The 72089-nt window shown below is 38.3% G+C and overlaps 1 protein-coding gene across 1 annotated transcript; it reads right to left on the bottom strand.

Annotated features, from left to right (window-relative positions):
* Positions 1-37191: 37191 nt before the first annotated feature.
* On the bottom strand, positions 37192-60697 carry LOC107821935 (putative CoA ligase CCL13). The gene is made up of 2 exons (XM_075250013.1): positions 60220-60697; positions 37192-38826 (listed from the first exon to the last, which is right to left on the bottom strand). Exons 1-2 carry the CDS (start codon positions 60415-60417, stop codon positions 37378-37380), a joined length of 1647 nt encoding a protein of 548 aa, XP_075106114.1. The 5' UTR covers positions 60418-60697; the 3' UTR covers positions 37192-37377.
* Positions 60698-72089: the final 11392 nt, after the last annotated feature.

Below are 72089 nucleotides of genomic sequence, written 5' to 3'. Positions count from 1 at the left end.
AATTGAAGAGGGAATTCAAGAAGATTTCTTGGAGGTAATATTTATGAACTCAAAACTTGATTCTTGTGTGAATTCCACCTAATTAATCATGGAATTAAGCCTAAATTAAGGAATTAGGGCTTGAATTTGGAGAGTGTAAATTTGGGATTTGAGGGGTCATTTGAGGTCTAATTTTGATGTTCTTGGTATGTATAGACTCGTATGAGGATGAGGATTCCATTGATGTTGATTTCATCGGATTCTGAGACGTGGGCCTGGGGGCCGAGTTTGAGAAATTTTGAGATTTTGATGTTAATTAGATATTTTCGAGTGGGCTTCGTTCCCTTAGCATATTTTAATGATTATGTGCTGATTATGACTAGATTTGGAGCATCCGGAGGTCGATTCATGCGGGCGAGGCATCGCAGGCTAGAGCTTGGACCGGATCGAGGAGAGTAATGATTGTAAATGATGCTCTGAGGGTTTGAAACCACGGATTGCAAATCGTAGTGCTATATTGAGGTGATGTACATGTTTGATGACGAGCGTGGGGTCGTGCACTATCGGAGATTTTGACTTGGTCCGTCCCGATTTATGATTTTACTGCGTATTTGACTGAAATCTATTTGCTATCATCATCATTTGGGCTGAATTCCATATTTGGGCTTCGTGCCAACTATTTGAACCCTTCGGGGATTTTCATTCTATGTCCTCACAACTTTGACTTTATACTTGAACTCAGTCATATTATTTTCAACTGTTTTCATACTCAGCCATGTTTACTCAGTTTTAAGACTTAAATGATATTTTAAATCATATTTGGGGCTGAGTATCATGTTTTACTATTGCCGAGTGGCTTGTGATGATTTTTGACTGAGTAAGGCCGAGGGCTTGTATTGTGAGGATACTTTTGGGTCGGGTTGCAGGTCGCATCGGTAATACACTGATTTGATTACGAGGTCGAGGGCCTAAGATATGTACGCTACGAGGTGGCTTGTTGATATTGATATGAGGTCGAGAGCCTGTTTATGACGCCACGAGATGACTTGATATTGTGCTTGGGCCGTAAGGGGCCCCTCCAGGAGTCTGCACACCCCCAGTGAGCACGGGTATCCATTGTGATGTGAGATATAGCCCGAGGGGCTGGTATTGTTGTGAGATATTGCCCGAGGGGCTGGTATTGTTCTGAGATATTGCCCGAAAGGTAGATTTGTTGACATTGTACCCGAGAGGCGAACCATATGTGCTTTTCTTTCTTATTTGCTTGTCATGTACCTATTTAATTATGTAATTGTGCCCGAGGGGAAGATTTCTGTGCTTATCTGTACTAATTGTTTTGTATTCATTTGTGCGACTATTGATAAAGTCATTTTCAAAGAAGTTTAAACTGAGCTAAGATGTTTAAAGAGATTTTACAGCTTCATTGCTTTCTTACTGGTTTTTGAACTGCTTCTATACATCATGTTGATGCACTTTTCGTGATTTCTTACCATTCAGACTTTAGTTATGATTATTACTCACTGAGTTGGAGTACTCACTTTACTCCCTGCACCTTGTGTGCAGATTCAGGTATTTCTGAACCCGGTAGCGGGTATTGGTTGATCGGAGGCGGAGTCATCGGAGTATAGCAAGGTAGTTGTCGGTGTTCGCAGCATTGCTTTTCTCCCTCTTGATGTCCTTGGACTGTATTTAGCCTATTTCAGAACTTAGTTGTATTTTAGACCTTAGTAGATGCTCGTGACTTGTGACAACCCGATGTCGGGCTGTATTTCGCACATTATAAAAGCTTTTTGCTTAGTCTTTGGTTTATTTACTCTTGCTTAGACTGTCTGCTATTGTTTAACTGTTAAAAATTGAATTGGGACTAGTTGGTTGGCCTTGTCTTCACGAGAGGCGCCATCATGATCGGGTCCAGGTTTTGGGTCGTGACAGTAGAGCAATGGTGCTAAATTGATAAGGTATGCAAAATTGATAATATGCGATGAAGCACTTATGGCTAAATGTCAATGATCAAAATAATTTCTCGGAGTTTTAGAGATATATTAGATATTAATTAACCGCTTGGTGAAAAATTAATGATTTGGGAAGTAATTTATGTCAAGTACTACCAGTAGTTCCAAAATTGACAAAAACAGAGACTGTAAAAGCTAGCTTGCCAAAGTTATACTTCTGGCTTCAAATGAAAAAGATTCAACTAACAAGAAATATAAAGTAAGAAAAGATCCACTATTTAGTGCCTTCTTGCTTTGTGTCTGTCATGACCCTAGCCCCGAACCCGGTCGTGATGGCGCCTCTCTTGAAGACAAGGCCAGCCATACCAAAGAAGAATACCTCATTTAAACAGTTAAATACCATAAATAGTTCTAAAACATGATATAATAACCATAATTTGCGGAAGTAACGATAACAATAGTAGAAACCATCCCGACACAGCCCAAATCGGGGTGTCACAAGTCAAGAGCAACTAATAAATCTGGATACCGGTCTACTAGATACAAAATCCAATACAGAATTTCAAAGACATGAAAATAGTAAGATAAGGGAGGCACGAGGTTGCGGACGCCAACAGCTACCTCGTAGTCTCCTAAAATACTGCCTGGATTGGGAGGATCAGCACTCAGGAACGGACACTACGATGCCTAAATCTGCATACACGGTGCAGGGAGTAATGTGAGTACTCCGACTCAGTGAGTAATAATCATAAATAATGGTTGAAAGTAAGAAAACACGTAAAGGCACAAAGAATTCTATATCAAGCAGTAAAAGTCACTTAAAGCAGTAAATCAGTGAAGACGACAAGTGAAATCTCTTTAAATCAGGTAAAACGGTAATTTAGCAGGTAAATAACAAGCAGAAATCCACCCCTCGAGCACAGTGTCAATCACTCAGAACAGTATCAGCTCCTCGGGCTCACTCTCATCACTTGGTGCTCATTCTCAGCTCTCGACCCATATATCTCTCATAATAACAGAAATCAGAATAACCGTTGCGGCATGCATCCCAATCCGTACATCGTTGCGGCGTGCAGCCCAATTAATAAAGAGAGTCGACTGTGCTCACTAGGGGTGTGCAGACTCCGGAGGGGCTCCTACAGCCCAAGAGCTATATTGCTACAGCATGCAGCCCGATCCATATAAGTATTGTTGCGGCGTGCAGCCTGATCCATAACATATATACTATCCTCAACATTGGGTTCTCAACCCCTCTCAGTCATTAACCTCACAGCCTTTCGGCACAAAAATAGAAGATAGGGATCTCAGCCCACAAATTCTTCTCATTTAGGAATAGTATGACAAAACCGGCTCGAATCGTTTAAAACAGAAAGAAACATGACCGAGGATACGATTTTTAACAAGTATAGTGAGGAAAATCAGTCAAAATCCTCGAAGGGTTCAAATAGTTGGCACGAAGCCGAAATATGGCAATTAGCCCCAAATCATGATGATAACAAATAAGTTTCAGTCAAATACGCGGTACAATCATCAATCGGGATGGACCAAGTCTCAATCCCCAGTAGTAATAGACCCCACGCTCATCATCAATCACGAGTCTCACCTCAATATAGCACTATGATGTGCAATTCGGGGTTTCAAACCCTCAGAGCATCATTTACAATCATTACTCACCTCGAACCGGCTAAATCTCTATCTTGCGACGCCTTTGCCTCTCGAATCGGCCTCCACGCGTGTCGAATCTATCCAACATCAGAACGAATACATCACAATAGGCTAAGGAAACAAAGCCCAAGCGAATACAATGGAATTATCACAAAATTCTAGAATTTGGTCAAACCCGACCCTCGGGTCCACATCTCGATATTTGACAAAATTCACAAAACTCAAATCCTTATACTCTCACGAGTCTAACCATATGAAAATTATCCAATTCCGATACCAGTTGGTCCTTCAAATCATCATTTTATATTTTTAAAAAATTTCACAATTTTCTTCCCAAATTCCATCCCAAATCACGAATTAAATGATAAATTCAATGATAGATTCATGTACTCTAGCCAAATCGGAGTTAGAAACACTTACCCCGATGAATTTCTTGAAAAAACTTCGACAAATCGCCCATATCCGAGCTCTGTAAGTCAAAATATCAAATAAAACCCAAAACCTCGTATTTATAGAGTACCCCACAGATCTCCACCTCCACAGGCCGCACAAAATCAACCGCGGTCCGCACAAAAACGACCGCGGCCGCACAGGCTTCCTCTACAGTGACAGGCTTTAGCATTTTGGCCATAAACTTCGCTACAGATATCCAAATTGCGATATCTTTACCTTTCTGGAAACTAGACACGAAGGGCTACAACTTTCATTTTTGAATCTTCTCGAAATTCCTTGTATATAAAACAATATGAGCTTCCGAAGTAGGACCAATGGAATGTTCTTCACCGCGTCCGCACACCATTTTGAGCGGTCCTCACAGCACATACCGCGGCCGTACTCCTTTTTATGCGGACTGCGCAGGTGGGTTTTGAGGCCTGCAACCCTTCTGGACCTGCTACAGCAATGATTTTCGGCCTAAAACATCCCGGAACCTATCCGGAACTCCCGGAACTTCAAACCAATTGTACCAACACATCCCATGACATCGTTCAAACTTGTTCAAAACTTTGAAATGCTCACAACAGTATCCATCACCAATTTAACATAGGATTCAATCCTATGAACTCCAAGAACTCTTAAATTATGCTTTCGATCGAAAAGTCTATCAAATCTCGTCCGAATGACCTAAAATTTTACACACACATCTCAAATGGCACAGCGAAGCTACTGTCACTCTCGGAATTCCATTCTGACCCCTATATCAAAATCTCGCCTATCAACCGGAACCGCCAAAATATCAACTTCGTCAATTTAAGCCTAAATCTTCTCTACAACTCCAAAACTCATTTCGATCGTGCTCCTAAGTCTCAAATCACCTCCCAAAGCTAACCTAACCACCAGAGCTCACTTCCGAGCTTTCTAACACATAAGTCAACATCCCTTTGACTTTTCCAACTTAAGCCTTCTTAAAAGAGACTAAGTGTCTCATTTCTTACCAAATCTTCTCAAAACTTGAACTAATCAACCTGATCACATAAAACACGGATAACGAAGAGTAAAGAAGCTAAAAAGGGGGAAAACGGTGGGGTAACTCATGAGACGACTGGTCGGGTCATCACATCCTCCCCAACTTAAACAAACGTTCGTCCTCGAACGAGTCAAGAAACATACCTGAAGCCTCAAACAGGTGAGGATATCTGCTCCGCTTCTCCCGCTCGGTCTCCCAGGTAGCCTCCTCCACGGGCCGACCTCTCCACTGCACTTTCATTGAAGCTATATTCTTTGACCTCAGCTTTCGAACCTGACGACCCAAAATTGCTACCGGCTCCACATCATAGGTCAAATTATCATCCAACTGAACCGTGCTGAAGTCCAAAATGTGTGACGGATCCCCAATGTACTTCCGGAGCATAGAAACATGAAATACCGGATGCACACTCGACAGGCTAGGTGGCAAAGCAAGCTCATAAGCCACCTCCCCAATCCTCCGAAGCACCTCAAAAGGCCTAATGAACCGCGGACTCAACTTTCCTTTGTTCCCAAATCTCATAATGCCCTTCATGGGCGAAACCTTTAGCAAGACTTTCTCACCAACCATGTAGGACACATCTCGAACCTTCTGGTTCGCATAACTCTTCTATCGCGACTGCACTGTACGAAGCCTCTCTTGAATCACATTCACCTTCTTTAAGGCATCCTGAACCAAATCTGTCCCCAATAGCCTAGCCTCGCCGGGCTCGAACCAACCAAGTAGAGATCTACATCGCCTCCCATACAAAGCCTCATATGGAGCCATCTGAATACTCGACTGGTAGCTGTTGTTGTAAGTAAACTCTGCAAGCGGTAGAAACTTATCCCATGCACCTCCAAAATCAATAACACAAGCACGCAACATGTCCTCCAATATCTAAGTAGTACGCTCAGACTGCCCGTTCGTCTGAGGGTGAAAAGTTGTGCTCAACTCCACCTGAGTACCCAACTCTCATTGAACAGACTTCCAAAACTGGGAAGTAAATTGAGTACCCCGATCTGAAATGATAGAAACTGAAACACCATGCAGTCGAACAATCTCTCGGATATATAACTCTGCTAACCGCTCTGAAGAATAGGTAGTACAGATAGGAATGAAGTGCGCGGACTTGGTCAGCCAATCCACAATCACCCAAATAGCATCGAACTTCTTCAAAGTCCGTGGAAGTCCAACAACAAAGTGCATAGTGATCCTCTCCCACTTCCACTCAAGAATAACCATCTGCTGAAGTAAGCCACCCGGTCTCTGATACTCATATTTCACCTGCTGACAATTGAGACACCGAGCTACAAACCTCACAATATCTTTCTTCATTCTTCTCCACCAATAGTGCTGCCTCAAATCCTGGTACATCTTCGCGACACCCGGATGAATAGAATACTGCGAGCTATGGGCCTCCTCCAGAATCAACTCTCTCAACCCATCCATATTGGGCACACAAATCCGGCCCTGCATCCTCAACACCCCATCATCACTGATGGTCACATCTCTGGCATCATCATGCTGAACTCTATCCTTAAGGATAAGAAAATGCGAGTCATCATACTGGCGCTCTCTGATGCGATCAAACAAGGAAGATCGAGAAACCACGCAAGCCAACACCCGACTGGGCTCCGAAATATCTAACCTCACAAACCGATTAGCCAAGGCTTGAACATCAACTACAAGGGGTCTCTCCCCAATTGGAATATATGCCAAACTCCCCATACTCACTGCCTTTCGGCTCAAAGCATCAGCCACCACATTGGTCTTTCCCGGATGGTACAATATAGTGATATCATAATCCTTAAGCAACTCCAACCATCTCCGATGCCTCAAATTAAGATCCTTTTGTTTGAACAAATGCTGAAGACTGCGATGATCAGTGAACACCTCACAAGATATGCCATACAAGTAATGCCTCCAAATTTTTAACGCATGAACTATGGCAGCCAACTCCAAATCATGAACGGGGTAGTTCTTCTCATGGGGCTTCAACTGACGAGAAGAATACGCAATAACTCTACCCTCCTGCATCAATACACAACCAATCCCAACTCTTGAAGCATTACAATACATGGTATATGAACCTAAAGTTGATGGCAAGACCAATACTGGAGTTGTGGTCAAAGCCGTATTGAGATTCTGAAAGCTCTCCTCACACTTGTCTGACTACACCAATGAAACATCCTTTTGAGTCAATTTGGTTAAGGGCGATGCGATAGATGAGAATCCCCGAACTAACGGGTGATAATAGCCTGCCAACCCAAGAAAACTACGAATCTCTATGGCTGAGGATGGTCTAGGCCAACTCTAAACCGCCTCAATCTTCTTTGGATTAACCTGAATACCCTCGCTGGACACCACGTTCCCCAAGAAATCCACTTAACTGATCCAAAACTCACACTTAGAGAATTTTGCATAAAGCTTCTCCTCCCTCAATCTCTGCAATACAACTCGCAAATTCTCCGCGTGCTCCTCCTGACTACGCGTGTACACCAGGATATCATCAATGAATACTATAACGAACGAATCAAGATAAGGCCGGAACACGCTGCTCATCAAATGCATGAACGTTGCTGGGGCATTGATTAGCCCAAAAGACATCACAAGGAACTCATAATGAATATATCTGGTGCTGAAAGCAGTCTTAAGAATATCTGACTCCCTGATCTTCAACTGGTGATAGCCCGAATGGAGATCAATTTTGGAGAACACTCTCGGTCTTAGAAGTTGGTCAAATAGATCATCAATGCGAGGCAAGGGATACTTGTTCTTAATTGTTACCTTGTTCAATTGCCTATAATCAATGCATATTCTCATGGTGCCATCCTTCTTTTTCACAAACAGGACTGGCGCACCCCAAAGTGACACACTAGGCCGAATGAACCCCTTATCTAGGAGTCCCTAAAGCTTCTCCTTCAATTCTTTCAACTACGCTGGTGCCATACGATACGGCGGAATAGAAATAGGCTGAGTGCCCAGCATCATGTCAATACCAAAATCAATATCCCTATCCAGTGGCATGCCCGGCAGGTCTGCAGGAAACGCATCGGGAAAATCCCTCACAAATGGAACAGAATCAATGCTAGGAGTCTCAACTCCCACATCTTTCACAAACGCTAAATATGAAAGGCAACCTTTCCCAACCATACGTTGAGCTTTCAAGAAAGATATCACTCTACTAGGAACATAATCAGTCACACCACGCCACTCAATCCGCGGTACACCCGGCATAGCCAAGGTGATGGTCTTAGCATGACAGTCTAGAATAGCACGACACAGAGATAACCAATCCATGCCCAAAATGACATCGAAATCCACTATGCTCAATAGTAATAGATCCACTCGGATCTACAGACCCCCAATAGTCACCACACATGACCGGTACATACAGTCTACAACAACAGTATCACCCACCTGGGTAGATACATGAAAAGGTAAAGCAAGAAACTCACGGGGCGTACCCAAATAACGAGCAAAGTATGATGATACATAGGAAAAGGTGGAACCGGGATCAAATAATACAGAGGCATCTCTGTGGCAGACTAAAACAATACCTGTAATGACAGCATCTGAAGCAATAGCATCTGTCCTGCCTGGAATAGCATAAAGACGAGCCCGGCCACCGCCTGATCGACCTCCCCCTCTGGGGCGACCCTTGGCTACCTGACCCCCACCCATAGTTGGTTGGGCGGGTGGTGAAGTAACTAGAGCAGAAGTCGAGGGTTGACCCCTCTGCTGAAGCTGATCATCATGAAGTCAAGGGCACTGCCTCCTCATATGTCCAAACTCTCTACACTCATAACAACTACCCGGTGCTGGAGATGGGGACTAAAGTGAACCCCTGGCACCGGAATGACCAGTAGAAGGACCTAGCATGGAAGAACCCTGGACTAATGGGGTATATGACAAGCTCTGGGCTGGTAGGGCATTGAGTGATGACTGGCCCCACTGAGATCCATGATGACCATGACCCGAAGATGACCCGCGATACTCTGGACCGGCCGACTAAGTGGGCCTGAAAGAACAACCTCTACCATGCTGGAACTGGCCCCTCCAAGGAGCACCACTATAACTGCCCGATCCTCGAGGCCTCTTGGCCTCTCTCTCCTCTCAATCCTGATGGCGAACAGTCTCAATCTCGCGAGCGATATCAACCACCTTCTCGAACGTAGCACCCAACACCCTCTCTCAAGTCATAAGAATATGGAGATGATAGTTAAGGCCATCAACAAATCTCCGGATCCTCTCACGATCTGTCAGAACCATCCAAACGGCATGATGAGCCAACTCAAAAAACCTCGACTCATACTGTGACATAGTCATATCCCCCTATCATAACCACTCAAACTGTCTACGCAGCTCCTCTCTGCGGGACTGCGGTACATACTTCTCTAGGAAGAGAGTGGAGAACTGCTGCCAAGTAAGGGGTGCCGCACCAACTGGCCTATGCCTCTCATACGCCTCCCACCAAGTTAAGGCAGCCCCAGAAAACTGAAAAGTAGTAAATGCCACACCACTAGACTCAAGAATCCCTGCTGTACGGAGCATCCACTGACACTTATTCAGAAAAACCTAGGCATTCTCGCCCTCAGCCCTACTGAATGATAGAGGTTGGAGTCTACCAAACCTCTCAAGATGATGTTGCTCATCATCCGGCATAACTGGAACCACAAACTCCTAAGTCGGTGCACCCGGCTGGGTTGGAGGTGCCCCCGACGTCTGAAGTCCCTGCACTACCTGTTCAGGTGTGCGAGCAGCAGGGGTCTGATTGCATCCCCCGACCTGTGAAGTAGCTGCTGCTGTAGTGGCTGAAACTGCCTGAGCCAGGCCAGTGCAAACTCGTAAGATCTGTGCCAAGGCCTCTTGAAGACCCTGAATCACGATAGGCACAGCTGGTGCCTGAACTGGTGATGCTGGAGCATCCATAGCTGGAGCCTGACCTAGAGCTAGGGCAGCTGGTGGATCTACAGGTGCTGCCCTCACTGCTCTGCCTCTTCCGCGACCACGACCACATCCACGGCCTCTGGTGATCTTAGCTTGTGGCACTGGTGGTCGTCCACCTCATCCGATAGCTCAAGTCCTCACCATCTGTGAGAGAATGGAATAACAGAAGTTTAGTACTTGGACCAACAAGTTCACACAACAAGAATTTCAAGAATATGAAGTTTTTCCTAAAGGTTCTGTAGCTTCTCGAGGATAAATACAGACGTCTCTATACCGATCCGCGATACTCTACTAAACCTGCTCATGACTCGTGAGACCTATGTAACCTAGGCTCTGATACCAACTTGTCACGACCCTAGCCCCGAACTCGGTCGTGATGGCGTCTCTCGTGAAGACAAGGCCATCCAGACCAAAGCAGAACACCTCATTTAAATAGTTAAATACCATAAATAGTTCTAAAACATGATATAATAACCATAATTTGCGGAAGTAATGATAACAACAGTAGAAACCATCCCGACACAGCCCAAACAGGGGTGTCACAAGTCATGAGCAACTAATAAATCCGGATACCGATCTACTAGATACGAAATCCGATACAGAAGTTCAATAACATGAAAATAGTAAGATAAGGGAGGCACGGGGTTGCGGACGCCAACAGCTACCTCGTAGTCTCTAAAAACACTGCCTGGACTAGGAGGATTAGCACTCAGGAGAGGACTCTACGATGCTTGAATCTGCACACACGGTGCAGGGAGTAATGTGAGTACTTCGACTCAGTGAGTAATAATCATAAATAATGGCTGAAAGCAAAAAAACACATAAAGGCACAAAACAATTCTATATCAAGCAGTAAAAATCACTTAAAGCAGTAAATCAGTGAAGACGGCAAGTGAAATCTCTTTAAATCAGGTAAAACGATAATTTAGCAGGTAAATAACAAGCAGAAATCCACCCCTCGAGCATAGTGTCAATCACTCAGAACAGTATCAGCTCCTCGAGCTCACTCTCATCACTTAGTGCTCATTCTTAGCTCTCGACCCATATATCTCTCATAATAATATAAATAAGAATAACTGATGTGGCGTGCAACCCGATCCGTACATCGCTGTGGCGTGCAGCCCGATCCATAAAGATAGTCGACTGGGCTCACTAGGGGTGTGCAAACTCTGAGGGGCTCTTATAGCCCAAGTGCTATATTTGCTGCAGCATGCAACCCGATCCATATAAGTATTGTTGCGGTGTGCAACCCGATCCATAATATATATATTATCCTCACCATTGGGTTCTCAACCCCTCTCAATCATTAACCTCACAGCCTCTCGGCAAAATAATATGAGATAGGGATCTCAGCCCACAAATTCCTCTCATTTAGGAATTGTATGACAAAACTGGCTCGAATCGTTTAAAACAAAAAGAACATGACAGAGGATACAATTTTTAACAAGTATAGTGAGGAAGATCGGTCAAAATTCCCGAAGGGTTCAAATAGTTGGCACGAAGCCCAAATATGGCAATTAGCCCCAAATCATGATGATAACAAATACGTTTCAGTCAAATACGTGGTACAATCATCAATCGGGATGGACCAAGTCTCAATCCCCAATAGTAAAAGACCCCACGCTCATCATCGAGCGTGTGTCTCACCTCAATATAGCACTACGATGTGCAATTCGGGGTTTCAAACACTCAGAGCATCATTTACAATCATTACTCACCTCGAACCGGCTAATTCTCTATCATGTGACGCCTTTGCCCCTCGAATCGGCCTCCATGCGCATCGAATCTATCCAAAATCAGAACGAATAGATCACAATAGGCTAAGGGAACAAAGCCCAAGTGAAAACAATCGAATTACCACAAAATTCTAGAATTTGGTCAAACCCGACCCCCGGGAGCACATCTCGAAATTTGACAAAATTCACAAAACTCGAATCCTTACACTCTCACGAGTCTAACCATATGAAAATTATCCAATTCTGATACCATTTGGTCCTTCAAATCATCATTTTACACTTTTGAAAGATTTCACAATTTTCTTCCCAAATTCTATCCCAAATCACGAATTTAATGATGAATTCAATGATAGATTCATGTACTCTAGCCAAATCGAAGTTAGAATCACTTACCCCGATGAATTTCTTGAAAAACTTTCAAACAATCACCAAAATCCGAGCTCTGTAGGTCAAAATATCAAATAAAACCCAAAACCTCGTAATTATAGAGTACCCCATAGATCTCCACCTCCGCGGGCCACACAAAATCAATTGCGGTCCGCACAAAACCAGTGCGATCCACACAAAAATGACCGCGGTCGCACAGGCTTACTCTACAGTGATAGGCTTTAGTATTTTGGCCATAACTTTCGCTACATATGTCCAAATTGCGATATCTTTATCTTTCTAGAAACTATAAACGAAGAGCTACAACTTTTGTTTTTGAATCATCTCAAAATCCCTTGTAGATCAAAAGAAATGAGCTTCCGAAGTAGGACCAGTGGAATGTTCTTCACCGCGGCCGCACACCATTTTGTGCAGTCCGCACAATACCTACCGTGGCCGCACTTCATTTTGTGCAGTCTGTACAGCACATACCGCGGCCGCACTTCTTTTTGTGCGGACCGCGCGGGTGAGTTCCGAAGCCTGCAACCCTTCTGGACCTACTATAGCTATGATTTTCGGCCTAAAACATCCCGGAACCTACCCGGAACTCCCCGAACTTCAAACTAATTGTACCAACACATCCCATGACATCGTTCAAATTTGTTCAAAACTTCGGAATGCTCACAACAGTATCCATCACCAATTTAACATAGGATTCAAGCCTAAGAACTCCAAGAACTCTTAAATTATGCTTTCGATCGAAAAGTCTATCAAATCTCATCTGAATGACCTAAAATTTTGCACACACATCCAAATGACACAACGAAGCTACTATCACTATCGGAATTTCATTCCGACCCCTATATCAAAATATCGTCTATCGACCGGAACCGCCAAAATATCAACTTCACCAATTTAAGCCCAAATCTTCTCTACAACTCCAAAACTCATTCTGATCGCGCTCCTAAGTCACAAATCACCTCCCAAAGCTAACCGAACCATTGGAACTCACTTCCGAGCCTTCTAACACATAAGTCAACATCTGGTTGACTTTTCCAATTTAAACTTTCTTAAAAGAGACTAAGTATCTCATATCTTACCAAATCTTCTCAGACCTCCAACTAATCAACCCGACCATATAAAACACGGATAATGAAGCATAAAGAAGCTAAAATAGGGGAAAACGAAGCGGTAACTCATGAGACGACTGGCCGGGTCGTCACAGTGTTGGAAACGTAGAAAATCATCTAATAAAAAATGATTTTGTTCTTCTTGAACACTTGGTTATCAATCACAATGGTAATAGTAGTGCATTTAATAAGAGAAAAATTTCTATCATTAGATTAAAATGCATTTTTTGCAAATCACTTGATAGAATTATAAAGATATCTTAGCTAGTGCAAAAATATGTTTAACAACTAAATAAAAGGTTTATTGCAAAAGTTTATAGTAAAAAAATATTTTTCTATTTTTGACTCGGCAGAAAATGATACCAATAATTACTACCAAGAAAAATACTTAAATACTTTAATACCAAATGGCCTTCTACCATACATGTTTGTTTTCAAGTTTATTATTTCTAACATATGTTAGTGTAACCTTATATATAATAGACTAAGTTAAAATTGATCTTCCATTGTATATAGGTTGATTTTGAAGAAAAATATGTCTGTCATGCTACTGAAAAACTTAGATACGCCCCGACTGGTCGTTTTGAGCTCTAGCATGTCGTTCGGCGGTTTGAGGCAACGAGTAGCTTCACTTCAGGTATTATGACTTGTACGCATGGTCGGAATTGAAATTTGGCAAGTCAGAGTTTATTTGAAAAGAGAATTCTCATTTCGGAAGCTTTAAGTTGGAAAGATTGACTAAGGTTGGATTCTAGAGTAAACGACTTCGGAATCAGGACTTTAAGGTTCCAACAGGTTTGTATGATGATTTCGGACTTGGGCGTATGTTCGGATCGGGTTTTGGATGACCCGGGAGAATTTTGGCGCCTATTGTAGAAGCTAGTATTTTGGAAGAATTTCATAAATCTAGATTGAAGTGAATTTCAATGTTATTGATGTTAGTTTGGGATTCCGAGTTAGGGAATAGATGCGATTCTGGTACTGGGAGTGTGCTCAGTTATGGATTTGGAGGTCCGTAGGTCATTTCGGGGGTCATTTGGCAAAAGTCAGAAATTTAAAGGTTGTTGAGAAGTTTGACCGGAAGTGGACTTTTTGATGTTAGGGTCATATTTCGATTCCGAAGTGGGCTTTTTGATGTTGGGTCGGATTCTTATTCTAGAAGTTGGAGTAGGTCCGTAATGTCTAATGTGACTTGTGTACAAAATTTGAGGTCAATCGGGCGTGATTTGATAGGTTTCGACATCGAACGTAGAAGTTTGAAGTTCTAAAGTTCATTAAGCTTGAATTGGGGGTGTGATTCATGATTTCGATGTTGTTTGACATGATTTGAGGGCTCGAGCAGGTCCATGTAATGTTTTGGAACTGGTTAGTATAATTGGACGAGGGCCTCGGGTGGATTCCGGGTGGTTAACGGATCAAATTTGGAATTTGAGAAAAACAAATCTAAGATTGTTGGTAAATGGTGTAATCGCACCTGCGTGGAAAAGGCCGCAGGAGTGAGCCCGCAGGTGCAGCTACGGGGTCACAAAAGCAACATTTGGACGAACCTGGGATGGCCGCAGATGCGAGGGTATTTCCGCATCTGCGAGCCCGCAGGTGCGAGATGAGCTAGGCAGGTGCAGAATGCGAGAGGGGCAGCTTGGTCGCAGAAGCGGAAGGGCATTTGCATGTGCGAATGCGCAGATGCGCATGGGGGACCGAGAAGCGGATTTCACCTAGCTTTGAGGGAACCGTACCTGTGATGGACTTTCCGCAGGTACGGGGCTGCAGGTGCAGCTGGTGTACCGCAGGTGCGGAAGGACGGCTGGGCAGGTTGTTTTCAAGTCGGGACTTGGCCCATTTTTCTCCCATTTTTATTTGTTTTGGGTGATTTTGGAGAGCTTCAAGGGGATATTTTCATCAAGCAACTCAAGATAAGTAATCCCCACTTATTATAAGTTAAATACATAGTTTGTATAAGGATGTAAACATGGAAAATTATAGAAATTGTGGGGTTTTGGTAGAAACCTAGAAATTGATATTATTGGATTTTGACCACGGAATTGGACATGGAATTTGGAATAAATTATATATTTGAGTTCGTGGGGTTATGGGTAAATCTTCTCTTCAAAAATTTTCGAAATCCGGGCATGTGGGCCCAAGGGTGATTTTATCAACTTTTTGAGCGAGTTGGGAAATTGTTTAAATCGAGTTGTTGCTAGAATTAGAGTATATTTTTGTGGGTTTGCATATTTATTGACTAGTTTTGGAGCGTTGGCCATTGGTTTGAATTGTTGGAAAGGCTAGGAAGCCGGCTATGGAACTTCGGAGTGAGGTAGGTCTTCTTCCTAATCTTGTAAAAGGGAATTAACCACATAGGTAAACTTAATTAATATATGATTCTATTTGTAGGGGTAACATACGCACGAGGTGACGAGAGTCCGTACGTAGCTACTAATTATGCCTATGTCCGGGTAGTTCTAGGCTTACATCATGATTTGCTGATACTTCCAGAGCGCACTAATGGAAAACCTGAGATAATTCTTAGTTGTTGTGGAAGTTAGTGTCTTAAAGAAAGTAAGTGCTTGCTGCTCCTGCTCTTATAGTTAGATAAGGCACTAAAAGCATACCTTATCTCAGGGGCATGAGTACACTGCTTTCACACTCGAACTCTCCGCGTTATTTGACCGTGTTATTTACTTGCCTTGAAGGAATTAAGATCGAGTATGCTTATTAAATGTCTTGAAAAGAGTTGAAATTAAGAATTTCGGGACTTTAAAGTCTCATTTGGATTTCATATGTTGAAAATATTTAAAGAATATTATAAAAATAATTATTTGAGAAATTCTATATGCATGTGCATCGCAATTACATTCCGTATGGTGAATGTCCACTACTCTAATGGGATCGGGTTGTTCGCCACGGCAGGATCTATGTACCACACTCTCATGGGAGCGTGTCGTTCGCCTCGGCAGGTTAATAGATACATCTATGGTTTGTGTCGTTCGACCCTCGACAGTGCACAGTTTAATTATTATGTCGAATAGGGTCGTACCCCTCGGCATTTTCTATATCATATCCTCATGGAATCGTGTGATATTCGGCAAGCAGCCAGGGTATTCGTGAGTTATTCGGATTTGAATTCATGATAATTTACTTGATGAGGTCCACTGCACCCATATGTGTGCTCCGGTTAAGGAGGGAATTTCTAATGGGAAGCTTGAGTTTATTGTAAAGAGGGGAAATATGTATCACGTACATTTATGTTTAATTAGTTCATTTATTTACTCTACCCCACATTTATTTACCTCTTTAATGTATTTGATATTATTGAACCACTAATAAGTGTCGGAGTCAACCTTTCGTCATTACTTCTTCGAGGTTAGACTGGATACTTATTGGGTATGCGTTATTTTCGTACTCATACTACATTTGATGTACATTTTGTTGTACATGCACATACACATATAGTGGCCTCGTCGGCGCAGCATCATGGTTTATTCGGGGACTTAGGTGAGCTGCATCTTATATTACGATCCGCAGCCAGCAAAGTCTCCTTCAGAGTATTTATATTTTTCTTTCCCGTCCAAATTTGTATTCCGTACGGATGATGTATTTTGTTTTTATATTTTTCCTAATTGTTGCTCATGCACTTGTGACACCGGGTTCTAGGATGATTATAGGATATTCAATATTAAAATTGGAAAACATTATTATTTATTATATAAAGTTCATATTTTACTAGTTAAATTAAAGGAAATTTATGATTTCAAAAATATTAAACTGAGAATTTAATTAACTATTTAGTGTTGGCTTACTTGACACTGGTGTCTGGCACCATCAAGACCTTTAACGGATTTTGGGTCGTGACAACATGGTATTAGAGAACTAGGTTCACTTAGGTCTCACGAGTCTAGTAGAGTCTTGCAGATTGGTACGGAGACGTCTGTACTTATCTTTGAGAAACTACAAAGCTGTTAGGAGCACTTCCCTTCTTGATTCCTCATCGTGTGATTTGTTTCCTTTAAGGCTTATGCCTTTGTTTCTTTCCTATTCAATCTTATGCGACGTGAAACGCTTATTATAAATCGGGAATTGAGGGATTGTAATGGTACTACAGATATGGTGAAGGATGTTTCTCCCTACATATTTGATTGGGCTATTGTCATCGCCTTGCGGAAGGTCGTTCTGTCGTTTCAGCTCAGTATTAGTACTACCTAAGGCTTTGAGATTTGGAATTGATTGTTATGACGATTCGTGTGTTGTTATTGCACAGTATTGGTGTAATGTTAGGGTGTTTGCCTATGCATCAAAGTAGTGAATAACTTGAATGGATGTTTGATTAGTGCATGATTCAAAGATTTAGTATTTTATTTCTGACGGAGGAGAGGCAATCGGACTATGAATGCTCAGGTTTGGGTTCATGGATATTTTTTAGCGTGGCAGAATTTTCATCGGTAATGTGGTGTCGTCGCCCTTGATTGAATGTGTTAAGTTTGCCGGTGTTATGGTCTTCGTCAAATCTCCCTCGGGGCAGGGAAGTATGGAATAGAGCAAGAGAAGTGGCTATCAGAGATTGCGGTGTGTAGTGGTTCCAGATTGAATCGGTGTTCCTGGAATTGATGGCCTGAGAAAGATAATCTTTGAAGGGGTTTGAAGTTTGTAGCGATCTATTAGTTCAAGTGCTATAGAGATGGATTTTGACTTAAGGTAACAACTGGGCAGCGAAGGATGAGGAAGGACATGTGGGAGGTGTCTTGCGGTGAATAAGCTTCTAGAAGGCCAAGTGTGAGAAACAGGGGTTGAGTAGTTGCTTAAAGGAGTGAGTTTGACCAAAGTGGGAGAGTGGCAGAGTAGCATATGGGTTCTGTGGTAGGATGACTACACGTCTTGAGGGGAATTTGGAGTGATTTGGGGTTTAGGGTGGACAGTGACGGGGTCTACAGACTCAATTTGGAATATTGGCTATTAGACGGCGGGAGATTTGATGCAACAGAGATGAGTTGCTTGTTATGAAGAAGGATACAACATGACTCTGGGTTGAAATGTATTATCGCATCTTTAGTTGATGTCCATGAGGAGTGAATGGACTTGTACATCTGGTGAATGAGCATAGGCTTAGGATGGGTTATTGATTTCGTAGTATTTGTACCTAGTGCAGCGATGTTGGAAGATGTCGGCATGTAATTTCCACAGGTGGGTTATCTCCTGTGAGCAGGCTAATGGTTGTGTGGTGTTGATGAAGCTTCTACGAAGAATTCTACTGGCCATCCGGTAAGAGGCCGAATATGTAAATGTGGCTAGTGATTGAGAGTGTTCGGTAAATGTTAACAGAAGGAATTTTGAGGAATTTGGCGGGTTAATTGTGCAAGATCATGTCAACGATGAAAGGAGAATCTCAGTGGGTTCCAAGTTATTCAAGGGTAGCTTCAAGCTAAGTGGGAGAGCCTCACCGCCTACAATTGGATTGTATGGTTATCTACTTATGAGGTTTCTAGTTATTGGCAAATTGGTGGGTTATTATGAATAAGGGAAGAGAACATCACTGGTGATTTGAGCAAAGGATTTGAGGAATGTATTCTATAATTGGCCTTATCAATTGTGTTCAGGCTTTGGGAAGACTCAGGATTTATGCTTTATGTATAGGTGATTTACAAGAAAGGTGATTCAGCTGGCGTTTCCTTGAGAGGGTGTTCATGTGCCAGCAGAGCCTTGGAGTTGAGTATATTTGGGACCAAGTCAGAGTGGGTGACTCTCAACAATGGCCCTAGTGGACTCAAAGGTTAAAGTGTGGTGCCTAAGGATTACGAGTCCATAGTATGGTTGAGTATCGAGCTTTTGCAGCGGATTATGATAAAGGAGCTTGAAGCGTTCTGAGTTATATCCAGCCTGCGGTGTAGTATGAGAGGAATGGGAGGAAATAACTTTGGATTCATAGAAGAATTATTAGATTGGCATACCAATTGAAGATACGAATGTGCGCACAAGGAGTGTATGAAATGGTTTGTGAGTTTTGAGACAATTTGGTCTCGTAAAATGGGGTCATTCAGGACGAGTGCGGATTGAGTTTGCTATATTTTGAATGGAGCTATTATTATTACTAAGGCAAGTCCAGGGTAAATTAGGAGAATCCAGATCGGTTAGCAATGGTTGAATTGGCATAGTGATGGCAATGATCAGCTCCTTCAGCGTGTTGAGTTACTCATGTCATTTGTGACGATACGTACAAGGTTTGACGGTCACCGTAATTGACTTTGTTTGGAGGCTTTCGAGTATTATGGCTTGTGATGTGCAGATGGATCCTGAAAGAGTTATGGTGGTTTAGATCAATACTTGAGGTTGGTATTTTTTGCGGATATTAGAATTTAGTCACGTGTTGCAATAGTTCTCTTGAAATGAGTTAAGTAAAAGGTTTCTATATGATGAAGTGTTTACCCTATTAGTGGTTCAGGAGTTATGATGAAATTCATGTACTCTTGCGCATTGGCATCATTGAGTGCATCGAGTAGTATCGGATTTGGAATTTGAGGATCAAGGTTGCGGTTTGGTGTCAACAAGAATGTCACCGCCTCGGATGAGTAGGGAAAAAGGATTCAAATGGTTAGAGTAAGCTGATATTGTCTTTAACGTCACCTGAGATCAGTGTCTTGTGTAAGGGGCTTTGAGTACTGATTTCAGATTTTTGATTTGCTTTACAGCATTAGTGCAGCCGGTGGTATGGATGTGCAGACTTGTTACTTGGTGCGGAAGGTCGTGGGAGCGTGTCCCACGGAAAGATTGTATAAGTGTTACATGTAGTCGCTTGATTGATTGAAGATCAAAACCAAGTATGGAGATTGTGGTACTATCATTCATGTGATAATTTATGCCAGAAGGGCGCTCGATTCATTTGGTTGTGGACTGTGGAAGTTTCTTCTGGATCGGTGGTTGTTCTTGTGTGTTATGGGAAGAAAGGTTATTGTGGATCCTTGAAAGGTTAATAGCCTAGTGCGGTACGATCAAAATCGGATTGAGGTCTGTGGATAAATCTAAATGTGAACATGGGCTCTATATTAAGCCGAATGTATTTAATTCAGCATAGCACTCTTTATGGAGGAGTATTCGGACGTTAGATGTTGTTTCATCATTGGCTATTTCATATAATACTATATTGTGTCGTGTTAGTTGTGAAACGACTTGATTAATTGAATATGTGTTGAGGTTCCACATAGCAATGGTGTTATGTAAGTAGGATGGCTCTCGAGATGCATATGTTATATCACACCTTAGTCGTGCTTGGGTTTTGTAGTGTATGGTGCTATCTGTCTCCCCAAGAATTGCATTATGCACTTCGTGTGCTTGTGGGCGATATTTGGGTAATTCATAGTTATAAGGATTTTAGCTCGGTAAAATATTTCCTTATAGGTTATTATGTGTGGATCAGGTGGCACGCCGCCATAGGTATATTATTGCATCGAGTGACACGCCGCCACGGGTATCATGGTTATTGTTATCAGAGTATGTTACTATGGTCATGTAAATTTTGTGGTGCATGGTGTGGATTCAGCAAAGGTATGCAATCATGTATTGGTGCATCGTGTAGTGATTGATACGGTGTTTGTATGATGGAAATAGGCCTAGCAGAGAATTCTGGATGTTAGTATTGGGCTTTAAGGCTTATTTGGCTAAGTAAAAGAGAGAATCTTCAGACTGGCTTGAGCTAGTGTGCTCAACTGGATTGTGGTAGTACGAGTAGGTGCACGAGGTGTTAAACAGTGATTTCGGACAACTCTAGAGCAGTTCTTAGAACGTTCGCGGACGAACGTATGTTTAAGTGGGAGGGAATAAGACGAACCCGACCGGTCGTTTTGAGTTCTAGCTCGTCGTTCAGCGGTTTGAGGCCACGATCAGCTTCACTTCAGGTATTACGACTTGTCTCTTGGTCGGAATTGAAATTCGGGAAGTTCAGAGTTGATTTGGAAAGAGAATTCTCATTTTGGAAGGATTGACTTAGGTTCGATTCTGGAGTAAACGACCTCAGAATCGGGATTTGAAGGTTCCAACAGATTTGTATGATAATTTTGGACTTCGGCGTATATTTGGATCGGGTTTGGGATGACCGGGAGCATTTTGGCGCCTATTTGGAAAATAGTATTTTGGAAGAATTTCGTAAATTTGGGTTGAAGTGTATTTCAATGTTATCGATGTTCGTTTGGGATTCCGAGTCATGAAATAGCTCTGTATGGTGATTTTGGTACCGGGAGCACGCCCGGTTATAGATTTGGAGGTCCGTAGGTCATTTCGGGGTCATTTGGCAAAAGTTAGAAATTTGAAGGTCTTTGAGAAGTTTGACCGGAAGTGAACTTTTTGATATTGGGGTTGGATTCTGATTCCGGAAGTTGGAGCAGGTCTATAATGTCGAATGTGACTTGTGTGCAAAATTTGAGGTCAATCGGACGTGATTTGATAGGTTTTGACATCGACTGTAGAAGTTTGAAGTTCTAAAGTTCGTTAAGTTGGGCAGATTGTTTTCAAGTCGGGACTTGGCCCATTTTTCTCCCATTTTCATTTGTTTTGAGCAATTTTGGAGAGCTTCAAGGGGGAGATTTTCATCAAGCAACTCAAGGTAAGTGATCCCCGTTTATTATAAGTTAAATACATGGTTTGTATAAGGATTTAAACATGAAAAATTGTAAAATTTGTGGGTTTTGGTAGAAACCTAGAAATTGGTATTTTCAGATTTTGACCACGAAATTGGACATAAAATTTGGAATAAATTATATATTTGAGTTCATGGGGTTATGGGTAAAGCTTATCTTCGAAAATTTTCGGAATCCGGGCACGTGGTCCCGAGGGTTATTTTATCAATTTTTCGAGCGGAGTTGAAAAATTGTTTAAATCGAGTTGTTGCTAGTCTTAGAGTATATTTTTGTGGGTTTGCACATTTATCGACTAGTTTTGGAGCGTTGGGCATCGGGTTGAATTGTCGGAAAGGCTTCGAAGCCGGCTATGGAACTTCGGAGCGAGGTAAGTCTCCTTTCTAATCTTGTAAGAGGGAATTAACCCCATAGGTGAACTTAATTAATACATGCTTCTATTTGTGGGGGCAACACACGCACGAAGTGACGAGAGTCTGTACGTAACTACTAATTATGCCTATGTCCGGATAGTTCTAGGCTTACATCATGATTTGTTGATACCATTATTTGATCCTGTTATTTACTTGCCTTGAAGGAATTAAGATCAAGTATACTTATTAAATGTCTTGAAAAGAGTTGAAATTAAGATTTTTGGGACATGAAAGTTTCATTTGGATTTCATATGTTGAAAATAATTAAAGAATATTATAAAAATAATTATTTGAGAAATTCTATATGCAAGCGCGTCCCAATTATATTCTACGAGCAGGGTGAATGTCCACTACTCTTATGGGATCGGGCCGTTCTCCTCGGCAGGATCTATGTGCCACACTCTCATGGGAGTAGGTCGTTCGCCTCGGCAGGTTAATAGATACATCTATGGTTCGTGTAGTTAGACCCTCGGCAGTGCACAGTTTAATTATTATGTCGGATAGGGCCGTACGCCTCGGCATTTTCTATATCATATCCTCATGGAATCGTGCGTAATATTCGGCAAGCAGCCAGTATATTCGTGAGTTATTCGGATTTGAATTCATGATAATTTACTTGATAAGGTCCACTACACCCTTATGTGTGCTCCGGTTAAGTAGGAAATTTCTAATGGAAAGCTTGAGTTCATTGTAAAGAGGGGAAATTTGTATCGCTTACCTTTATGTTTATTTAATTCATTTATTTACTCTGCCCCACATTTATTTACCTCTTTACTGTACCTGATATTATTGGACCACTAGTAAGTATCGGAGTCGACCTCTCGTCACTACTTCTTCGAGGTTAGACTGAATACTTACTGGGTACGCGTTATTTTCGTACTCATACTACACTTGTTGTCCATTTTGTTCTACAGGCACATACACATAGGGCTGTCAAATTTGGCCCAAGCCCAAATGACCCGCCCAACCCGCCCAAGGTTGGGTTGGTTATTGACCCGCCCATTTATTGAACTTAGTTCATCTTGACCCAACCCATTTCAACCCATTTAAAGTTGGGCTAATTTTTAGCCCAAATTGATCCGCGAGTAAGTTTGTCAAACTATCTTAGAAATAGTTTTATTTTTTGTTTAATATTTTAAATATAACCATAACAAAAGCAAAAAAGCCTTATTTAGTAATTATACAATTTATATGAAAATAACACATATTAATTAAAGTTTAATAAGAGTTGGACGGGTTGGGTTATGACCCGAATTTTAACCCATTTTGGCCCAAGTAACTTTTGGGCGGGTCATTCGACCCACCCAATTATTGGCTCAACCCATTTTGACCCGCCCAAAATTGACCCAACACGCCCATTTGACACCCCTACATACACATATAGTGGCCTCGTGGGCGCAGCAGCGTGGTTGATGCGGGGACTTAGGTGAGCTACATCTTATGTTACAATCTGCAGCCAGCAGAGTCTCCTTCAGAGTATTTATATTTTTCTTTCCCGTCCAAATTTGTATTCCATGCGGATAATGTATTTTGTTTTTGTTTTTTTCCTAGTTGATACTCATGCACTTGTAACACCGGGTTCTGGATGATTATGGGATGTTCAGTATTGAAATTGGAAAATATTGTTATTTATTCTGTAAATTCATCTTTTACTAGTTAAATTGAAGTAAATTTATGATTTCAAAAATATTAAAATGAGAATTTAATTAACTATTTAGTGTTGGCTTGCCTGACAGTGGTGTCCGGCGCCATCACGACCTTTAACGGATTTTGGGTCGTGACAAAAACTTAGATACGCCAAATAGCTTATGTAATAGCACACATATGGTATATAGAAGTTTTGGCAATAACATCATACATGCAAAAATTATGATACTGGTCAATGTGCTTCTAAGTATATTCTTATCCCTTAATTAAACTTTCGTCTTCCGAAACTAAGGATTATCCTTTTAAATTTGTGTGAAATAATTTTTAGTATGTTTATGTTTTGCAAATATAATAAATAAAGCACAAGGATAAACATTCTAAATATTGGACTATATTTAACGCAATATATTTTATTGCATAAACTATATGTTGCACTTTCAAGAGAGATATCAAGATCGAAAACAAGAGTTCTGGTTAAGGAAGAGCAACCAAAGCATTAGGAGGAAACATACACAAAAAATTATTATCCACAAAGAAGGGTTCGTTAAGAGACAATCACATTAAATACTTTTAAACTATAATACGTAATTATCTAACTAACTTACTAACATGACAAAATTGATCATTTGTGTAAGTTTTGATGATGTCCTTTTATTTTAAATTTATGTATTATGCTAATATAATAATATTTTTCAGCACTTAGATAATTGTTGTATTATTATACATAAAATTTCTCTCATCAATTAAATTTTATTATTTTTTCATATAAATAAATATTTAAATCATCACGTGTCATTATTAACGTCATAGATACTAGTATAATATAGATAACTATTCTAAGATGTTGACAAGTTCTTACTGGACTTTACTATATAGATCTGTTTCGAAGTTCACACGGCACCTATTTGAATTCTTCGCAAAGCTATTTGCAGATCAACAATAATAACTCGTCGAGCCAATCTTTTCTTTTTTTCAAGCAAAAAGTACAGAAACGAAAACTAAAGTTTTACAAGCAATTCTCCCAAAGTGATATAATTCTAATCTGTTTAAGACGAAAGGTAGGCATTTCAAGCTTATCATGATTAAAAATGGTGTACCTTCATAATTATAATCTCATAAATACAATATTATCTCTTACACAAGAGGAATATCAAGGGGATCATACCCACCCACCATAAATTATTTACCCGGCACTACCCGTAAAGTTTTTTCTCTACCCATTTTTTTAATGTCCCACCCTTCCAATCAATATAAAGTACTAAGCTACTAAAACCAAATCAAATCAAGCCAATTCATGCCAAGTTAACCCAAGCCAACTGTAACAATCCGGACGGTCGTTTCATGAGTTACCACTGCATTTTCCTCATTTCTACTTCTTTATGTCTTGTTCGGTTGTATTATGTGGTATCGGGTTGGTTGGTTCGGGTTCGGAGTGGTTTTGTAGAGGAATGAGACACTTAGTCTCTTAAGTTGGTCATTTAGTTGGAAAACTCAACCGGAAGTTGACTTGTGAGTAAACGATCTCGAATTTGATTTTTATGATTCGGATAGCTTCGTGAGGTGATTTAGGACTTATGAGCATGTTCGGAATGTAATTTGGAGGTCCATGGTAGATTTAGGCTTGAATTGGCGAAATTGAAATTTTGGCGCTTTCTGTTTGGTAGTGAAAATTTTGATATAGGGGTCGAAATGGAATTCTGAAAGTTGGAGTAGGTTCGTTGTGTCATTTGGGACGTGTGTGCAAAATTTCAAATCATTCGAACAAGGTTTGATAGACTTTTTGATAGAATTCGGAATATGGAAGTTTTGGAATCCTTAGGCTAGAATCCTAGGGTGATTTGATGTTGTTTTGAGTGTTCTGAAGGCTAGAACAAGTTTGAATGATGTTATGGGATATGTTGGCATGTTTGGTTGAGGTTCTGAGAGCCTCGGGTAAGTTTCGGATGGTTAACGGACCAATTCTTGGTGTTAGAGAGTTGCAGTTTGCTGGTTCTGTTGCAGAGGGATTTTGTTCTTCACATTCGCAAGAGAACCCTCGCATTCGCGAAGGGATGTTGAGAGGCGCAGGTAAGTTACTCTTCGCATTGGCGAAGTATGTCCCGCGTTCGCGAAGTGGAAAGACAGTTGGGGACCCCCAGGAATTTGTGCATCGCGTTCGCGTGGGAAGCGGTCGCGTTCGTGAAGGCCTTGTCAGCCGAAGCTTTGCATTCGCGTGAAGAGTGTCGCACTCGCGTAAGAGAAATTATTGGGCAGCGATTTTCGTGCTTCACGAACGCGAGGTAGTGGCTCGTTCACGAAGAAGGAAGCGTCTGGGAAGAAACTTTAAGTTCAAAAATGAGGGTTTAGTCCATATTTTCAAAAACTAATTTGAGAGCTCGGGAAGAGGTGAATTTGGAGAGGATTTTTAAGGAAAATTGGGGTAAGTGTTCTTCACTTATTTTGGGTTAAATTCCATAATCTAGTCTTAATTCTCATCATTTAATTTGAGAATTGGGGTAAAAATTGGGGGAAATGGAAGAAAATTGGAGAATGGATTTTTGATGATTTGGAGGGTCATTTGACGTCGGATTTTGATAGATTTGATATGTGTAGACTCGTGCATGAATGAGATTTCTAATTTTGTAATTTTTATCGGATTCCGAGTCATGTGCCCGGGGGTCGGGTTTGACAAATTTCGGGATTTGTGATGTAATTTGATTATTTTCACGTGGGCTTTGTTCCCTTAGCATATATTGATATTATGGTTCTGATTTTGGTTAGATTCGGGGTATTTGGAGGCCGAATGGAGAGGCAAGGGCGTTGTGGGCTAGAGTTTGGCTTGGCTTGAGGTAAGTAACGCTTCCAAACTTGGTTCTGAGGGTTTGAAAACCCGAACTACATGTTCTATGATTACTATTGAGGTGACGCAAATGCCAAGTGACGGGCGTGTGGGCATACACCGTGATAAAGGCGGCCTGGATCATTCCAGAGTACCGTTTAGTGACTCTTTATTGGTGATATACGTGTTGTACTTATGTGATTAAGTTAGTGAGCTGAAAATCATGCCAATCATCATGTTAAGGCTTCACGCCAATACTGTAGAGACCCGAGAGGTCGTTTCTTGCTATCATATCATTAGCTTCATTGATATTCTGCACTCAGTCCTATTTATGCATATTATATCATGCCTCAGACTCGATTATTATTATTTGACACATTATATCATTGTTCGGGCTAGTATCATGACATTTTTGAGCCCGTTTGTGTGAGACTGGAGAGTGATGATTGAGTGAGGCCGAGAGCCTGATATTGAGTGATAGTATGGGATCGGGTTGCACGCCGCAACAAGATGTTGAACATGCCTTCATTGGCTTGTTATAGCGCTTGGGCTAAGAGAAGCCCCACCAGAGTCTTTTCACCCCCAGTGAGCGCAGTTGATGATATTGAGGGATGGATCTTCCCTGGACATGGATCTTGTCTGAAGTATTGATATATGTAGATGGATCTTCTCCATAGGGATGGAACGGCCTTCCTCGGTACTGGATGACTACAGTCAGTGATGTATATATTTTTCGGTGGATCTTCCCTGGGTCGGATGGCCATATACAGTACCGAGTGGTTGAGCACTTGTGAGTGGAGGCATACGGAACATTGATCATGCTATTTGTGCATCGGTACTTAGAGATTTCCTGAGCTTTATACTCCGTACTGGTCTTATTGTATTTACTTACTGCTGAGCTTTTACTTGAACTGTAAGCATGTCTACTTTTCCGTACAGTTATTTACATATCTGTTGAGGTTTGGTTCGTCACTACCTGTCAATCCATAGGTTGGACTTGTTACTTACTAAGTTGGTGTACTCACGTTACCTCCTGCACCTTGTGTGCAAATCCAGGTATCTCGGGGCACGGTAGCAGTTGCTGATCTTATCAGTTGGAGACTTTTCCTTGGAGATTGCGAGGTAGTTGCCTGGCGATCACAGTCCCGCCTTCTCCTTCCTTATCTTCCTTTGTAGTGTATTTGTTGGTACTCTCAGACTGTATTAGTCTTGTTTTATTTCGAACCGTTGTAGTATGTTGCTCATGACTAGTGATACCCGAAGTTGGGCTTGTATTTTCCACTTGTTTTGATTTTCACTTTATATATTTTATCGGATTTCAGTCAAAAATATTGTTTTACTTAAGCCTTAAATGAAATATGGAGTAAATGGGTAATAGTTGGTTAGCCTAGTATCACGATAGGCATCATCATGACCGGGTCAGTTTTTGGGTCGTGACATATTGGTATCAGAGCCTAGGTTACATAGGTCTCACGGGTCATGAGCAGGTTTAGCAGAGTCTCGCGGATTGATACGGAGACATCTGTACTTATCCTCGGGAGGCTGCAGAACCTTTAGGAAAAACTTCACATTCTTGAATTCTTGTCGTGCGAATCTACTGACTCTGGTAACTAATTTTTTGTTATTCTATTCTCTCACAGATGGTGAGGACACGTACTACCGATCAGAATGGAAGACCACCAGTACCAGCAGCTGGGTCCACTAGAGGCCGAGGATGCGGTCGAGGCTGTGGTAGGGGCAGGGGTGTAGCCCGTACAGCATCTAGGGCAACACCTGCAGATCCACCCGCCGCCCCAATTGATGATCGGGTTCTAACGGGGGATGCTCTAGTAACACCAGCTCAAGCACCGACTGTACCTATTGTTATTCCGGGTCTCCAGGAGACCTTGGCTTAGATTCTGACCGTGTGCACCAGCCTTGCTCAGGCAGTCGCAGTTTCTACAACAGCAGCTACTTCTCAGGCCGGGGGAGGCACTCAGACTCCTACCGCTCGTACACCTGAGCAGGTTGTTCAGGGACTCCAGACACCATAGGCACCACCATCCCAGCCGGTTGAACTTGCTCAGGATTTGGTGGTTCCAGTTACGCCTGATGACAAGCAGTGTTGATTGGAGATGTTTGGTAGACTTCAGCCACCGACTTTCAGTGGCGTAGAGGGCGAGGATGCCTAGGGTTTCTTGGATAAGTGTTAGAGGATGTTGCGTACAGCGGGTATTCTGGAGACTAGTGGGGTCTCATTTACTATTTTTTAGGTTTCTAGAGCTGCCTTTACTTGGTGGGAGGCTTATGAGAGGCGTAGGCCTATTGGTGCAGTGCCCCTTACCTGGCATCAGTTCTCCATTCTCTTCATAGAGAAGTATGTACCGTATTCCTGCAGAGAGAAGCTATGTAGCCAGTTCGAGCAGCTGCGTCAAGGGGACATGACTGTGTCGCAGTATGAGATGAGATTCTCCAAGTTGGCCCGTCATGCTATCGGCTAGTTCCCATGGATAGGGAGAGGAACAAGAGGTTCGTTGATGGCCTCAATGATCAGCTACAGATTTTTCTGACCAGAGAGAGAGTATATGGCGCTCCTTTTGAGGAGGTAGTTTATAGAGATAGAATCAGTTTGTCGCCAGGAGTGGGATGAGAGAGAGGCCAAGAGGTTTCGGGGATCTGGTAGCTTTAGTGGTGTTCTTTCGGGAGGTCAGACTTAATACGGCAGAGGCCGTCTATTCAGACATGCTCATTCAACCGGTTCGAGTCACCGTGGTGTGTCATCTATCCATGTCTCATAGTTCATATCGGGGTCACTCTTCTCTCAGTGCCCTTCCAGCTCAGAGTTCGACTCAGGCACCATCAGTCCAGGGCTCATCTATGCCTGGTTCTTCTAGTGGGCATCCCGGTGCGCGGGGCTCCCTTCAGTCCCCTACCGCCATTTTCCAGGAGAGGTTGCTTCGAGTATGGAGATTTGGGTCATATTAATAGGTTCGGTCCCCGTCTTATGGGAGGTTCATCCCAGCAAAGGAGTCAGCCTTCAGCTTCAGCACCAGTTACTTCCCCACCCGCTCAGTCAACTAGGGGTCGCCCTAGAGGGGGAGGTCGATCAAGTGGTGGTGAGGCCCGTTTCTATGCCCTCCCAGCCAGACCAGATGTTATTACTTCAGATGCTGTGATTATCGGTATTATCTCAGTGTGCCACAGAGATGCTTCTGTATTATTTGATCCTGGTTCCACTTTTTCATATGTGTCATCATATTTTGCTCATTATTTGGATACGTCCCGCGAGTCTCTTGTTTCATCTATTCATGTATCTACTCCGGTGGGCGATACTATTATTGTAGACCGTGTATATCGATCGTGTGTGGTGACTATTGGGGGTTTGGATACCCAAGTGGATCTCTTATTGCTTAGTATAGTTGATTTTGACGTGATATTAGGCATGGATTGGTTATCACCGTGTCGTGCTATTTTGGACTGTCATGCTAAGACAGTGACATTGGCTATGCCGGGGTTGCCACGGATTGAGTGGTGAGATTTGACGGATTATGTACCCAGTAGAGTGATTTCATTTTTGAAGGCCCAACAGATGGTTGGGAAAGGTTGTATTTCTTATCTGGCCTTCGTAAGGGATGTTAGTGCAGAGACTCCTACCATTGATCCAGTCCTAGTAGTGAGGAACTTTCCGAATGTATTTCCTGCAGACCTATCGGGCATGCCACCGGATAGGGATATCAATTTTGGTATTGATCTGGTGCCGGGCACTCAGCCCATTTTTATTCCACTGTATCGTATAGCACTAGCAGAGTTGAAGGTGTTGAAAGAGCAGCTTCAGGAGCTTCTTGATAAGGGGTTTATTCGGCCTAGTGTGTCATCGTGGGGTGCGGTTGTTCTATTTGTGAAGAAGGATGGCACTATGAGGATGCGCATTGATTACAGGCAGTTAAACAATACAATCAAGAACAAGTATCCTTTGCCTCGTATTGATGATTTATTTGACCAGCTTCAGGGAGTGAGGGTGTTCTCCAAGATTGATCTCCGTTCAGGGTATCACCAGCTGAAGATTAGGGACTCGGACATTCTTAAGATAGCTTTCAAGACACGATATGGTTATTATGAGTTCCTTGTGATGTGTTTTGGGATGACCAATGCCCCAGCAGCGTTTATGCATTTGATGAACAGCATGTTTCGGCCTTATCTCGACTCGTTTGTCATTGTGGTCATTGATGATATTCTGGTGTACTCGCGTAGTCAGGAGGAGCACGCAGAGCATTTAATAGTTGTGTTGCAGAGATTGAGGGAGGAGAAGCTTTATGCAAAGTTCTCCAAGTGTGAGTTTTGGCTCAGTTCAATAGCTTTCTTGGGGAACGTGGTGTCCAGTGAGGGTATTCAGGTTGATCCGAAGAATATAGAGGTGGTTCAGAGTTGTCCTAGACCATCCTCAGCCACATAGATCCGTAGCTTTCTTGGTTTGGCGGGTTATTACCGCCGGTTCGTTCAGGGATTTTCATATATAGCATCACCCTTAACCAACTTGACTCAAAAGGGTGCTCCATTCATGTGGTCGGATGAGTGTGAGGAGAGCTTTCAGAAGCTCAAGACTGCATTGACCACAACTCCAGTGTTAGTTTTGTCATTAGCTTCAGGTTCATATACCGTGTATTGTGATGCTTTGAGAGTTGGTATTGGGTGTGTGTTGATGCAGGATGGTAGAGTTATTGCTTATGCTTCTCGTCAGTTGATGCCCCATGAGAAGAACTACCATGTTCATGATTTGGAGTTGGCTGCCATTGTCCATGTGTTGAAGATCTGGAGACATTATTTGTATGGTGTGTCTTGTGAGGTGTTTAATGATCATCGTAGCCTCCAACACTTGTTCAAGAAGAAGGACCTCAATTTGAGGCAGTGGAGATAGTTGGAGCTGCTAAAGAATTATGATATCACTATCTTGTACCATCTGGGAAAGGCCAATGTGGTGGTCGATGCCTTGAGTAGGAAGGAAGTGAGTATGGGGAGTTTGGTGTATATTCCTATTGGGGAGATACCTCTTGTAGTTGATGTTCAGGCCTTGGCCAATTGGTTCATGGGGTTGGATATTTTGGAGCCCAATCAGGTATTAACTTGTGTGATTTCTCGGTCTTCCTTATTTGATCGCATCAGAGAGCGCCAGTATGATGATCCTTATTTTCTTCTCCTTAAGGACAGGGTTCATCACGACGATGCCAGAGATGTGACTATCGGTGATGATGGGGTTTTGAGGATGCAAGTCCGAATATGTGTGCCCAATGTAGATGGGCTTCGGGAGTTGATTCTAGAGGAGGCCCACAACTCGCGGTATTCCATCTATCCGGGTGCCGCAAAGATGTACCAGGATTTGAGACAGCATTACTGGTGGAGAAGAATGAAGAAGGATATTGTGGGATTTGTAGCTCGGTGTCTCAATTGTCAGCAGGTGAAATATGAGCATCAGAGACCGTAGCTTGCTTTAGCAAATAGATATTCCAGAGTGGAAGTGGGAGCGGATCACCATGGACTTTGTAGTTGGACTCCCACGGACTTTGAAGAAGTTTGATGTTATTTGGGTGATTGTGGATCGGCTAACCAAGTTTGTGCACTTTATTCTGTGTGTACTACCTATTCATCAGAGTAGTTAGCAGAGATTTATATCTGAGAGATTGTTCGCTTGCACGATGTTCCAGTTTCCATCATTTCAGATAGAGGTACTCAAATTACTTCACAGTTTTGGAGAGCCGTGCAGCGAGAGTTGGGTACTCAGGTTGAGTTCAGCACACCTTTTCACCCTCAAACAGACGGGCAGTCTGAGCGCACTATTCAGATATTGGAGGACATGTTGCGCACTTGTGTCATTGATTTTGGAGGGTCATGGGATCAGTTTCTACCGCTTGCAGAGTTTGCTTATAACAACAGCTATCAGTTGAGTATTTAGATGGCTCTATATGAGGCTTTATATGGGAGACAATGTAGATCTCCAGTTGGATGGTTTGAGTCGGATGAGGCTAGGCTTTTGGGTACAGACTTAGTACAGGATGCTTTGGACAAGGTGAAGGTAATTCAGGAGTGGCTTCATACAGCCAAATCGAGATAGAAGAGTTATGCTGATAGGAAGGTTCGTGATGTATCCTACATGGTTGGGGAGAAGGTTCTCTTGAAGGTTTCACCCATGAAGGGTGTTATGAGATTTGGAAAGAAGGGCAAATTGAGTCCTCGGTTCATTGGGCCTTTTGAGGTGCTTTGGAGGATTGAAGAGGTGGTTTATGTGCTTGCTTTGCCACCCAGCTTGTCGAGTGTGCATCCGATATTTCATGTTTCTATGCTCCGGAAGTATATTGGTGATTCGTCCCATATTTTGGATTTCAGCATGGTTCAGTTGGGCGGTGATTTGACTTATTATGTGGATCCAGTGGCTATTTTGGAGTGTCAAGTTCGAAAATTGAGATCAAAGGATATAGCTTCAGTGAAAGTGCAGTGGAGAGGTCGGCCCGTGGAGGAGGCTACCCGGGAAACCGAGCGGGAGATGCGGAGCAGATATCCTTACCTATTTGAGGCTTCAGGTATGTTTCTAGACTCGTTCGAGGACGAACGTTTGTTTTAGAGGGGGAGGATGTAAAGACTCGGGCAGTCATTTCATGAGATACCACTCTGTTTCCCCCACTTATGCTTCTTTATGTCTTGTTCGACTGTATTATGTGGTATCGGATTTGTTGGTTCGGGTTCGGAGTGGTATTAAAGAGCAATGAGACACTTAGTCTCTTAAGTTGGCCATTTAGTTGAAAAAGTCAACTGGAAGTTGAGTTGTGAGTAAACGATCGCGGAATTTGGTTTTTATGATTCGGATAGCTTCGTGAGTTGATTTGGGACTTAGGAGTGTGTTCAGAATGTAATTTGGAGATTTGTGGTAGATTTAGGCTTGAATTGGAGAAATTAGAATTTTGCCGCTTTACGGTTGGTAGTGGAAATTTTGATATCAGGGTCGGAATGGAATTCTGAAAGTTGGAGTAGGTCTGTTGTGTCATTTGGGACGTGTGTGCAAAATTTCAAATCATTTGGACGAGGTTTGATAGACTTTTTTATCAAATTCAAAATTTGGAAACTTTTGGAATCCTTAGGCTTGAATCCGAGGGTGATTTGATGTTGTTTTGAGTGTTCCAAAGGCTGGAACAAGTTTTAATGATGTTATGGGATGTGTTGGCATGTTTGGTTGAGATCTCGAGGGCCTCGGGTGAGTTTCGAATGGTTAACAGACCAATTCTTCGCGTTCGTGAGAGGACCCTCGTGTTCGCGAAGGGATGTTGAGAGGAGCAGGTGAGTTACTCTTCGCATTCGCAAAGTGTGTCCCGCTTTCGTGAAGACAAAAGGCAATTGGGGACCCCCGTGAATTTGTGCATCGCGTTCGCGTGGGAAGCGGTCGCGTTCGCAAAGGCCTTGTCAGCTGAAGCTTCGTGTTCGTGTGAAGAGTGTCGCGTTCGCGTAAGAGGAATTATTAGGCAGTGATTTTCGTGCTTTGCGAACGCGAGGTAGTGGCCGCGTTCGCGAAGAATGAAGCGTCTGGGCAAAAACTTTATGTTCAAAAATAAGGGTTTAGTCCATATTTTCAAAAACTCATTTGAGAGCTCGGGAAGAGGTGAATTTGGAGAGGATTTTCAAGGGAGTAATTGAGGTAAGTGTTCTTCACATGTTTTGAGTTAAATTCCATAATCTAGTCTTGATCCTTATCATTTAATTTGAGAATTTGGGGTAAATATTGGGGGAAATGGAAGAAAATTTGAGAATGGATTTTTGAGGATTTGAAGGGCCATTTGACGTCGGATTTTGATGAATTTGATATGGGTAGACTCGTGAGTGAATAGCTTTCTAGTATTGTAATTTTTATCGGATTCCGAGTCGTGGTCCTGGGGGTCGGGTTTGACTAATTTCGGGATTTGTGATGTAATTTGATTATTTTTGCATGGGATTTGTTCCCTTAGAATATATTGATGTTACGGTTCTGATTTTGGTTAGATTCGGGGCATTTAGAGGCCGAATTGAGAGGCAAGGGCGTCGTGGGCTAGAGTTTGGCTTGGCTTGAGGTAAGTAACGCTTCCAAACTTAATTCTGAGGGTTCGAAACCCCGAACTACGTGTTCTATGATTACTATTGAGGTGATGCAAATGCCAAGTGATGGGCGTGTGAGCGTGCACCGTGAGAAATGCAGCCTGGATCATTCCAGAGTGTCGTTTAGTGACTCTTTCTTGCTGATATTTGTATTGTACTTATGTGATTAAGTTAATAAGCTAAAAATCATGCCAATTATCATGTTAAGGCTTCACGCCAATATTGTAGAGACCCGAGAGGTTGTTTCTTGCTATCATATCATTAGCTTCATTGATATTTTGTACTCAGTCCTGTTTATGCATATTATATCATGCCTCAGACTCGATTATTGTTATTTGGTACATCATATCATTGTCCGGACTAGTATCATGACATTTTTAAGCCCGTGTGTGTGGGACTGGAGAGTGATGACTGAGTGAGGCCGAGAGTCTAATATTGAGTGACATTATGGGATCGGGCTGCACGCCGCAGCGAGATGTTGAAAATGCCTTCGTTGGCTTGTTATATCGCTTGGGCTAAGAGAAGCCTCTCCGGAGTCTTTACACCCCAGTAAGAGCACAGTTGATGATATTGAGGGATGGATCTTCCCTGGATATGGATCTTGTCCGAAGTATTGATACCTAGAGATGGATCTTCTCCATAGGGCTGGAACGGCCTTCCTCTGTACTAGATGACTACGGTCAGTGATGTATATATATTTTGGGATGGATTCCCTGGGCCAGATGGCCATATATAGTACCGACTAGTTGAGCACTTGTGAGTGGAGACATACGGAACACTGATCATGCTATTTGTGCATTGGCACTTAGAGATTTCCTGAGCGTTATACTTCGTACTAGTCGTATTGCATTTACTTACTGCTGAGCTTTTACTTGAACTGTAAGCATGTCTACTTTTCCACACAGTTATTTGCATATATGTTGAGGTTTGGTTCGTCACTACCTTTCAGTCTATAGTTTGGACTTGTTGCTTACTGAGTTGGTGTACTCACATTACCCCCTGCACCTTGTGTGCAGATCCAGATATCTCGAGGCACAGTAGCGGTTGCTGATCTTATCAATTGGAGACTTTTCCTTGGAGATTGCGAGGTAGCTGCTTGGCGATCGCTGGCCCGCCTTCTCCTTCCTTATCTTCCTTTTAAGTGTATTTGTTGGCTACTCTCAGACTGTATTAGTCTTGTTTTATTTCGAACCGTTGTAGTATGTTGCTCATGACTAGTGACACCCGAGGTCGGGCTTGTATTTTTCGCTTGTTTTGATTTTCACTTTATATATTTTATCAGATTTCTGTCAAAAATATTGTTTTACTTAAGTCTTAAATGAAATATGGAGTAAATGAGTAATAGTTGGCTGGCCTAGTATCACGATAGGCGCCATCACGACCGAGTCAGTTTTTGGGTCGTGACACCAACCCAAATCAAGTCAAGCCAAGCTTATTCAATCCAAACCAATCAAAGCCAAATCAAGTTATGTTAAGCCAAATGGGTAAGAAAAGTGGGATGGATATATAGGTTGGGTAATTAGTTTTAATTAAGTAGGTATATATTACTAGTTTCCAAATGGATAAAAAATAATAAATAATTTAAGTTCAATGGGTATTTTGCATAAATTACTCGAATATCAAAAGATGTATCAGATCACATTCAAGAAGTAAAGATAGCATAAGAAGCATCAAGAGTTTAGTGGATCAGATTGCATCCAACTGGATCAGCATGTATATCTCGAAACCCAAATGGGAAAAGGTAAGTGCAAAATTAATTCCGCATATATAAAATATGTATTTGCTAGCCTCTCTATATATTATTGCGTTTTTTTTAAAGGGTGTGAATGAAAAATGGAAGAGCCACCTTTTGGATTGCACCTCTTCATATCACCCTTCCTTTGTCTATAAATTTAGAGGCTTGGCCTCATTTTTCAGATATGGAAAAAACTGAAAACTTCTCCCCTCTTTTCTATATTGTTGCATTATTTTCCAAATAAATATAAGTGTCAAGTGTGATTTGATCCGTTTGTTGAGTTCGCTGAAGTTCTGTCACTTGTAGTGTCGCTATCACAGAATAGTTATTTTGTTCTATCATGGGAGGAATTAATCCACAACCTTGGGCAACAGTGAGGGAATTAAATTCCTTAAGGACACATTGTGAATTTAGTGGGCTCGAAATTATTTTACGATTTGTTTATTGAACTAGCGCTTGTTTGCTTCTCTGATTTTCTGATTTTGAACACAGATTTTCCAACATATTTATAGAGAGAATTATTATATATTTTGCAGGGTATTATTTTGAAAACGACTAAAAATATGCATTTCTCATAAATGAATCCAATCCGACTTCCATCTTCCAAAACAATGATTAGCAACAAAAAAAAAACACTTTCAAGACAATAATTTAAGAAAATGAAAAATAAACCTTAAAGTGTTCCACAATATTAATGTCAAATTAACGTTTCAACGAACTAAGTTCCAAACAAGTTGCACGCCAAATTTTAACAAACACCTAAATCTTTTGGGCGTCTCGTACGTTAAGTGCACAATGGGCGTCGACAAGGCAAGTGTAGTAAGTGACACTCACTATGAAAGTGCCCATTTCAATGTCTTGGCCTTGTCCCTGAGTATAAACTTCTGTATTTTCCCTGAAGAATTGAGTGGTAAATCACCAAAAATTACTGCCTTTGGAACCATGTAATCCTGTAGCCAATCTTCACAAAACTTTATGATTTCCTCATCAGTAACAAAACACCCTTCTTTCAACTTCACAAAAGCACAAGGGGTCTCTCCTACAACATCATCAGGTGTTGCTACAACTGCAGCCTCCAAAACCATAGGATGCCTAATCAAAACAGCTTCAATTTCAAGAGTGCTTATAATTTTTCCCCCAGATTTGATTATGTCAACGGCGCGATCCTTCAGTTTTATATACCCATCTGGGTATTTAATTCCAAGATCTTTAGTCCTATACCACCCTCCCTCAAATGCTTCTTCAGTTTTTGTAGTATCTTTCAAGTACCCTAACATCATAGCATTGCCTCTAAACATGATTTCCCCTGTAGTTTTCCCATCTGCTGGCACACTTTTCATACTCTCTGGATCTTTTACATCAACTTCTTCCATCATAATACTGTGAATTCCTTCGCGAATTTTCATGTTCACATCTTCATTCGAGTTGGAAAAATCATCTTGATATTTCCTAGACATTGATATCATTGGACCAAGTGCTTCACTCATACCATATGCATGGTTAATATTAAATCCTAATTCTTCCAGTTTGGTCAGAATTTCTGGTGGTGGCAATACCCCTGCTACTGTTACATTCACCTGGTGAGGTAACAAGGGCTGATTTGTGGCTATGGCATCTGAAATTTTTGTAAGAATCATTGGTGCACCACAAAAATGTGTCACGTTATGAAGATAAATGGAATCCAAAATTTCTTTTCCACTGATTTTTGAAAGGCAAATATTAGTGCCACCCAAAGCAGCTACTGTCCAGGGGAGACACCATCCATTACATCGAAACATGTCCACTGTCCAGAGAAAAACAGGCATGTTTTGCATCTCATATCTGAAAATATCAGCAATTGCATTCAAATATGCAGCTCTGTGACCATACACTACTCCTTTAGGCTTCCCTGTTGATCCAGAAGTAAAACTTATCGAAATCGGATCAAATTCATTTTTCGGGTACACAATCTTGAAATTGGACTGCCCCATTTCTAGAAGGGTATGGTAATCCAGAATCTTTGTTGGTGGTAATGATACTGGTAGTTCTTTTTCATTGCTACTTTCATTGATTAAGGCCAGAAAATGTGGCTTGTCTTTTTCTTGAAGAACGTTAAGTGCTTCAAGCACAATCTCAATGAAGTCAGAGTACACAAAAATTACTTTGGCCTCTAATTGTTGAAGTAGTAGTGCCAAAGTGGCAGCATCTAGCCTTGGGTTAAGCGCAGAAAGGACTGCCCCAGCCATTGGTACAGAAAAATGCAGCTCGTAGAGTGCTGGTACATTAGGTGCCACTGCTGCCACCTGTTTATATTAGAATTAGAATTAATAAGCTTATAAATTAAGCTTATTATAGTAATTGGTTAACTATTTCTACAAAATAAGCTACAAATAAAATAAAAATTAGAGATGTCATGCAAAGACGTGAAAGCAAAAAGGAAGAGAAAGGAAATAATGTTTGAACTCCGTGTGATCATATATAGCTCAGAAACTAGATTGTTAATGTACAAAACAGTAGCTAGGGGCGGATCAGAATTTAAAGTTATGGGTTCGAAATGCCACTAATCGACATATCATTTGAGTTACTAGATTTGAAATTTAATATTTGTACATATTTAATAGATTTTTTAATATATATACAGTGTGGGTTAAAACTATAACTAAATTCAGCTGAATTCGTAGCTTTGATTGTGCATCCTATTAGAAATTTACCATCTCTTCTAGAGACTTCTAATCTAGCCCATATATAAGGTAATAAATTATTTACCTTGTCTCTCAAAGGAAATAATATATCAGATAATATTCTGTAGTTATGCATATACGGTAGTTTCTTTGATGGAAAGAAATTACCATATATTAGGAGTCCCTAAGGTAATTATAATTTATGGAGAAGTCCCTAGGGCTAAAGTATTTGCTAAGAGTCTCTATCCTACCTATAAATACTCATGTGACTCCATCCGTCTAGCATCCTATGATAGACACAGGCTAGAACGCTCCCTAGGTTTTCTGTCAACATTCTTCCAAGGCGACTCTAAGATACTTGAACAATTATGACTGAACGTACGCTCCTTATTTAATTTCCACTACAACAGCTCTGCGTATGTATTAAATTTCAGCATGTGGTATCAGAGATGCCCTTTAGTTGTGTTGTTCAGTATCTAATTGTTGTTACGCTAATTAGAACTTTTGAAATCAATCAAAGAATTTTATTTTAATTGGAAGTTTTAAGCACTGTCAATTACAAGATTAGTGTTTAAATTACCTTACATATTCTGTGATTGAAGTTCATATTCTCATTGAATTTGTTAGTCAAAGCATTTTGATTTAATTTATCAATATGTCTATTTACTTGAAGTTTTCACATAATTACATTCTTTGTGGCGTAAAATTCTTGTTAAAGTTTCTGAACCAAGAATTTTGTAGTATTGGTCTTGAAGACAAGTGGTAACACTGTAGTCTTGGGTGAAACTTCTAGATCTATTATGTTTTGATCCATATGAAGTAATTGGATTCACCCCTAATCTGACAAATGATGTATTGCACTGTTTACAATATAGAGATGCTGCTTAGCTTTGATTTTTTTGTTTATTTTTTTGTGTTATCTTGTTCTTTAAAGCCTCGCAGTAATCATGTAAGCTAGATTGAAATAATTGCTTCAAAGGATAAAAGACATTAGACTAGTTTTAAGTTTCTGTTACCTGGAATATGTCTAATATATGTATAAGTTTTAGAAATTTTATTTTGAAGTTGAGACTACCTACAAGGGCGTCCTTTAGTTTTCGGCGGCAGATTAATATGCTTGCATGTATTGTTTATTTTATTTATTTTGAATGCCTTTGACCATTAAAATAATAGCAAAGGTTTAAAAGGGATAAAGCCTAATGTTTGTGTGATTGAATAGAAAACAATACGATTAATTTTGTTTGCTTTGCCACTATATAAAGTAGTTAGTTCAATTAAAAGAATTAACCTTAGGTAATATGGGGTTAAGCCTATATCGAGTATGCCCATTCAAAAGTTAATCAACATCTTGTTTAAGTTAATTAATTACGGTTAATTATTTTGAGATATCATTTGAGTTTTCTTTTATGTGATGTATTTAGGAGTGGCCATAGCATCTTGAGTACTTAATATAAAAGAAATTGAGTTATTTAATCACATAAAGTTTAGTGATTAAAAGTTATAATGGCATCTTTTTAGTCTAGTTATCTTATTAAAATGGTAACCCGATCCTACAGGGAGGTAACCATTTTGGTGAGATTAATTGGAATGAGATAGTAAACCTTTAAGTTAAAATTATCTTATGCCCACAGGTACGGATAATTTTTTTTATGTATTTTGGTTTACTACTCTAATAAAGTAAGTAAATTCTATGCATGGGTTGCTACCTCTACCCTAAGGAAGGTCTAGAATTTACTCAGAATCGATATTTTACTCGATTCACCTTTTGATGGATTGTACTTTATAGCTTATGTATGTGTATCCTTGTTTTGCAGTCTTTACAGCTTTTCCTACCGATATTATTAATAAGAATGCTCGAATTCCAATGCTTTCTGGTGACAATTATACTAAATGGAAGGAGAAAGTCCTTCTCACTTTAGGGTACTCGGATTTGGACCAGGCACTCCGTATGGATGAATCACCTATTCCCACGGAATCAAGTATACCAGTGGTTAAGGCAAATTATGAGCGGTGGGAGCGATCTAATCGCTTAAGTTTAATGCTCATAAAAGCCCACATAAGCCAAAGCATTAGAGGTTCTATCCCTAATAGCGATAAGGTCAAAGCTTACATGAAGACAATTGATGAATAATTCGTAAGCTCTGACAAAGTATTGTACAGCACCCTTATGAAGAGGCTCTCAAGTATGGCTTTCGACAGAAGTCATACAGTGCGTAGTACATTATGGAGATGAGAGACATCGCTGCTAAACTCAAGTCCCTTGAGGTTGATATGTCTGAACCATTTCTTATGCATTTCATTCTCAACTCACTTCCTGCAGAATATGGTCCGTTCAAGATTTCTTACAACACACATAAGGATAAATGGTTAACCAATGAACTCTTGACCATGTATGTTCAAGAAGAAGAGAGGTTGAAGCATGAGACACCTGAAAGTGTTAATATGGTGACTCATGGTAAGAGAAATGCAAGGAAAGACAAAAGTGTTCCCATGAAGAAGAAAGGCACTTTTGACAAAAATGCTTGCCGTTTCTGTAAGAAGAAGGGACACTAGAGGAAGGATTGCCTGAAATACAAGAAATGGCTTAAGAAGAAAGGTAATTTTACCTTTGTATATTATGAATCTAATTTTAGTGAAGTTTCTGATAATACATGGTGGATTGATTTTGGAGCTACAATTCATATTGCCAAAATCATGCAGGGTTTTTTAACTCAGAGGAAGCCGATAGGAAGTAAACAATTCATCTATTCTGACAATAAGATGCGTTCACGTGTGGAAGGCGTGGGGACTTATAGGCTCATTTTGAAAGATGGTTTTCACTTAGATTTAGAAATACTTTTTATGTTCTAGACTATTCTAGAAATTTAAATTCTATTTCAAGGCTATCTATTAGTGGATATGATTTGAATTTTCATTATCCTTCTGTGAAACTTTTGAAAGATAATAAAGTTATTGGTTTTGGAAATTTAAAATAAAAATTTATATAAACTTGAGCTATACCCCACATTTGAATGCAATGTTTGAACCTTGCATGACAAAGAAATTGGCACAAAGCAATGTATTATCAATAAGAACTCATCAAATCTTTCGCACAAAAGATTGGGACACATCTCTATCAAAAGAGTCAAAAGGTTGGTTAATGATGGAGTTCTAAAAGCTCTTGATTTTTCTGACTTTGGGACTTGTGTGGACTGCATAAAGGGTAAGCAGACCAATAAATTAACTAAAGGTGCCAAAAGGAGTTCTCGATTGCTTAAAATAATACATACACACATCTGGGGACCTTTTCCTACCCCTTGCTTGAATGGTGAGAGATATTTTATCTCATTTATTGATGACTATTCAAGATATATGTATCTCTATTTTCTGTTTAACAAATCAAAAGCACTTGATGCTTTTAATGTTTACAAAACAGAAGTAGAGAAATGTTACACCCCAAGTTTTCATACGTGAGAGTACGTCGTAAGTCATTGATGTAAGCTCGGAAATGAGATTATATTTGGAAGCAAATAAAGTAAGTTAATCATGTTACCTTGGAGGTTAAAAATATTTAAGATCATGAATAACGAGTACCAAGAGGGTTGGAAAGCTTAGAAGCTAAACCAATTGAAGAAAATAAGTTTCGTCAAAAGTCGACAAGTTTGGAATGTTATAACATGTTCTTTGGGGTGAGACTAGGGTTCTTAACATGATAAGGAGGTTATTCTATGAGTTATTTTAGTTGTATGATAATCATTTTCTACATTTTGAAGGCAAGCAAGTTGTGGAACAAGAGTTGGCAAAGGTCATCACAAGTTACATTCATAAATTTGCTAAAATTTAGGTCAAATGTATCTGAGAATTTATCCAAATATTCTTGGAATCATGGGGTGTTCTACCTACCAAATTGAAGATCTACGAGTCTAGTTACTAAGGCATTAAACCGTTCGTCAATACGACATTGGAGTAGAGAGATATTCGTGATTTCGCGAGACCGCGCAAGCAGCTCCCAATGGGACCCACTTAGGTGGTGGTTGACCTACTTCAATTTATAAACGATTTGAACGCCTATTTTTGCTCATTTTTCAACTAAAATTCGTCTCCAAACTTCTTCTAACCCTCCTAAACATATACCACAAGGGATTGTAGTGATTCCAAAGTATTTACACAATATTTCAACATCAAAACTTAGTTCTAGTGAAGAACAACACCTCTTTAAGGTTGTGTTGTCATTGAGGATTGTTGTGGGCTGTATTTGGATTAAATTCCAAGTTGTTGCTTCTTTCTAAGGTGAGTATAACAGCCTAATAATTGTGTTTAATCTTGCTTGTATGTTGGTTAAGTTGTTAGGATGATAAACTACAAGATAATACTTGGGTTAGCTTAAGTCACTTCTATGGTGTTGTATTGCTATTGAGGGTTGTTGTAAATTGAATATAACTTGGATTTTGACTTGAAGTTACTGTAGGAGGTATTTATATTGTGTTCTTACTTGTTCCTAAGGTTATCTTGATGTAGATTAAGTTAAATGGATGGGCTAGACATGAACTAGTGAATAAAGTTGCTAATTGAGGATAGTTGAAGTTGTGGATTATTTTCGTTGTTATAAATATATGATTTAAGGCTGGAATCATTGATTAATGACTTTATTATCATGTTAATGATACTTTTATGTTGAAGTAATAAGTCTACAAGGATTGATAAGGGGTATACGGATTCCAATCGGAGCTTGCCGCTCGTCGTAATGTAGTTGTGACTTGTTGTTGTTATATGGTGTCTTGATATTGATAATTATGTATTGATGGATTGCTCTGGTCATTGTTGTTTGTATATGGTATTGGAGGAGGCCCTTGTTACAAGGGAGATGCTGCCAAAATTTACGTAAACGAGCTACTAGCTTAAGTTATAGACTTAGCCTTTGCTCAGCACTGATTTTGAATCTCCTTATACTATGATAGATTGAGTTGACTTGTTTGAAGAGTTGCTTGGAAGTGATTAAGGACTCAACGGGTTTAAGGTATGTTAAGGCACTTTCTTCTTTCTTTTGGCATGATCTAAAGTGAAATGAATACGCTACTTCATAACGGATCTACTCCTAGCAACTAAGGTTGTTCATGTTGTTCTTTCCTTATAAAATTATTCTAAGCAAGTGTGTATGATCGTTGAATCCTACTAAGGTTCATATTGAGGGTATGGATGTCCATAGTTCTCTTAAGTCACTCCAAAAGGTTTAGAAGGTGATTCCATGAGTCTATCATGCATTATATATAGTATCTATTTTACTCTACCGAGCCGCTCTATAGTCGGCCGGGTACGGCACCTACTGTGAAACCACTGATCAGTTGGGTTTACCTAGCTCCACGTGGCCGGGTACGATTCTACCAAACCTTATGATGGTCGGGTACGCTTTTACCGAGTCCTCTTTGAGGTCGGGTACGATATGATGATGATGATGCCCACAGAGGCGAATGTTTTAAAAAGTTTATGTATATATATGTATTATGCATTTCATATCATATCCCCTAGAGGCACTCAGATGTTACAGGTTGTATCTCCTTTATCTCTCTCTTTACATTACTGTTCTTGTTTATACTTTCCTGCCTAACATACTCGGTACTTTATTCGTACTGACGTCTCTTTTGCCTGGGGACGCTGCATTTCATTCCCGCAGGTCCCGATTGATTGGTTGACAGTCCTCCTAGTAGGCTATCAGCTCAGCGAAGGTGTTGGTGCACTCCACTTGCTCTGGAGTTGCCTATTTGGTAGTATGCTTTGGATATGTATTGATTGGTATGGCGGGGCCCTGTCCCGACCTTTATGATTTTATGTACTCTTAGAGGCTTGTAGACAGATGTCAGGTGTATGGATAATTATATGGACTTGTCGGCCTATGTTTCGAGTTTACTAATGGTCATGTCAGCCTTATAGGCCTGTTTGTCACATATATTAGTTTGTATATCATGTTGGGTCTTCATATGTTGAGTATTCCCTTATGTTTTATTCTTGTTATCTCAGGACGTGTTTTCTGGCTCATTTACTCATGATAACATGATAAGAAAGATATATTACATTGTTACTCGGTTGAGTAAGGCACCGGGTGCCCGTTGCGGCCCTTCGGTTTAGGTCATGACAGAAGTGGTATCAGAGCAGTTCTGTCCTAGGGAGTCTACAAGCCGTGTCTAGTAGAGTCTTGTTTATGGGTGTATTGTGCACCACACTTATAAGCAGGAGGCTACAAGGCATTTAGGTCTGGCACTCTTTCTTCTTACTCTAGATCGTGCAGTAGAGCTCAGTTGTAAGAATTAAAACTCCTAAATTCGACTTTAGTCGTAATACAACGATACCTATGATAAGTAGGATTTTAACATGTTTTATACCCATACTTGCCTGCGCTTTGAGTGTAAATTGCTACAAAATAGTCCCAAATATCTTACAGATTGCGCTTGATTGCAGGTTTGAGCTATAAAGTGACAAATCGTCAAAGATCGGCTCAAATTGGAGTGAAACCTGCTCAAGTGCCAAAGATCAGTAGAGTGAAGACATTCAGAACTTGGTGCGGACCGCACCATCATGTCATGCGGCCGCACCATAAAAGTTCAGAGACTGGGAACTTACAAGCCATGCCCCATGTGGCCGCGTCCCAGTTCATGCGGCCCGCATCTCACTCATGCGCCGCACAATGTTGATATGCGGCCGCGTCCAATAAGTTCAGAGAGTATTATATTCCATAAGCAAACCACGCGGTCACGTCCAACTACATGCGGCTCGCGCTCCCTCCCATGCGGCTACACTCTAGGGTCACGCGGCCCACATCAGTGAAGTTCAAAGAAGCTGCAAAACCTTTCATGCGGCCGCACAACAACTTTGTGCGGTCCGCGCAAGTTTTCACGCGGCCGCACCCCAACTTTGTGCGGTCCGCATCACCATTTTCAGAGAGCAAGATTCAGAGGTCAAACAACCCAGTGCGGCCGCGTGCCATCTTTGTGCGGTCCGCACTAACCCCGCAGGGGCATTTTTGTCCAGTTTTTTCAGCCCACTATAAATAGAACATTTTACCATTTTTAGGTCAAGTTTTGTACAACTGACAGCTGCTGCACTCGTGAGACTTATGTTTTGGCCTATCTTGGGCATTTTTAGCTTAGTTTCATCATATATTATTGTAGTTTAGCATTAGCAATTAATTAATATGGTTGTTTCATCTTTTTTTTCTTCATTTTTTTGTTTTAATTATGTCTAGCTAAACCCATTAGCTAGGGTTGTGGCTCAACCCTAGTGTGGGTAATTAATGGGTGTTGCTTCTTACTGATAGATTGATGGTTGCAAATATTGATTCTAGCTTAGTGGGTCTTGAACTTTCTTGAGAAAGAGAGTCTATGACCCCAGAATTGACCCAACAAGGGATTGGGGTGGATCCATGAGAAATGGTAGTCCCAATTAACGGGTTAAACCTCGAGAGAGTAATCACCCTACTTGAACCCTAGTTGCTTGGTCTAATTGGCCTACCCAATTGATCTCGAGAGAGTCAATTGGGCAAAATCGCTCTCTCTACCGAGAGGTGTGAGAGTGAGTACAAATGTGCACGGTTATAACATTGATCCCAAATATGTCAATCTATTATTAGTAACCTCTACCCGTTAGTTAACCACCTAGGTGATGCCACGACCCTAGTACCTTTCTCTATATTAATCACAACTTAGAACATACCCTTTTAGCATAAATTAGCTTAAACTTGTAGTTGATAATAGTAGTGATTAAACAAAAACCCAAAAAAATGGTAGAAGTACAATTAGGAGCAAACACGCATTCCTAGTCTAAACAAATACGCAACTCCATTCCAAGCTCCCTGTGGAAATTGACCCCGATACCACTATTCGGGTAAAAGTATTAGCGCCCGCTCCTCCTACCGTTGTGTGAGGTTGAGTTCGCCGCGATCAACCTACATCCACAAAGACAGTTGGTAAGAGATTGCATGTGGATGTGGAAGAGTTGAGTCAGAGGAACTCGATTTCACATCATGCTTATGATGAGTAAATATGAGGTCTTCAACAGATCATGTGTGTACTAAGATGTGTATGCTTCTTAATAAAGAGCTGTAAGGCACGGATATCTATTCACGAATATGGTGAAAATCTATGAGGAATTCAGAAGCTAGATACAAGTTTTAACAAGTAAAAGAAGTAAGGTGAAGAGGGGTACGAGGCACCCAGTTAATGAAGATAATCAATATTTTCAAATCAGGCAGAGAAATATAAGCATTTTTGTACCTTCATCAATGACAAAGGTAAGTACAATTGGCCACACCCATCTCAGTTATGTTCTATAGGAGCTAACAGATATTATTTAAGAGAAATATGGGATATCAGGATCCAGTTGGAGTTAGAGTAACCCAAGAATTGTGAATAGATTGTTATCATTAACTAACGTTTTCGAAAGATAGTGCAAATGTGGTAATAGATCTCCTTCTAAGACACCCAGATGGTGAACTCTAGAGTAGTACAATCAGATACGAATACTGGAATATTCAGAAATTTCAGAAGATAGGTAGTGGGATCCTAGAAGGGACAAATATTTACCTTAGTATGACTCTAGCCCCGAGTAAAAAAAGAATGTTAGGCATTCCCAAGAGCCAGTGAGATGAAGCTAGGGGAGCTTATAGGGAAAGAACTTTTTGTTGAAGTTTTCAGAATAAAGTGATAGACAAAAAAATATTATCCGGAGAATAAGAAGAAAATAAATGAAGCATCATGAGTAAGATGTGATATATGGGTGATAACAGTAAATCAAAATATGACACGATGACAGAGTCTATATTCAAGTGAAGGAAAATACAAGAGGTGACAAGCTTTAAGGCAATAAAAGAGTATAAGCCATAAAGTCATATTCTTATTTCGAGAAATGAGATGGTGACTTCAACGTGATTACCAGGAGGAAAGGTTAGACCCCAGAGTAATAAAAATCAGTATGGGCTGGTAAACAAGATAAAACCAAACATGAATTAGGGACCGGAGGATTTGATAATGGTCGACATCGTGAGAATTTCAAAGATCGTGCTCCAACAATAATAGAATAGACAACAGACGAATAACCTTTAAAGGTTATTTAGGAAGTCGCTTACCTAAAGCAAGCACTCTAAGCAGAGTTAATCTTAAGGGACTAAGTGTGCCAGTTACCGTAGGTGTCACCTTCGTGAAAGGTGCGTAAGAAATTTAGTTATCCCTGGTACAGAAGGTTACCATAAGGTGATTAAGGTTCATTGATAATATGAAAAGACGCCGAATATGAAAAGGTAAAACAACTATAGGTAGATCGTCGTAGTACTAAATCTTAGTACTCCCCTAAAGGGGGGAATATGGTGTGATATGATATTAAGTCGGAGTTAAGCGGTTCAGTTAACTATGGAATTGTAAAGAAAGAATGTGGTAAAAAGGAGAAAGGGATGATGTTGCATTTATTCAGTTCTTGCAGATATGTTGCAACTTCAGAACATTATACAAGCACGACACCGAAGAGAGGCAGTAAAAGTTTTCGGCCAGGATGTTATTGATAAATAAGTGTGAATGGACACTTGATACATCAAGAGCTAGTGGCGAGAGATAAGTTAAGACAAAGGATATATCCCAAGAGGGATTATGCAGAATATATATATATATATATATATATATATATATATATATATATATATATATATATATATATATATATATATATATATATGAGAATGGACCAACGAGTAATTAGTAGTTGATTCAGGAAGAGCCCAGTTATGGATAGACAAGAGGTCACAGATAAATCAATAGATCATGCAAGATAAATGTAGTGAACCGCAGCATAGTGAATTCAGTCTCGCAGATACGCAATCACAATCATTTGAAAAAAAATTCAGATAGGAGTTGAGGCAATTAAAGGTACAATTTTTAAGGTTTATGAAAATAAGAGAGAGTGCCACTAAGGAGACAATAAAAATTTGATCTTAGAAGTAACCCTACGAGCACAAAGGCATAAATTTATATAACTAAGGATTATTATAGGCGAGTAAGAATAACGAAAATTACCTTCGGGTGTACGATATATCAAGCTCGCAACTTTACAAGAGCCAGAAGGTCTCCCTAAGTACTACAATGAAAGACTAGCTGAGGAAATAAGGAAGAAGGTTTCCACCTAAGCATAGTGAGCTAAAGAGTAAATGATCCTGTAACAACAGTCTCACTACAATATTGTATACACTCCATAAGAAAGTGGCACCTATCATGGCTAATGAATGGTAAAAAAAATCCATCAAAGGTGATGTTTGAGATCATATGAGGTACAGGAAATTATAGTATTTGTGGGCAAAAAGACAAGCCAAGTATTCATGCAACAAATGATAGAACAACCAGCAAAAGTAATTGCTTACATTTAAGGACAACTGAGAAGGCACGAAAGGAAATTTATGGTGCTAGCAAGTTAAAGGAAGGTTGCGAGTAGTATAAATAGATCGGTGTAGGTCATAAGGTAAAGTATTATAGAGAAACAAGGTTTTAGGTAGATAGGAGTAAGGATATGAAAAGGTGAGTTAGAAGGTGACGAGAATATGTATGTCCTCGGGATTAAACCCATCAAAACAAGGGAGCTGATGATTTCCATATGTAATAAAAAGCTCGGTACAGCCTGAATGAACACAGAGGAGTCTGAGACTAGGTGCATTTAGAAGAGATGGAATGCTGCCCTGGCAGTAGAATAAGGGTGTAATTGTGATAGATAAGAGGATGATGCTTAGGCCTTTGATTGAGTAATGATTTAACGAGAAAGGGATTTCATTAATTGCACGGGATTAGAATACCCCCATAAGATGAATCGCGTTGGGATGCAATGAAATACGGTTATTGAAGTATAGTATTATCCCTAGGTGGATCAGGAAAATCACTTCATATGTTCCCCGATAAGAAGTGAGCCCTAGTGACAGTGTATTACGTAAGAGGTTGCAAGTTATCAGTGATAGATTATAGATCAACACTAAGGTGAATAAACAATAGATGGGTACAAGTTCCAAAGTTCGAGATGAGATTTGTTTGTTATTCTTAGATGAATAATAATGAGGAAGCACTAAAGGACTTAGATTTATACATATAGGATAAGCAGTGAGAGAGTAACCTGAAGTTGGGTAGCAAACCTCGGTAATAATAAACCGGAGTAAGTTTTATGGTATAGTATAACCTACCTAGATGTAGTAAATCCATAAGGATAGATATACAAGGCTATGAAACAAGAGATATAAATAGTCTTAAGTTCTATAAAGTACCAAGCGAAAGACATCAGTACACCTATAGATGCCTAGAGGGACAGCTTGTCATAATTCTGTATATGTTCATAAAGTGAGGCTTAGAGATTGGCTAAAAGATGGAGGAAAAAGAGAATACGAGTCACTAGGCACTCATACAAGGACACAGTCGTACATACTGCATGACATAAGGTAGAAAATGTTACGATGTTGGAAGAATTCTGACCACATGTCATGGCGTGACAAAGAGGCCTAAAAAGGGGGAATGCCCAAGCGTTTGGATTTATTCACAAAACAGTGGCTTAGATGGAAAGATGAGCATTAAAGTATACGTAAGAGCTATAGTTTATGAAACTGATAAGCGCATCAATCAACATTCAAGGACGAATGTTCCAAAGGGGGAAAGATGTTACACCCCAAGTTTTCATACGTGAGAGTACGTCGTAAGTCATTGATGTAAGCTCGGAAATGAGATTATATTTGGAAGCAAATAAAGTAAGTTAATCATGTTACCTTGGAGGTTACAAATATTTAAGATCATGAATAACGAGTACCAAGAGGGTTGGAAATCTTAGAAGCTAAACCAATTGAAGAAAATAAGTTTCGTCAAAAGTCGACAAGTTTGGAATGTTATAACATGTAATTTGGGGTGAGATTAACATTCTTAACATGATAAGGAGGTTATTCTATGAGTTATTTTAGTCGTATGATAATCACTTTCTACATTTTGAAGGCAACCAAGTTGTGGAACAAGAGTTGGCAAAGGTCATCACAAGTTACATTCATAAATTTGCTGAATTTTAGGTCAAATATATCTGAGAATTTCACCAAATATACTTGGAATCATGGGGTGTTGTACCTACCAAATTGAATATCTACGAGTCTAGTTTCTAACGCATTAAACTGTTTGTCAGTACGATATCGGAGTAGAGAGATATTCCTATTTTCGTGAGACCGCGCAAGCAGCTCCCAATGGGACCCACTTAGGCGGTGGTTGACCTACTTCAATTTATAAACGCTTTGAACGCCTACTTTTGCTCATTTTTCAACTAAAATTCGTCTCCAAACTTCTCCTAACCCTCCTAAACATATACCACAAGGGTTTTAAGTGATTCCAAAGTGATTACACCATATTTCAACATCAAAACTTAGTTCTAGTGAAGAACAACACCTCTTTGAGGTTGTGTTGTCATTGAGGATTGTTGTGGGCTGTATTTGGATGAAATTCCAAGTTGTTGCTGCTATCTAAGGTGATTATAATAGCCTACTAATTGTGCTTAATCTTTTTTGTATGTTGGTTAAGTTGTTAGGATGATAAACTATAAGATAATACTTGGGTTAGCTTAAGTCACTTCTATGGTGTTGTATTGCTATTGAGGGTTGTTGTAAACTGAATATAACTTGGATTTTTACTTGAAGTTACTGTAGGAGGTATTTATATTGTGTTCTTACTTGTGCCTAAGGTTATCTTGATGTTCATTAAGTTAAATGGATGGGCTAGACATGAAATAGTGAATAAAGTTGCTAATTGAGGATAGTTGAAGTTGTGGATTATTTTCGTTGTTATAAATATATGGTTTAAGGATGGAATCATTGATTAATGACTTCATTATCATGTTAATTATAATTTTATGTTGAAGTAAGAAGTCTATAAGGATTGATAAGGGGTATACGGATTCCAATCGGAGCTTGCCGCTCGTCGTAATGTAGTTGTGACTTGTTGTTGTTATATGGTGTCTTGATATTGATAATTATGTATTGATGGATTGCTCTGGTCATTGTTGTTTGTATATGGTATTAGAGGAGGCCCTTGTTACAAGGGAGATGCTGCTAAAATTTACGTAAACGAGCTACTAGCTTAAGTTATAGACTTAGTCTTTGCTCAGCACTGATTTTGAATCTCCTTATACTATGATAGATTGAGTTGACTTGTTTGAAGAGTTGCTTGGAAGTGATTAAGGACTCAATGGGTTTAAGGTATGTTAAGACACTTTCTTCTTTCTTTTGGCATGATCTAAAGTGAAAGGAATACGCTACTTCATAACGGATCTACTCCTAGCAACTAAGGTTGTCCATGTTGTTCTTTCCTTATAAAATTATTCTAAGCAAGTGTGTATGATCCTTGAATCCTATTAAGGTTCATATTGAGGGTATGGATGTCCATAGTGCTCTTAAGTCACTCCAAAAGGTTTAGAAGGTGATTCCATGAGTCTAGCATGCATTATATATAGTATATATTTTACTCTACCGAGCCGCTCTATAGTCGGCCGGGTACGGCACCTATTGTGCAACCACTGATCAGTTGGGTTTACCGAGCTTCACGTGGCCGGGTACGATTTTACCGAACCTTATGATGGTCAGGTACGCTTTTACCGAGTCCTTTTTTAGGTCGGGTACGATATGATGATGATGATGCCCACAGAGGCGAATGTTTTAAAAAGTTTATGTATATATATGTATTATGCATTTCATATCATATCCCCTAGAGGCACTCAGATGTTACAGGTTGTATCTCCTCTATCTCTCTCTTTACATTACTGTTCTTGTTTATGCTTTCCTGCCTAACATACTCGATACTTTATTCGTACTGACGTCCCTTTTGCCTGGGGACGCTGCGTTTCATTCTCGAAGGTCCCGATTGATAGGTTGACAGTCCTCCTAGTAGGCTATCATCTCAGCGAAGGTGTTGGTGCACTCCACTTGCTCCGGAGTTGCCTATTTGGTTAGTATGCTTTGGATATGTATTGATTGGTATGGCGGGGCCCTGTCCCGACCTTTATGATTTTATGTACTCTTAGAGGCTTGTAGACAAATGTCAAATGTATGGATAATTGTATGGCCTTGTCGGCCTATGTTTCGAGTTTACTAATGGTCATGTCGGCCTTATAGGCCCGTATGTCACATATATTAGTTTGTATATCATGTTGGGTCTTCATATGTTGAGTATTCCCTTATGTTTTATTCTTGTTATCTCAGAGCGGGTTTTCTGGCTCATTTACTCATGATAACATTCTAAGAAAGATATGTTACGTTGGTACTCGGTTGAGTAAGGCACCAGGTGCCCGTCGCGGCCCTTCGGTTTGGGTCGTGACAAGAAATAAACTGGTGCTTAGATCAAAATTGTATGATTTGATAGAGGTGGAGAATATTATAGTAGGTACACAGATTAGGGACAAGTTAAGGGTCTATTTGCTGAGTTCCTTGAAAGTGGAGGTATAATTGCTCAATATATTATGCCGGGAACACCACAACAAAATGGTGTGGCAGAAAGAAGGAACCAGACATTAATGGACATGGTAAGAAGCATGATCAACAGATCAAGTTTACCTTTATCCTTATGGAGTGAATCCTTAAAAACTATTGTGTATATTTTAAATAGGGTTCCATTCAAGGTTGTACCCAAGACACCTTTTGAGTTATGGAAAGGATGGAAACCTAATTTAAATCATTTACACGTTTGGGGATGTCCAACTGAAGTGAGGGTTTATAACCCACAACTACAGAAGTTGGATGAAAGAACAATAAGTGATTATTTTATAGGCTATGTGCTTAACTCTAAGGGGTTTAAATTTTATTGTCCTTATCATTCTCCTAAAATTATTGAGGCTAGAAACACTAAATTTCTTGAGGATCATGAAAAAAGTAGGAGTGGTTTGACTCAAATGGTGGAATTGTAAGAAATAAGAGAACCACATATGGTACATTTATTTTATTAGGAACTTGAATGTTGCTCAGAAATTCCCATGAATTATCTGAACAACAATAAGTTCAAGATCCACCACCAATTGAGGAGCCACATGAAGATCAACCCGCTTTACCTGAACCCACTAAAGAAGTGCCTGAACCAGTGGGAATGAAAAAATCCTCAAGAGTTCAAAAATCAGCAATTTCTATTGACTATGTTTTGTATCTTTAAGAGTCTGATTATGATATTGGACTAAAAGATGATCCATGCTCATTTTCACAAGTCATGAGTGGAGAAAACTCCACACTTTGGTATGATGCCATGAAAAAAAAGTTAGAATCTATGCCTAAAAACAAATTCAAGGATCTCGTCGAATTACTAAAAGGGATCCTCTATAATAGGTTCCAATTGGGTCTTTAAAATTAAAAGAGACTCATCTAGTAATATCGAACAAAGTAAAGTCATACTTGTAGCCAAGAGTTTTACTCAAAGGGAAGGCATTGATTGCCATGAAACCTTCTCTCCAGTATCAAAGAAGGATTCATTGAGAATAATTATGGCATTAGTAGCTCATTTTGATTTAGAGTTACATCAAATGGATGTGAAAACGGATTTCCTGAATGGAGATCTTGACAAGGAGGTATACATGCATCAGCCTGAAGGATTTTGTGATAAGGACAAAAGTCACCTTGTTTGCAAGTTGCATAATTCATTTATGAGATAAAGCAGGCTTCCCGCCAACGGTATATTAAATTTCATAATGTTGTTTCTTCATTTGGATTTACAGAGAACATCATTGATCATTATATATATCTTAAGATAAGTGGGAGCAAATATATTTTTCTAGTCCTATATGTGAATGATATTTCACTTGCAAGTAGTGATTTAAGATTATTACATAAGACTAAACAGTTCCTTATCCAGAATTTTGAGATGAAGGATATGGGTGAAGCCTCTTATGTCATTAGCATAGAGATTCATAGAGACAGATCCCAAATATTATTTGGACTATCTCAAAAGGCCTATATTGAAAGAATTCTGGAAAAATTCGGGATGAAGAACGATTTACCTATAGTAGCACCCATAATTAAAGGTAAAAAATTCTCATTGAATCAATGTCCACAAAATGCATTGAAGAAGGAGAAAATGAAAGATATTCTTTATGCTTCGCTTGTTGGGAGCCTTATGTATACACATGTCTGTACTAGACCTGATATTGCTTTTGTGATAAAAATGCTAGGCTCAAAGTAACTCTAGTCTTGACCATTGGAAAGTTGGTAAAAGGGTCTTGAGATATTTGCAAGGAACCAAGGATTTTAAGGTCAAATACAAATACTCTGACTCATTGGAGGTGATTGGATATTCAGACTCGAATTTGGGTGGATGTAAAGACATTGGTAAATCCACTTCTAGATACATTTTCCTTATTGCTGGAGGTGCTATGTCTTGGAGAAGTGTCAAGCAGACCATTGTTGCAACATTCACAATAGAAGATGAGTTTATAGCATGCTATGAAGCTACATCTGAGGTGTTATGATTGAAAAACTTTATTTCCAGCCTTAGGATTGTCGATTCCATTTCAAGATCATTGAGAATCTTATGTGACAATTCAACTGCAGTGTTCTTCTCTAAGAACAATAAAAGTGGCAGCGGGAGCAAGCACATCGGCATAAAGTACTTGATGGTTAGAAACTATGTGAAGAAGCAAGATGTAAATTTTGAGCATGTTAATACTACTTTGATGATTGTTGATCCTATGACTAAAGGTCTGCCGGCTAATATTTTCAAGGATCATGTAATCCATATGGGGCTTAGTAGCTCAATTTAGTCTTGCTTTGCTCTCTAACAGTTTGTCTAGACATTATGTTTATTTTGATATACATGACAGTGCGCATTTTTTATTTTTCATGTATTATTTGTGATCATTAATGGATCAATAAAATTGGACTCTAAATGACTTATATTAAGTTCATTCATAAAGTTGTTAGACACTTTGTCAAAATGTATTGTGCATTGTAATATATGGAATGAAGTGTTTTTTAAAAGCATGACCGTCATGATTCGTGTAATAATATATTCTAGTTAAAGTGATTGTTGCATAACTTTTAGTTGAGTGATAAAGTCTATGGTCATATTATATGTTTATCTCTCATAAAGGATTATCTGATTTCAATATGTGAGCCAAGTCGGAGAATGTTAGAAATTTACCGTCTCTTCTAGAGACTTCTAATGTGGCCCACATATAAGGTAATAAATTATTTACTTTGTCTCCCAAATGAAAATAATATATCAGATAATATTCTGTAGTTATGCATATACGGTAGTTTCTTTGATGGAAAGAAATTACCAAAAAAATATTACGAGTCCCTAGGGTAATTATAATTTATGGAGAATTCCCTAGTGCTAAAATATTTTCCTAAGAGTCCCTAGCCTACCTATAAATACGTCAGTGACTCCATTGGCATCCTACAATAGGCACAGGCTATAAGGTTTCCTATGTTTTCAGTCAAGATTCTTCCAAGGCGACTCTATGATACTTGAATAACTATGGCTGAAGGTACGTTTCTTGTTTAATTTCCGCTGCAACGGCTCTGCGTATATATTAAATTTCAACACATCCGCCCCTGCTGAAGTGCCGCGCTATCGATTTTAGCAGAATTTGAGTTAAAGACCAAGTATTGCTCATGCATGTTACTTAGGAAAATTTCTCATACATGTTACTTCCAAATAATGCGGCCATTGACTTCATGTATCTAGATGTTTTCCTATGGTCATAAGCCATATTAGTTGCACCTAGTCATCAATTTTCCTATGTGGATCTTTAACAGATTGCTCAAAAAGGACAAAGAATAAAAACTACAATGCCAAGTCAGAGCCAACATAATGAGGACGCGGAATGAGAAAAAAAATAGTTACGGAGTATTACTTTTTTCCATTAAGGCGTATATGTTCTGATCTAGAAGATCAAATTAATTTTATGCGAGACACTTTCATTACTACTATCTGAGACGTGGACAGAGGACTTGTAGTCTCATTTGTTTAATGGTAGTGCAAAAAAAATTCCAAGTAAAGCACTCAAATAAGGGGAAAAAAAACTCAAACAAGTATGGTCATCCTTAGACGTGATTATTCTTTTCATTTTTAAATCATGAAAAGGAGTATATACTTACTGTTAGTAGAAATTATAATGGTTGACCATACGTGTTTTATATGAGCTTATATTTCTAATATATATATATAGCTAATTAATATGTTTTTCTTTTCATAATCTTTTTTCTTCTTAGCTTCTTCGGCAATGGGCTATCCTAATCAATTAAATCGGTAGTTTCTTGTGATTTTTTTTTTTGTACCGTGTATGAGTGTTACATGCATATTTATTTTTTTGGTTAGTATGTTATTGTCTTAATTTGGAATTACTTTTCCATCCTTTCCTTTTAATTTCTTTCATCAATTAAACAAGTGGGACCACAAAAAAACTTTTCAAGTAAGAATGTATCACATAACTTATGTTTAATATATACTCTATATGTGATATACACAATAAAATTTTGCTTTTCTTTAGGTTTACGTTAATAGTACGCGTATATAGGTGTATGACTTATTTCGTCTAAAATATTTAAACACAAGAAGACCAAACTAAGACATACATGCATGATACATAAGCTTTTATATTTAATAGTGGTTAAATAATATGTATTCTCGCATCAACTTTTCTAATGCTCTGATATAGTGCACAACTTAAAAGAATTCCCTTAAATTTTGGTTTTAATCTTTTGTCAAATGTCAACTAGATGAGGAAAGGCCCGTATACGGGCCCAATATTGTAGTCTTAAAATTGTACATCCAAATTGGTTTCGCAAGTATTTTAACAGTAGGAAAAATCGGCCACTTGATGAAAGTTAAAACGAACAACATCATTCTTTACAATACAATAAAAGATGAATAAAAACTTATGGTTTTACTTCATGTCATGTATACAACAAAATTAAGAGAAAGTTTTCGTACATTAAATAAAGAGAACTTCCAATGGGACTTGCCTCCGTAAAGAGACAATTTACTATTTCAAACAAAGAGAACCAAAAGCACTAAACAAATATTAACATGATATAAATTGTAGTAATTCAATATAGTAGTTCAAATTATAACTCATTAAAATGATGTTAACTGGTGATAAAATAATCAACATTTGATAGAAGTCGATATAAATTATAGGGATTTTAATTTTTTTCTTAATTGAAGAGATAAGAAAAATGTTTTTATTTTTGTATAGATTTATCATATGTTAATTTTCATAATGAAACAATATAAAATTATAGTAGCAAATAATGTTTTAAGACAATTTATTGACAGTTGAAAACTTATCATGGAAGAATGGGTTCAAACCATATAGATTAAATTTTCACATCAATTAAGCATATAAGAGATAGCTTGCTAGTACAGTATGGACAAATCTCATCACTTAAATTAACTTTTGAGGTTTAACAAAATATTGAATATGATTTTTTTTAGTTTGAAACCGCTTTCAAATAGTGTGGATAGATGAAAATTTTTTAATTTTAATTTTTAAATTGCTTTAAAATTGTATGGGTTAATATAAAAATCTTGTAAATATTTACCGATATTTCTTTTTGTTTCTCTATTATTTAAATATAATTTTAGTTTCTCTGTGGAAACTTCCAGTTGACTAAACCAAAATTAATAATCTAACCAAAGGAGAAAAGGAATCCAAATGAGTATTTGCTTGCAATACTCTCGGCAAAAATAGTCTAATCAATAGTACATTTAAAGGAGTATTGTGTTTAGGGAAATGTGGGGTCCACGTATATTAATGATAGTTTGTATTTTAGAAATGCAAACAATGCATGAATTTTTTTGAAATAACATATATACCCTTGGTGGTTGACCATCTTTCCTTTTCTATATAATAGAAATATTAGCACTGGCCAACAAATACAGGCGAACAAGAATAACTCCTCATACAATTAATTAGCAAACGTTATACTATTATTAAGAAGACAACAATCTGCTTAACACTACGGAGGAGGGGGCGGAGGTCCCCACTCGGCCCCTTATGGTGACATCATGACGCAACTTATCTAATACTTATCATTTAGACATTATCGAAGAAAATAAGAAGGATTATGAAAGGAACACAAAAGGAGAATGAAACTCGAGAGGCTTGCTCTGTCGTCGTTACTATTAGAATTCTGAGTATGAACTCTTAAAATGGATTTTGAACAGCTAATAAGTGGACAAATATGGTTTTGTTGAAAGAAAAAGACCGCCTCAATATATATATAATCTTATTCAATGACTTAATATTAGAGCAGTCAACTCTATACTTAAAAATCAGACTTATAATGACAGACAACTAAAAACGTGACGATGTGGAGGAATTTAATTTCCTTGGTTACATAGCATAAGGCAAACTTTGTAAGTCAAGTCTACGTCTGTACTAAGGGAGAGGAAGAACTAAGTAGAGGAATACAAATTGGTTTGAGAGAGTTGTCTTATTATATGAACTGTAAATAGAAGAAAAAAAACCTTCTACGCATCTTGTGTTTCCTATATAGCTTGTTGACTTGGTCGAGATCTAGCTAGTCTCTAACATGCATGGTAGCCATTTGATTGAAGAGTAAATTAATATTCCAGGGAAGATCTTACAGAAAGTTATAATGGACTCACTTCTACTTTTGCCTTCTGGAAATTAAATTAAATTGGCTTAAAGAAGAGTATCTTCGACGAACTCTATTTAGTCTCTATCTACAGAAACATTATATATCAATATCTTGGATGGAGAAGTTTAACTGCTTTAAGCTAAACGGTGCAAGTATGAACGGACTGGGGGCGGACTCAAAGTACGTAGATAAATATTGTATGAAGAAAAGTATTACTACTATACAAGTATTAAGTGAATAATCTTGAACCCATCTTTTCAAAAAGGTCAGAATAAATCTCCGATCAGTATGAAGCCTAGAGCCCTATCATGGAAGTTCAATCTACACATGCAAGTTTTACAGATAAGTGGGAGTATACTCATGAGTGAATCATCCATAAAATATATATGTGAAGAGGAAATTTAATTTATACTTACAATATCGCCAGGGGAGACTCCAAGCTGAAAAAGAGCAGAAGAAAGCTTGACACATCTTCCATGCAAGTCTTCCCATGAGAAACTTGTATTTCCATGAATTAGGGCAACCCTTTTGCGGTAAACAAATGCAGCACGTTCCAGAAAACTTAGAGGAGTCAAGGGTGTGTAGTTTGCAGAGCAAAGAACCAATCCCTCCATGTTGTTTTTCCCTCACGTCGTGCAGAATTAATGACTCGATAGTTGCACTTCTTTAATACCCCCTTGCATAGAATATTCCTTCTTTAGTGATGCTTGCCTTCCACTTCAAATGGCACCACACACACTTTAAAATGTTGATTTCATTTATTGTACTATATGTATAACGAGTACTAGAGTATTGGAGTAATTAGCAAGCTCGTTTACTAGAGAAAATATTGGAGTTCTTTTGCATATTATATGCACAATTTTCTCACACTTGCACCATATTCTTCATGTTTGTATAATTTGCTACCTAATGTACGCATATTCTTTTATTTGCACCATGCCCTTTATTATTTTACGATTCTCCTAGTGTATGCATCATCACATTTTTTGAAATGTTCATTTAAAGAAGAGTATTTGTTTTTGGACATTTAAAGTGTTTCACCAAGCTTTTGTTAAAAAGTAAGTAATCTAATAGGGTTTATTTCAGGACTTCTTAGTGGCTTGTACAGGTAAATTAAGTGCTTTTGTACGAATTTTAGGAGTTCACTTGTCCCTAAACCATACTTCAAGAGGGGTTTTTTTTTCCGGAAAATAGACCTTCTCTTGTCTTTTCTTTTTGGAGAATAATGCTAACGTTATAAAGCTAATACACCGCCTTCCAAAAAAAAATTAATACACCGAACAGCTGACAATAAGACGTAACAAATTCTGGGAGAATATGTATCAATGTCTAACTTATAATACATGTAACAAATTCTAAAATTCTCGTAAAAGTACTGGTTTTAGGAGACAGAATTTCCCAACTACCTGTGTAATTGGAAGTAATAGGAATGAGTTAGATGGAAAAAAAATATTCGCACCGAACGTTTACATCAAATCATATTAAATTTTGCCACGGTTAACTAATAAATTAAGGTAAGAATTATATTGATTAAATGATTTAGTGATGGCCCATATTTATGAAGATATGTATCATGTATATATTGGGTTGGTGAATTTTTAGGAGCCATAAACATCTAAGTACCTATGTAATATATGCATATACACACACTCATACCCACGAATTGTTATTACTTACTACTCTATAACATCTAATGCTTACAATATTACCAGTCAATGTTGTGCGTGCAGAGGTCTCGGATTCGAGCTCTGGGTATGGAAAAATCTTTGATAGAGCCGTAGGAAGTGCTTCTCTCTAAATGGGACCCTATCCGGCAAATCCGGATATAGTCGATCTCCAATGTGGATAACGAACACCGGGTGGAAAACCAAAAAAATGTTGGGCGTGTGCTGCAATAGATAATTAATTTTAAATTCCTCAAGATCATAACAGCGCGTTTTGACGTGGTTAAATGAATCGGACAACTCAAGGAATATTTAAGAGTAAATAAAACTCTTATGTTTGGCTAGCTTAGTTTTGTCCTTATCAATAATAGAAACTTCGCTAAGCTTATTGCTTGATTAGTTCCGTAATCATCAATAATGCAAACAACATATGCAAAACCGAGTAATAATCCACTCTAAAAATATATGCTAATAATATAATGGATCTAATTAAGGTTGACCTTTCCGCGTGCTATACGTGTCTTAGATCTACCAATGATTAAAGAAGATCAATTTGATGGAGAATCTTTTTGCTCATTTAATTTGAATAGATACTACGAAAGCCTCAAGTGACAAGGAATCGCAGAGCAACTTCTCGAAAATATTTTCAAATCAGGTAATGAATTTTTCATCTTATATCTATATTATATTAAAAGGAGAGTAGTATGCATTGTGGTTAAGCCACTTGCAGAGGCGGATCCACGTGGAGGGGCATGGGTCACGTGCACCCATGCTCCCCTCCTTAGGCTGTATATCACAAGGATGTTTTTCGGATAAAATATTTAATTTTTCGCGTGGGAACCCATGGTCAAAAGAGCATTTGGTGTAGTGGTAGTTTTCTGTTCAAATTTCATGTCGTATCTTTCTTTTCTTTTCTTTTTTTCCCATGCAATTCTTATGTTTTTGGGTTCACCCTTTGATATATCCTTGAATTAAATTTTCATTTTTATTGGATTCTTTTCTGTGTTTTCTTCATTCTATTTTTTAGTTCAATCATTGAGTTTCAAAAACTATAAAAAATAAAATTTAAATCATTTTGAATCTTTTCAATTTCAAGTTTCCTCTTTTTTCTTTTACCACTCTCTTTTTGATTAGTTATTTAATTTTAATATATTGAGCTTTAGTACTTGTAACTATAAATAATGATGCTATTATTGATAGTTCTCCAAGGTAAGTTTTAGAGAACCAAATCAAACGGTGGTCGGATAGTGGTGCACTCATCCTTCTGAAATCCTGGATCCGCCTCTGGCCACTTGGCAAGCTAAAATGAAGCCACTTGGCAATTATAGGACTAACATTAACTATTAGAAATTATAAATAAAAACATAATTAAAGGAAGTAGTTTAATGAATCTTATACATAATCCAAATATATCTTAGACAAATCTAATCTCTCTCTCTCTTTATATATATATATATATATATATATATATATATATATTGATCCACTCATAGATTTTCTTCTAAATTAGCTAGAAATATGGAGGTAAAAAATTAATTAAAAAACTAAAATAGAAAAAAATAAAAAATATAGAAAGACGTAAATTGAGATAACCTATGACTATTTATACTTTGAAGTAAGTTTAAATATAAAATAAAACTTACTTAAGATATTAAAGATTTATTGACTTCAAAAATTAAAAAAATCTATATTATATTAAAAGGAGAGTAGTATGCATTGTGGTTAAGCCAAGTGGCAAGCTAAAATGAAGCCACTTGGCAATTGTAGGACAACATTAATTATTAGAAATTATAAATGGAAACATAATTAAAGGAAGTAGTTTAATGAATCTTATACATAATCCAAATATATCTTAGACAAATCTAATCTCTCTCTCTTTATACATACATACATATATATATTGATCCACTCATAGATTTTCTTCTAAATTAGCTAGAAATATGGAGGTAAAAAATTAATTAAAAAACTAAAATAGAAAAAAATAAAAAATATAGAAAGACGTAAATTGAGATAACCTATGACTATTTATACTTTGAAGTAAGTTTAAATATAAAATAAAACTTACTTAATATTAAAGATTTATTGACTTCAAAAATTAAAAAAATTCTAGCAGTAAAATAAGATCTTACATAAAGTATAAAGTTATTTATAAGATAAGAAAAAACTTAAATATTATATATATATATATATATATATATATATATATATATATATATATATATTATATTAAAAGGAATGTAGTGAGGCATGGCATTAAGCCAAGTGGCATATTCAGAAAATGTCACTTAGAAATAGTACATGGAGAAATAATCTAAATAGAAATATTTCTACTTAGTATTTTTAAGACATAATCTAAATAGATTTTTAGACAAATTTAATAAGGATTAAAACAACTTAGATTTGATAAAATTTAATTTATGGTAGAAATCAATTAAAATTGACTCACATTCTTATACTAAATAAATTTTGATAGCTTTCCAAATATAATTATTAACAAACCATTTGATCTGCTTTCTTTCATTTCATAATTTTATTATTTTTAAAAATAGTACATGGAGAAATAAAATGATAGTGAAAATATTATCATTAAATATAATGTGTTCAAACAAATAAGAAATTAACTTCTATGATTAATAAAAAAATGAGTGTGGTAGAAATAGATATTAAATTAAACAAGCTAATGAAAGTCACATAACAATGTAATAATATTATGTATTGAATAATAGAATAGCAAAAATAAGGAATAAATAGAGAGAAATTAATCAAAACTTTCATCATAAAGAAAAATGATAAAACTTATTTAAATTTGAGATGAGAAAGTTATTATTTATCTATTATGATAAGAAAGATGATATTGTGGATAATACCACACAACTTATGTCTAACATATAAAATAAGAACTTAAAAATATTAAAAAAAGTGTGAGAATATTTATGCTAAGAATTAGTTTAGAAAATAAAATAAAGTGAAATAAAATACTTAAAAATACTACTCCGTATTGATAAATTTAAAAAAACTTAAGAATTCAAGCAATATTTTTAAAATAAAATAGATATTTATTTTAAGATTAGAATATTTCTAAATTTATCTATATTATATTAAAGGATAGTAATGGATAATAATACTAAATAAAGTAGCAAATTAATTAAAATCCATATGAAACTGTGATAATACCATATATTTGATAACTTAATAGCAAAAGTAAAAAAATAATTAAAAATTAAATATTAGAAATGAAAGGAAAAGACTATTTTGCTTAATATTAGAAAGTTCTTAAATTTATAATGAGAATACTCAAACTATGGATATGACCACCAAAAATTAAAGCCTTACTAGATAAGAATTAAAATTTAAAAAATATAAAATAAATATCTAATATAAGTAATTTTATTAACTAAAATTAAAAGTCAAATTTTGTATCTTGAAACTAAAAGAGATTTTTTTATTGCATGTAATACAAAAAATAAATATAAAAAAACTTAATAGATTTGGAATATAATAATCAAGGAACTTATATATTAATATTTTATACTAATCAAAGTTACAACTTAAAGTCAAATATGATATTATTTTGATTACAGGTAAAATATTAATTAAAAATTTCTTAGTAGGGAAGAGACTGTATAAAGAAAAAAATAGATATAATGTGAGAATATATTAAATTAATTTAAAATAAAATAAATTTAATAATATAATAATATAAAAATATTATTTATAGATTTAAATAGTAAAATAGTTTCGAGTAAGAGGATAAAAGCGTAAAATATATTAAATTTCAAGAATAAAAAAATAATATTTATCGTTAATTATTAAAAGGATAATAAGCAAAATATTAAGTCAATTAGTAAGCCGAAAAACTCACATGAAAGTATAATAATTGTGAGCACGTGATTTTTGCCTCATACGAATTACTCCAAAATAATTCTCAAAATTAGGTTTTGACCTTGATTATTTGTTATTTTTAGGAATTATTGCGTGATTTTTCTGATTGTTTGCATATATTTGTGGGCATGTTTAATTTTATTAATGCATTAAAAATACAAAAATATAGCATTGGCATTTAAGATTTGATTTTACATTTTTTGGAATTAATTAATAATTAGGATATCAGAAAACTTTGAAATGGTATCTCGTTTAATCACTTAGGCAGAATAACTGGGATTAGTTCAATAATTTGGTTGAATGTGTATAATAATCCACTGATTAGTATAATTTTATGCAAGTGGTTACTAATTGAGAAGCTCCTAATAGTGGTAGGGTAGTATTTGCATTATCAAATTAACTAAAAGCACTAATTGAGTGGACAATTAAGTGGATGATTAAAGAAATAAAAAATTGAATTGGTAGTGGAAAATGCACTAATTGAATGCCCATTTAAGGGAGCTAAAAATCATATTCAAGGGGGCGGAGAGAGCGGTATACACTAGATATACACTCTGGATACACTGGATATACGATGGCAGAATTCATTTTGGAGAGAGTAAAAAAGATAAAACCAAATTTTCTGAAATATTGAGAGCGGAAGAACACCAGAGAGAGTTCAAATCTAGAAAGATAAAACAAAGAGAGATTTTTGGACTATTTTTCTTCTCCATTTTTACTGGTTTTCTCCGTGTTGTTGGGATTTCTGGATTGAGGTGTTGAAGATACTGTATTGGGCTTTCTGCTGTTGTATTTTGCTGTTGCTGATTGCTTATCCCATTTTTCTGTTCTACATACCAGGTATTCTCTTGAAACTATGTTGGAAATGAAGTCTGATTAAGTTTGTGTAAAGATCTATGAACCGAGCTGGAGTTTAAAGGAAAACATTAAGTTCTTGTTGTAATTTCTGCTCGATGCTGTCATTTTATTGTTCATGCTTTCAGTCTAGTTTATTTTGGATATTTCATTCCTAGATGTATATTTGATTTAAATGTTGGGTGAACTTTGTTTGAATATAGGTGATTCAGGAATTTTGTAAACCTCGTATAATCATGTGTTAATTGAAGATTATGATCATTAATTAATTAGTTAAGATTGAATGATTTGGATGTGCGTTTCATGGTTGTGGTTCAAATTAAAAGTTTAGACCCTTCATGTGGTTGGTCTAGTAAGCTTGGTTTGGATTTATTTCCTACTGTCCATTTTAGATCTGTTCCTATATAGCTTGAAATACAGCACAATGGTTTTAGAGTTGTCCTTCAGTTCTGTTGTTGCTCATGTATGAGCACTTTTTTATCTTAAAATGGTTTTTGAATGGAGTTTGAGCTTGGTTTTTGACTTGAAATTTTCAGATTCAGATTAACCTTTCATATTTAGTTTTTCTTTGGCAAGTTTCCATGACATGTGGTATGTTTTAAATATGTTATGCTTGAATCAGAATTTAATATAAACTAGGGTAAGGGACCTTTGAGTTTTGTTAATTGGTGAATAATTTGTGTAAAGGTGTGTTGTTGCAACTAGGATTGTATCTTCATTTTGGAACCTATGGTAGCATAAAATGTACTTTGTATTTGATTCAAAGATTATCAGTATTTGTTCAATCCTAGAATTTCTTGAATGATGCAATTTGCTTCAAACATATTTGTTGGGTCATGTATTGGGCTGCCATCATTGGCCTAATTTCGATGGTCTTCCCCTTCCACAATCAGGCTGCCAAACTGGGCTTCAAGTTGAGCCCAGTTATTTCACACGCTGAGCCTGCAGTAATGGGCAACCAGACGTGGGTTTTTGACTAACTCGGCTTTTCCACAATCAAATGTAGGTGGTATGCTACCGGTTTATTTTTTTATTAAATTATTAGTTTAAGCTTTGGCATAACATAAGTAGGAATCCCTTTGCGTTCTTTGATGAACTAGTCACGTCCTTTTAATTAATGTTGGGATGCGTCGTGCCAAATAAAAATGACAAATGCGTGGCCCTCATATAATTATTTCTTTTAAAAAATACTTAAAATTTGAGGAATGCCATTTAGCTAATTTTCAGGGCCCTCGCAAAGTTGATAATGCGTTAGTTGCTTTAGGCACGTTTAATATACTGTCGTGGTTGTGGACACGTTCGTGTGACATGATTACAATTCTAAAGACAATTCGGAGTATGCGCCACCTACCATTTAATCATACAAAAATGACAAATGTGCGTAGTTTGTTTTAAGCATGCGCAACTTTGGCCAAATTCATTTTTATAATTAAAATGTTATTAATTCAATTGTATACACGTTCGCGCGACACAATTACAATTTCTAAAAAATGAACACTCGTAGTTTGCGTTAGGCTCGATTTAGACTAGTATTGTAATTACGTATACGTTTCGCGTAATATGATGGCAAAATTTGATTCTAAAAAGTGACATAAGGGATGCATTCGCGCAACTTCAACCAAATACTTCTTAATAAATCGACAAAAGCGTTATTAATCGAGGACACGTTCGCATGACATGATTTTGACGCGCCAAAAGTGTTATTAATTATGTACAATGCAAAACTAAAACGAATATACGTACGCATGATTCGTTTCAAGACAATTCTATAATTACAAATAATCAAGATAAAAGCGGTGATAAAAGCTAAAAATACACAACAAGTTTAAAACGTGTAATAAGTTAGATAATTAGGCCAAGTATAAATTGTTAAGCGACCGTGCTAGAACCACGGAATTCGGGAGTGCCTAACACCTTCTCCCGTGTTAACAAAATTCCTTACCCGGATTTCCGGTTCGCAGGCTACAATACAGAGTCAATCATTTCCTCGATTTGGGATTCGAACCGGTGACTTGGGACACCATAAATTATCCCAAGTGGCGACTCTAAATCTTTAAATAAACGAATCCCGTTTCGATTGTCCTTTAATTGGAAAAACTCCCTTATATACCTTCGGGTGTAGGAAAAAGGAGGTGTGATAGCTCTGGCGACTCTGCTGAGGAGAGAACCCCGAATTTCTGGTTCAGGGTTCAAGAATTTGAGCTTAGAATAATTGTTATATTTGGCTTTATTTATTATCTGGTTTATTCACATGTTTGCGCTTAATGTGCTAAATGTTGCTTTTTACCGCTTTGATATTATCTGAACTGTATATATAAACTGTTACGAAACCCTTCTTCTTTTTGAGTTTTCTGAATTTATGGTGCACACGTGCGCGTGGCCCACTTTTCTGTTAGAAGTCATACCAAGTAGAACGAGGTTGGGCCAAGTAACTAGGCCGGGTAGACTTTCGTGCTCCCGGTACGTTGCCCCCACTTCGGCTCAAGCTGTCCGCTTGGGTAAGCCAAGTCTAGAACAGTATACCCCAGGTTTTACACTTAGAATAACTCAGCCTCATGCCGGATCCCTAGTAGGAGCGCTTGTTTGCATCATGTGCATTTGACTTTGGAGACTCAACACAGGGGTTGGGTCCGTCTAAGACAGGTGCACCCAAAATAACAGACCATCTTGATGCATCCTATGTGCTACATGTTGCATTTATTCAAGGGTAAAAGGGTCATTTGGCGGACCAATGATAGTTGAGGGCAAATGAAAAATAAATAAAAAACGAAAAAAAAAGAAAGAAAAGAGAGAGTGAATTGTGGGGATAAAGTGAGTTGGGCCCAATTATGTTGTTAAAAAAAAAGAACTTGAAATTTCAGGAAAAAAAAAAGATTTTGCACTTTTTCATCATTTTCCGAAAATCAGAAAATCAAAAAAAGGTAAAAGAAAATCCAAAAAGAGTTTACATGTTTCATCATTTTTCAAAACAACAGACAAAAAATTTGTTTTCTCTTAATTAGTTGTTTTTCATTATTCCTCACCCCTATCCAATCTGCCCGAACTACGCGAACCTGATTCTCGTCTCTCGGGGCGGGATACGTAGGCAGCCCACATAAGGTCCGGTTTTACTAGTAAATATTATGTTCTTGGCTTTGCGGGGTCTTAGCCAAATTTTGCACTTCTAGCCACCTTTTGGCCAAATAAGTCATTTTGCAAAAATAGCCTCAATCATGTCTTGCATGTGTCTAGTAGGGAGTGTTATTGTCTCACATAGTGTTGGTTTAAAATTTCTCATAAAGGTGTGGATTTATTTACCGGAGTTTGAGCATGACAGACACCCCGTGACCATCCAGTCAGGATCGCTCAATCAGGAGTTGCTTAAGGAGTTTTGTTTTATTTTTATGTTTTGAGTCCGTTCTTCATTTTATGTCGTCTTTTACTTTCTAGTTTTGTACAGTAATGTCAAGTCTTTTGTTATTGTATTTTCTTTTTTATATTTGAAAAACTGTGCTGTAACTCAAAAATCCAAAAAAAAAAGAGATATTGCATTTTATATTTCTATTATAAGTTTTCTTTAGATTACTAATTCTAGAAATGAAAAAAAGAAAAATTTCTGAGGTTGTTTTTCCTTTAGGCAATAAATATCTAGGACTTAAAATGAATTGTTTTTATGTTTCCTTTAAGTATAGTAGGACCAAAATTCAAAAAAAAAAAAAGAGAATTTTCTTTTAGTATTTCTTTAAAAGCTTTATTTAAGGTGTTAATTCAAATCCAAAAAGATTTTCTTTTGAGAAGTTTCTTTGGGAAATTAGTGAAAAATGAAAAAAAATTCTTTTCATTAGAACTTTAGGATATTGTACATAGAAGAAAAAAAGACAACATACTTTATCTTTGATTTATTTTCAGAGTTTCTCTTTTAGGCAATCAAAATTGAAACCCAAAAATATTTTTTTTTGCTTGTTTCGAAATCTTGCGTCAAGATATCAAATGAAAATTCAAAGTATTTTTCTGTGGTTTATTCTTTAGATTTTCTTCCTAAAAAAAAGAATCAAAAAAAAAATATTTTTCTCTTCTAGGATATGTCCTTAATAGAATATTTGTTTCAAAAGGATTAAAAAAAACATGTCCGTTAAGCTTGAGTTTAGAATAGGTTATAGAGCATTCAGTCTAGAAAATTTAAAAAAAATAAGATTTGCTTCTTTTATTTCTCTTTTCTCACCGGATTAGTCACTAAGGTAAAAAGGGAAAAAAGAAGAAGAGAATGAAAAAGGAAATGTTGGTTTGTTACTTCGTTCCCGATCTTCCAAAACTACGCAAAGATCTGATTCATGCGGCGTCATGATACGTAGGCAACCTACATAGGATTCGATCGACTCATTCTTTTATTATTATTAAGAAATGAAATAAAAAGAAAAAAACAAAAGAGAAGAAGAGAAAAAGATCATGGGATGAGAGGGAGGAAAAAAGCGATAATCAGAAAGAGAAAAAGAGGAAAATGAGCGAGATAAGAAGTGCGAGAAAAGAAAAGAAAAGAGAAGGTTCAAATGGACAAATTGGGATGATGTCAAGTGACTTTATGACCCTCGAAGTCATTCTAGAATCATTAATTGTTGCTAGGTGCATTGCACGCAATGTGATATTTTTGCTATTAAATGCCCTAACGCTAACGTAATAGCTTCATTTTGTTATATTCACAAAAGAAAGGTGGTTGGTTTGTGGTTCTTAAGGTAACTCATGTGAGCACGTGATTTTTGCCCTATATGAGAATTACTCCCAAAAATTCAAAATAAAATGATTTTTTTTTGTGTGCAATTTTTGAATTTCTTAGCATTTTTCGGATAACTATTTGTATTTTTGTCCGCGCATGTTTATTTGTTAGATTAATAAAAAATATAAAAATATGTCGCATTTGCGTTTAATATTTAATTAAGTTTGTTTTACAAAATGAGAAAATCATAAAAAAATAATGTACGTTGCATTTTTAGCATTTAACGTCTAAATTGTGCGATTTTATCGTTAATTGCTATTTAAATGTGCGATAATTGTTATTTGAAGTTAATTAGTATTTTTGATAAGTTAATTTAGTTTATAACTTAATTTAGAATTTTAGTTTTATTAATTAGGAAGTAAAAGAAAAGAGAGCAAAAAATACAAAGAAAATTGGAATTGGGCCTCTTCTTCAATTTTGAACCACAGGCCCAAATATATCCAACCTTCCCCTACGACCCAATCCATTTAAAACTGGGTCGACCTAGTCCATAACCCCAAAGACCCAACCCCTTTCTTCATTTTTTCATTTTTCATTTTCCTAACAAAAAAAAAAATCAAACCCTAAAAGACTAAACCACCCGCCCCCCCTCTCTTTCCATGTTCTTCTCCATCACCTTCCCCAAGCAGCCATGGCTGCTGCCCTTCTCCCTCACACGACCTCCCCCTCCCCATCGACAACACACACACACACACAGCAACACACACACACTCACGCATACACTCACGCACACACACACACACATACACAACAAAACACACATACACACACGCAGTAGCAACCCATCCATGGCTTCTTCTTCTTCTTCTTCATTGTCCTCACGATATCCCAACGACCCCGCCCTCCGTCGCGAGCTCCTCCAGTCGCCGGAAAACCAGCAACGCAGCCAAGCAACCACCAGCAATCCACCATGGCTGCTGCGTCTTTTTTCGTCAGCCACTCGTCCATCGCCATTGAGCTTGAGCTAGACACTCATAGCTGTTGCTGCTTCGTTCACTGTTGATGTCCGCTGCTTCCTTCTTCAGTTCTTCGATCGTCCGTTCATGGTCGTCTTCGGCGTCAAATTGTTTTGGTGCGATAATCGTTTCCGGCCAGATTTGTTTTCATTCAAGTTCTTCGTCGTTTCGATCCGGTT

Source organism: Nicotiana tabacum, chromosome 3 (genome assembly GCF_000715075.1).
Source record: "Nicotiana tabacum cultivar K326 chromosome 3, ASM71507v2, whole genome shotgun sequence".
NCBI classification, from domain to species: Eukaryota; Viridiplantae; Streptophyta; class Magnoliopsida; order Solanales; family Solanaceae; genus Nicotiana; species Nicotiana tabacum.
The sequence above is the reverse complement of the archived record's forward strand: the minus strand, read 5'-3'. Positions and strand labels throughout refer to the sequence as shown.

What these genes read in the sequence shown, in the direction of transcription:
- LOC107821935 (XM_075250013.1), bottom strand. Translation starts at nt 60,417, where the DNA reads ATGGAGGGATTGGTTCTTTGCTCTGCAAACTACACACCCTTGACTCCT. An exon ending in GAGTCTCCCCTGGCGATATT is followed by an intron (nt 38,827 to 60,219) that starts GTAAGTATAAAT and finishes TAATATAAACAG; the next exon opens with GTGGCAGCAGTGGCACCTAA.